This window comes from Medicago truncatula, chromosome 6, assembly GCF_003473485.1.
Source record: "Medicago truncatula cultivar Jemalong A17 chromosome 6, MtrunA17r5.0-ANR, whole genome shotgun sequence".
NCBI classification, from domain to species: domain Eukaryota; kingdom Viridiplantae; phylum Streptophyta; class Magnoliopsida; order Fabales; family Fabaceae; genus Medicago; species Medicago truncatula.
In genome coordinates, this window is record NC_053047.1 from 16272760 (window position 1) to 16344848 (window position 72089).

General features: G+C 34.4%; 5 protein-coding genes across 5 annotated transcripts; 1 reads left to right on the forward strand and 4 right to left on the reverse strand.

The window, feature by feature from the left end:
• Window positions 1-1634: 1634 nt before the first annotated feature.
• LOC120576007 (histone-lysine N-methyltransferase family member SUVH9) lies at window positions 1635-3338 on the reverse strand. The gene has a single exon (XM_039826955.1). The coding sequence runs from the start codon at window positions 3336-3338 to the stop codon at window positions 1635-1637; it is 1704 nt and encodes a 567-aa protein (XP_039682889.1).
• A 10469-nt stretch (window positions 3339-13807) lies between these two features.
• On the forward strand, window positions 13808-15913 carry LOC25481642 (UDP-xylose transporter 1). The gene is made up of 6 exons (XM_039826956.1): window positions 13808-13928; window positions 14011-14195; window positions 14927-14994; window positions 15094-15226; window positions 15336-15497; window positions 15626-15913. Exons 1-6 carry the CDS (start codon window positions 13808-13810, stop codon window positions 15911-15913), a joined length of 957 nt encoding a protein of 318 aa, XP_039682890.1.
• A 2447-nt stretch (window positions 15914-18360) lies between these two features.
• LOC120576008 (histone-lysine N-methyltransferase family member SUVH9) lies at window positions 18361-20064 on the reverse strand. The gene has a single exon (XM_039826958.1). The coding sequence runs from the start codon at window positions 20062-20064 to the stop codon at window positions 18361-18363; it is 1704 nt and encodes a 567-aa protein (XP_039682892.1).
• Window positions 20065-28336: 8272 nt separating this feature from the next.
• Window positions 28337-30039, reverse strand: LOC25496316 (histone-lysine N-methyltransferase family member SUVH9). Its single transcript, XM_013596597.3, has 3 exons — window positions 29871-30039; window positions 29305-29810; window positions 28337-29242 (listed from the first exon to the last, which is right to left on the reverse strand). The coding sequence occupies exons 1-3, from the start codon at window positions 30037-30039 to the stop codon at window positions 28337-28339; spliced, it is 1581 nt and encodes a 526-aa protein (XP_013452051.3).
• Window positions 30040-40698: 10659 nt separating this feature from the next.
• Window positions 40699-42402, reverse strand: LOC120576009 (histone-lysine N-methyltransferase family member SUVH9). Its single transcript, XM_039826959.1, has one exon. It carries the CDS (start codon window positions 42400-42402, stop codon window positions 40699-40701), a length of 1704 nt encoding a protein of 567 aa, XP_039682893.1.
• Window positions 42403-72089: the final 29687 nt, after the last annotated feature.

Consider the following 72089-nt stretch of genomic DNA (forward strand, 5'->3'; position numbering starts at 1 on the left):
AGAGGATCTTTTTTTTTATGGTTAAGATATATTTTGTATTGTTTTCATTTGATTTAATGTAATTTTATTTTATTTTCTCATAAAATCGGCAACTTCATACGTGTTTTGAGTAATTTTAGTGAGAAATCATGTGAATCGGTAAATCAAGACATCACATCAAGTTATGGATACGAAAGAATGAAGAACAATGGAGTTCATGGAAGTTTTTGAAGACAATACAATGTGAAAAATAAACTTCAAGTCCGAAGATATTAGCATGGAAGATGATTACTTAAAGAACAAAGAAAAACGACATTTTCTACACAATTCCTTTCCCGTGCACCCATGATGCGTCTGCATCCTCCCCAAGCGCGTGACACTATTATGAGGGCAATATTTCCTGACCCATGCATCCCAGCAAACGCCTCTAAGCACCCAGTGTGCATGTTATCAGAAAAATATGTCTTGTATGTCTTGTTTATTAAGCAGGATTAGTGGAGAATGCCTTAAATGTTTGCACCGCAACCGTTATAAATTTTATTTCTGTGTGTATATATATATATATATATATATATATATATATATATATATATATATATCTGTGTGTGTGTGTGTGAAAACAAATTTTTATGTCATAATATAATAAAATTTTGAAAACGTATGAGTATTTTGAAAATATCACTATTAATGCAGTACTAGCGTCCAGACAGAAACTCATGTGCCCGTCTGTCTGCTTTTTCTACTGCGCTCAACGGGGTTTGTTGGTTGAGATAAAAAAATTGTTGATATTGATATGGATAAAGTGATATATGATATGGATAATTTTCAAAGTGTGAATGTTTTAATGGATAAAAGTAGAATTTTGCAAATGTAAGTTATTTTGTGGATTTGGGATAAAGGATAATTTTAAAATTTGGGTAATGGTGTAGATTTTACATAATAGGTGCATTTCCAAAGTATGAATTCTTTTGTTGATATGGTATTGGTCGACTAACACCATTTTGTATCAAATTGGACCAAAGGTTATGGTGATTGGGGTTCATAGGCAAAAGAAATGTGTATAAGAAAATTTAAAAAGAGATAATATAAATAATTTAGATTTAACCTAGATTTTTTTTTGTGTGGAATAGATTTAACCTAGATGTTAATGATAAATTATATAGAAATGACTATAAAAAGTATCCCTTGATGATAATTCTACCTTCATTGGTTTTCAATGAATTGTCTTTAAACATAAATATAAATAAGTAAATAATATTTTATCCAAAAGCAAAGGAAAATAACATTTTCAAACAAAAGCACTGTTATGGAAAATGGATCGCATTTTGCAATAGTGGTGCTCTTATTCTTCCCCAATTATTAAATGGTAATAAAGTGAAAAAGAAAAAAAGTTTACAAAATAATAAATAAAATTTCCAAATAACCAATTTCCTTAAAAATTACGAAACAATTGTCGTACTACCCAACATTTTACAATGAATAATAATATGTTTGTTTGTAACTCATATTACAGTGAAGATTGCACAAAACATGAAAAAAAAAAAAGTACGATACATTGAAGACAATGGTAAACATAAATAAGCTAATGAAAACTCAGCTTCATCATCATAACATAAAGTCAATGAATTAACTTTAAAAAAAACATCAAAAAAGCTCTACCCAGCTTCTACCCCATGATCAAGACTAAGCTCTCTCATTGGAGGGATGTTTTCCATTGCAAATACCATAAGATGGGGAAACATCCAATTACCATGATCAAAGAGAACTAATTGAACAAACACATTTGGAGTTGGGCTATGACTAATATAGCTGGCAACATTCCTCATCATTGATACATCCAATGCAAAATCTAAAGTAGGATATGCTGGATGCACATGATTAGCATCAATCATCGACAAATCTCCCCATTCTTGAGTAGACCTATTCAAAAATCGATTTGGATATATAATAAAAGAGTTATGTTCACCATCCATGGTCAAAATTTCCGCTTGCTCCCTAGTCAAAACAAGTCCGGTGAACTCACATATAAAAGTTCCAGCTAGAATAGGGTCCAAAGACCTAACTCCCCAACTAGTTTCATTAGATCTAAACACTTCCAACCTGTATTTAATACCTTTTTGTGTCACACGGTTTCTGCAATGCGATGGACAGCTACAAAAAGGACCACATTCATAAATCAATGACCTCCCTTTCAAAAGAATCCCACTTTTACTATAAGGGGTAGTGTTGCCATTCATGATTGAAGAAACACATCCATCAACGCATTCAGAACACTCTATCACCCTCATCTTTTTCCTTGTCGTCATACTATGAGGAAGCAAGAACATTGGAAATGCCGCCTTCGGGAGATACTCAAACTGCATAGGATAGAGATCACTATCAATGTCATTATATAGCCTCACACCAATATTCTCCTTCCCATTGGAAATATCATCAGAAAGGACATACATATGATTATCACATAAATGGCCTCTCATAAGCATACTGGCTTCCTTAAGGATCATACTACCCATCTTAGGTTGGCCTTGAACCCTTGATAACATAAACTTATAAACACCAAACCCAGATATACCTTTTTCAAACCAATATTCAATTATCTTATACAAGCCATCATAAACAAAAACCTTACTACTAGTAGTAGAAGTACCACCTTCATACCGAAAACCTCGAATAACCCTGACATCAATCTCATATTGCATACTTCTCACCATAGCAAGGTTGCCTCGTTCCAACTTCTGATCCTGCTTCATATCACCATGGCCAGAGTAGATAATAGAGTCTCCTTGATCATCATCATTATATCCATCAGACACAACCACACTAGTAGCAATGGGTTGGCCATTAGAACTCATACTAGCATGTAAATAATCAATCCCAGCTTGTGGTTGACCGTGTAAGCCAATCACACACATTTCGCTTCTATAGAGAAAAATATCACCAATAGAAACACCAGGAACTGTACCAATAATTTTCACATCAGGAAACAAATACATACCATGATCGTTCATCAGAGTAGAAGCAATCAAGTCATTTCGGACCCTACTATTATTCACTTCTTCTGTCTGGTTTATCAAAGAAGAAGCTTTCAAATTCTTTTTGTTCTTACGATTATTCTCTTCTTCTAGCAAACCTGACACACGAATCGAATCAAACAAAATTCTTGTTCTCCGGACCATCTCACGATACGGACTGTGATCCGCATCCATCTCAGTGTGAACAAGCTCCTTTTTCTGCCCTCTAAGCTTCTGCTTAGATTTTGAAGCTTTTCCCGCCAGAGTGTTGCTGTCGTAATTTTGTAACTCGTTAGAAACTGGAACGATGGTGCGCGATATGGAAGGGTTTGGATCTTGAAAATTCATGTTGTTATTACTGTATTTTTTTTTGTATTTTGTGCTTTGAAAAGTAAATTTTACACACTAAACACTCAATCTTTTCCCTAGAGAGAAAAAAATAAATGAGAGATGTGACTGGTTAAGTGATAAGAAGAGACAGGATAGAGGAAAAATAAGGTGTTGAATAGGTGTAGAAACGTCAAGGATGTTTAAATATAAGATTAGAGAAAGAGATAAAAAGGATGATACATTAGATTGACGATATGATTAAAACTGTTGAATGAGTGGTTTAAAATATGAGGTGTACACATATAAGTGTTTATGCTTATATAGTGAAAGTACTTGCACTTGCACTCGAGTGAACGATGATGACAGTTATTGTTGCCAGAATGTGATAAGAAGGAATCAAATTAGAATATACTGATTTAGTTTTTATTATAAATGGACGCGGTTATTTAAATGAGGTATATTATTTAATGAAATGATATATTCTTCATATCATTTAATATTATTTAATAATTTTCTATTTTCTATTTTCTATTTTGTGTTTTGGTGCCCAAACATTTTTTATTTGAAATTTTTCTAAATACGCGTCTTTGTTGATTATCATGTTATTGATACAAACTTTCCATATAGTGACAAAACTATTTATTTAAAACCGTGTGACGATTCTTTCTAGAAACAACCATGTAATATAGCCTTATTTAGTGCCCAAAATAAATATTTCCTTATTTACAGAATGAAGCAATTTATATAATTATAGGGATATTCTATTGTTCTTTTCGCTATTTATAGGGATATTCTATTGGCTCACAACCATTAAAAAACGTGTCTTACTTGTTTAACAAAAATGATATAATTTTCCTTTTTGTTTACAAATTTTTTAGTATATTAAAATATTAATTATGTAAATTATATTTTTAACAAATTTATTGATTCTATTTCAGATAATTAACATAAACGACAAAATCACGATTCACAACACAGAAATTTGTAAATCAATTTAATCATATTTTAACTTTTATTTAGTGGACACTTAATCCTGAGTTCGTCTCTAATCATAAAATTTATTAATATTTTACGATTTCTATTATAATTAAAAAGAGCAAGCTTGCTAATGATTTTTTTTGTATGTATTTAATATAAAATATTTTGAAATCCCTATGAGCTTAGCTCAGCTGGTAAGTACAATGCATAATATATGCAAGGTCTGGGGTTCAAACCACGACCACCACAAAAAAATATAAAATATTTTGTATGTTATTCCATAGTTTATAAATTTGGTCAATTTTATTTAATCTAATTATATAGGATTAATAAATAAATAAATAAAAGAAGTTTATTATATATATATATATATATATATATATATATATATGTTAGTAGTTCGTTTTGACATAAAAAAAACATTTTATTCTTTTTTTAAGAAGTTGAAATGGAATTTAATAAATTTCTCAACAAAATATAAAGTTAAGTATCTATTTCCAAAAAAATACGCAACGAAAAAATGACATGATGAAAGCTATTCCATAACACCCATACATGGTAAAGGGTGCTGCCACTAGTAGAGCTGTCAAAACGGGCGGTCCGGTCCATTTAGGGACGGGCCTAACGGGCTTCGGGCTTTAATGGGCCAGTCAAAAAGCCCGGTTGAAAAGCGGGCTTGAAATATACTACCCGAGCCCGGCCCTACACGGGCCGGCCCGTATTAAAAATTATATATTTTTTATTTTAAAAAAGTACTATAAAACACTACTATAACTTTTTTATAAATAATATATTTAATATGTTTAAATAATGTCTAGCAATACCTCTTACTTCCACAGAGTCACGAAGGTGCGTGCTGCTTCTAAAAACTTGACCATGCTGCAGGATGGAGACAATACTATTACTGATCTTGCTGTTATTGAGGCGCATGTTTTATCTTATTTTCAATCCATATTTAGTGTCCGCAATTCTTGTGCTTCTAATAATATGGTGGAGCGGCTTATTCCTAATTTGATTACTTCTGCTGAGAATGATGTTTTGTGTCGTGTTCCCTTGAGCACGGAGATAAAGGCTGCGGTGTTTGATCTTAATGGTGACGGTTCTCCAGGTCCGGATGGTTTTAGTGGGCATTTTTATCAAACTTTCTGGGATATTGTCTCATTGGATGTGGTGCAATCTGTCCAGGATTTTTTCACAACAGGTTCTCTTGCTACGAACGTTAACTCTAATTTAATTGTCCTGGTTCCCAAAGTTCTAGGCGCTAAAACCATGGGTGATTTCCGCCCCATAGCTCTTGCCAACTTTCAGTTTAAAATCATAACTAAAATCCTTGCTGACAGACTGGCTTCTATAGCCATGCGAATTGTGTCCGTTGAGCAACACGGATTTATTAAAGAGCGAAACATCTCTGAGTGTGTTATTTTGGCATCCGAGGCTATTAACGGTATGGACCGGCGTCAGCGCGGTGGTAATGTTTCCCTCAAAGTGGATATCGCGAAGGCTTTTGATACTTTGGATTGGGATTTTTTAATTGCTGTTCTTACACAGTTTGGTTTCTCCTTGATTTTCATTCAATGGATTCGGACTATTCTATATTCTGCCCGGCTCTCTATTTTGGTGAATGCAAAAGCGGTGGGTTTTTTCTCTTGTTCTTGTGGTGTTCGACAAGGAGACCCCCTGTCCCCTCTTCTTTTCTGTCTCGCTGAAGAGGTGCTAAGCCGGGCTATTTCTGCTGCTCACTCTGAGGGCCGCATTTCCCCTATGGTCTATGCTCGCGGGGTTCCTTTTCCTACTCATATTTTGTATGCTGATGATATTCTGATTTTTTGCATAGGTACAAAGAGGAATATTAGATGTTTGTTAAATATTTTCCTCGAGTACTCCGCTGTCTCGGGGCAGGTTGTCAATCGCTCCAAGAGCAGATTTTTTACGGGTGCTATGACGAATGCTCGTGTTCAAATGCTTGCTGCCATGCTTGGTTTTAGCGCCGGGTGCATTCCATTTTCCTATCTAGGTTGTCCTATATTTAAAGGGAAGCCGAAAGCCTCGCATTTTCTCTCCATCACTGACAAAATTAAGGCTAAGCTCGCAACTTGGAAAGGAACTACTCTTTCTATCATGGGTAGTATTCAGCTGGTTAAATCAATTATACATGGTATGTTAGTATATTCTTTCAACGTCTACATGTGGCCGCGTCGCTTGTTGTGTTCACTAGACTCCTGGATTAAGAACTTTATATGGAGTGGGGATGTTCTTTCTAGGAAAATTTGCACGGTCTCGTGGAAAATTATGTGTCGTTCTTGGACTGCGGGAGGTCTCGATATTAAATCAACTCGCATGATTAATGATTCTTTAATGTTAAAGTTGGCTTGGGAGCTGGTCTCGGCAGACTGTCAGTGGAGCGCTCTATTTAAGCACAAATATTTTTCAAATGGGCGGCCTTGTCAGAGGTATATGAAGTCTTCTATTTGGTGTGGCATAAAAATGCATCTCTCCACAATTCATTCTAACTCCATTTGGATTGTTGGTACTGATGTTATTCAAAATGGCAACTTTACTCTCCCAGGTTCTCTGTTGCCTCTAGTGTCTCATCTTTTGGACACAGTGGTGCTGCCAACTGCACCTCTCCCTGATTTTTTGGCTTGGCAGCATTCGACAGATGGTAATTTGACCGCAAAAAATGCTAAGATGTTTATGACTCCTGCTGCACCGGTGCTTGACTGGCCGAACCTTATATGGGGTTCTTGCATCCCTCCTTCTCATGCCTTCATCTTTTGGCGTTGGTTCCATGGTAAGATGCCGACTGATGAAAACCTTCGGACTCGAGGCTGTTTTATAGTGTCGGTTTGCAATTGTTGTATGAGTTCTGAGGAATCTTCGAATCATCTGTTTCTCCGCTGCTCCTTCGCGTTGAAATTATGGTCTTGGCTTGGAGGTAAGCTAAATTGTGTGATAAATCTATCCTCTATTGCTTCTCTTTTGGAGTGTGTCCCCAATCGTTGTTCTTCTCAAATAGTGGACATTTACGTGGCTGCTGTGATACATACTTTGCACATTATTTGGCTGTCTCGTAATTCCCTTCGGTTCTCTTCGGATGTGGTTTCTATCCATGCTGCTACGGTGCGTCTGCATTCTGCCATTTCCATGTCTGGTAATATGTCTGTTGGTCACTCTTTACCGTCAGATCAGCCCATTCTTGATGCTTTTAATATTGCTGTTCGCCATCGCAACTTCAAAGACATTATTGCGGTCTTTTGGAAGGCCCCCTCTCCCCCTTGGAAGAAGGTTAACACAGATGGTTCGGTAGTTGATGGTCACGCTGCCTGTGGGGGGATTTTTCGAGATCATTTCGGTACTTTTCTAGGAGCTTTCACTTGTAATTTGGGTCCAGACACGGTGTTTTCTTCCGAAATTATGGGGTACATTTTTGCTATAGAGTTTGCTGCCCAAAATGGTTGGTATAATATCTGGTTGGAGAGTGACTCAACAGGTGCTTTGGCTGCGTTCCACAATCATGCTTTGGTTCCGATTTTGCTTCGCAATCGTTGGCACAATGCTTGTCGACTTGGAGTTCAGCTTATTTCTTCCCATATTTACCGTGAGGGTAATGTTTGTGCTGATCGCTTGGCGAATATGGGACACTCAGTCCATGGAGCGGTTTGGCTTTCATCTTTACCTCCTGAATTAGGCTCCGATTTCTTTCGGGATAGGTGTGGCCTACCTAGCTATAGGTTTCCGTAACCTTGTTTTTATGGTTTTGTTTTTGCTGTTTATATTTTGTTTTTGAGGGTTTTGGCCTAGTCCCCCCTCTCTGTATATATTTTTCCCTTTGTTTAATAAAGTTTTGAGGTTGGCGGCAGACGATGGAGGTTTCCCGAGGTGCCAACCTAGTTGGGATGTCGGTGTTGCCTCTTGATGCTCGTCCAATCTCCCGATCCAGCAAAAAAAAAAAAATAATGTCTAGCACAAAAATTAATTTTAAACATTTTCGTACAAACGTCGTAAACTAAAACGACGAGGAAAATGTTTTAAATAAATTAGATACGTTATGGTTATAGATATTTATATATTCGATCTTTAAAACTATAAATAACGAAACGAAAAAATATAATTTTATATTACATTTATATTTGTGTTAATTTATTGAATTTTCACTTTGTTTATTACTTTGATAATCAACTAAGTAATGAATTATTTGAAAAATATATATATAATTTATAGGAATTTTTTTGTTATGCGGGCTAGCCCTAACGGGTACCGGGCTTATAAGGGTCGGGCTAAATAGCCCTATTAAAATTCGGACTCAATATTTTAGGCCCAAGCCCTATATTTATTCGGGCTAAACGGGCTGGCCCATACGACCCGACCCGTTTTGACAGCTCTAGCCACCAGTCATTATAACTGAAAACGGAAGTCAACATATTTGCTTTTAACCAAGAAAAAGAAATAAACTTTACATTGTCTAATAAGTGAACCAAATCATGAGCTTTGTTTTTACAAATCCTGTTATTTCTTTCCTTCCAAACAATCCAAACACAAGCATGCGAGATCATTTTCAGGAAAGAATGTTTAAATCGCGGTAACCCCGCCACCATATGACCAAACTGATGAAGATGATAGCAAACCAAGTCTGGAGATATGAATGAAATACCGAGCCACTGAAATATAAGGTGCCATAAGTTACCATAGATGTCGTAGCGGAAAAGAAGATGTAACGTAGTCTCCTGACGGTCGCACCCTCCTATGCAAATTGTGTTTTCATGATGAAGAAGTCTCCGACAGAGATGATTGTCTAAGGTAGGAAGTCTATTATGAACGAGTCGCCAAACAAACACAAAAAACCTTTAAAGGAACTTGCTTCACTCACGCTTCGTTATAAAGGTCGCACCCCAAAGCTGTGTCAGGCAACGAAAGATACTGATAAGTCCCCTTAACGGAGTAACCGTTAATAGGATCAAGAATCCACCGCCACCTATCAAGAACATGATCCTGCAAAATAATATGACACAACAAGGCGATCACTCCGTAACAGACTCATCTTCTCAAGGCAAAAGGCGCTTCCTCCACTCCCAAGCACCACCTCGATCCACCCACCCTCTGCTTTCCATCTCCCTCACCATCACCCCTTTATTTTCATACAGATCAAATAGGTGGGGGAATCGAACTCGTAAAGGTACTCCCCCAACTTGAAACTTTTTGCATAAATCAGAGTAAAACAACTAAACAGGATGCTACACTTCTTACAAATAGGAATATAGTAAAATTACTATTTATTTCAATCATCATAAGTCATCAGATTAAATCTTATTGCAGCAGAAAACAATTAAGTTCAACATCATGTTGGCACAACGGTCTCAACTTAAACAACTTATTAAAAATCCAGTTTACGCAAATCTTCAACATAAAAGTATAATCAATACGTAACACATGGAAAACAGCAAAATCCCCATCCCGTTATGTTTCAGAGCGAACCTAAGACGACGACACGTGAGAGAGTCAACTCACTTCAACAGCTATTCTTGATTACCTACAAGTTACCCACGTAGAGGCAACATTTCCAAGCAGAATGGGTGAAATTTCACATTCAATAATAATAAGCATATAATGCATCAAATGCATTTAACAACTTAAGCTTCCTCAATTAATAACATTAATTCTTCATATAACACTTCATTAATAACTCATTGACAAAGGGTGTTCGCTATGGCGAGTTCAGGAAAAAGGGTGTTTGCTATGGCGAGTTAGCTACTCGCCTTGGCGAGCTAAAAAGTTATGCTCTCGGGAGTTTGACATTTTTCACTCAAAAATCCCATTTTCTGACTTCTCTACGTCCAAATTTAATCTAAAAACTTGCCTAATAATTCCCAAACAGGTTAAGGCACTCAAAACATCTAAAACTTGACCTCTAACATTAATTCACAAAATCATGTTTCACTCATTGGGCAACTCGCTATGGCGAATGGTCTAATCGCAATGGCGAGTGACATCTGGGTACACTCGCGAGGCGAAGACGTATCCACTTTAAGCTTTCCAACTCCCACGTTAAGCTTTCACCAGTCGCTCCTTCCCAAACGACTTTCACAAGATGTATCCACTTTTCATTCCCAAACGACTTACACGTCATTCCCTTTTAAGAAATCCACTTTTCATTCTAAGTGTTTGATAGGTCTTTTTTATTCTTATTCTCTCACCCATTTTATCAAATTTAGGTAGACATTTTGTGTTGGTATTTGATAGTTAAAAGAAAGATTTGTTTTGCTAATTAAGCGCTTTGATTTAGTCATGTTGTGTGCTTTGATTTCTGAAGATTGATTCACATTGCATTGACAAAATTTTTCATGACTGTTTCTACACCTTTCATTGCATTGTTTTGGTTTGGGCAAGAGTTTTTGCCGCCGCAGTTTCTATGTCTGCTTTGTGTGCATTGTTGTTACCATTTAGATTCTTCTACGCCTTTGAACGCATCTTGGTGACGATTCTTCTATAGAATTTAAATTTCTAATTCAATACACAACATGAACTATTTACATTAAGACGCAATTAAGTGTTGTTATGATATTCATCAGATTTTAAGTTATCCTTAATGGTGTTGAACTGTAAATGACTATTTTGGTTTCTACCGTATTTTTGCAGGGTATTTCAGTATGTACATGTTGTTATTAGCAATATTTTCACTATTTAAAACCACTGATGAACAATATTAGCTGCTCAATCCTTCTGTCAATCTAAAGGACATGATCTCTATTGGTATGTTCAATTATATTATGTAGATTTCAGTTTCTAACATGTTAAAATCAAGTTATATATGTTAATATGAGCACTCATACCTATAAAACTGTCTGCATTTTTCTCTTTTTTTCAAGTTAATTGAAAGACAACTCTGGATGTTGTTTAGCCATCTTTGTTGTAGGACCTACCCGTAAATGAATCCTTTGAGAAGATGTGATATTAAATTGTTAATCCATTAATGTATGCTCTAGTTAAGACTGCTTATGCCTAATATTCCTGAGCCTATCTTCAATTGAGACCGTTAATGACTAATATTGTTATGGGACCTGTCCGTCAATATGTCTTTTGATTACACGTGTTATGACATTGTTGATGCATTATTTTATGTTGCAGTAGTGATTGCAAATGTTTGTTATTTCTAAACACATTGTAAACTTATTCGTACCAATTCGTCGTTTATAAGAGATTATATTTAACTTAGCCACATGGCTTTATCGAATAAATAACGTGTATTATAAAGATCATTGTGTTATGTTTTTAACTATCCGCACGGGTGGACGATCTAGTAAACACCGCACATAATCAATGTCATTAACCTCCTACTCTTGCAAATTAAAGTACTCCAACTTGTACAACAAACTTGTAAAAAAATTGGAAAATAGTCAAGAGTTTTTAAAAATATGAAATTGGAAAATAGTTAAAAAAAATCGGTGATGTAGCACTCAACCAAGCAATACTAAAAAAAATTATATGCATTAGCGTAACAAAAAACAGACAGACGGACATAAAATATTACAAACGTTAATGTGTGTGTGTATATTCGCGAGGTTGAAGAAAGGAAATAACAATATTTGGTATCATTAAATGATAGCGTGAATAAAAATATTTGTGAGGTTGTGATGATTAAACAATATTAAAATTAAATATATAAGTGATAAAAAGATAAAAAAATTCTTTTGAAAAAAAGATAATAAAATTAAATGGAACGGTTCAAAAAAAAAAAAAAGTTAAATGAAAAGAAAACATATTGAAATATAATATTAAAAAATAAAAGAAAAGGTTCACAGCATGAGTTGAAAAGAGGTGCTTGTGAAATATATTGTCGAGAAGTAGTTTTTAATGTATCATTCAACAACTTTTGGCCAAAGCTCATTCCATTCAATTTTGTGCATTAAAAAAAGTTTCCTTTCTAGTAAGTACTTAATTGTGATCTAACTTCTACTTAAAAATGTGGAGAAGTAAAAAAAAATGGGTCAAACGGTATCTTAATCTCCCACAACAGCTGTGTAGAAGCAACTGAATTTGGGAGAAAAAAAAATTGGAAAATAGTTAAAAATAAAAAATTGGAAAATAGTTAAAAAAAATCGGTGAGGTAGCCCTTAACCAAGCAACACTAAAAAATATTAAATGCATCAGTGTAACAAAAACACAATAGACGGACATAAAATATTACTTTAAACGTTAATGTAATGTGTGTGTGTAAATATTTGCGAGGTTGAAGAAAGGAAATAAAAGTATTTGGTATCATTAAATGACAGTGTAAATAAAATTATTTGTGAGGTTGTGATGATTAAACAATATTGAAATTAAAATAAGTAAACTACTTCTACCCTTGAATAGAGTACGTAGACTACTTCTACCCATGAATATAGATTTCTTTAATTGGTAAGAATAGAACAAATCAATATACAACCAACATGAGTTGGATCTACCAAAATGATCTATTCGGTGTTCAACAATGACTCGAATATGATTCTTTTTAAGAGAGAGAATCTAAGAAAAAAACGATAGATTAATACACAAAAGTGTACAAGCAACATGACCTATTTTTGTAATCCACAATCTGTTGTTGATTGCCGTGTTTGAAATGACCGTAAACAATTGTCATACCCTTAAGTTAACAGCGTTGGTAGGCACCAAGTAACCGTTGGTAGGCACCAAGTAACCAATAATAAAAAATATAAAAGCCACAAAAATTGCATTCTCATACAAGCTCACACATCCTTCAACATCCATTGCATACTCATTCTCTCTTCTCTAACCATTCTTTTTCTCTCTACCTATAAACGCTGAGGCATTTCTCCATATTCCCAAGTTAAGGTATGATCATATGAAAATAATTAATTAATTAATTAAGCAAACTCAGTTATATATTGATATATGAGTTATATGTAGTAAATGACTCTTTGTGGGGAAAAAATTACAATTTTTATATCTTTTTCATAAGTTAAATATTATTTTTGTCTCATATTAATTGACAGAGTTGGCCTTATACATCATGTAGTTACTAACTTACTATTATAAACAAAAACATTTTTGAAATTCATTGAAGAACTAATGTATATGATTTATAATATTGATCAAATACATCAATTATTTAATAAACATATAAAAAGATATAGACATTATTGACATAATATATTTTGAAGAAAAAAAGAGAGAAATGTTAGTATATAAGATATTCGATTTGTTTCAATGAGTATTTACAAAATATCATTTTTCTTAATAATTTTTTTAATTAATATTTAAATTTATTAATGGTCAAAATTGTACATATGTGAAATTCAAACTATGTAAATTAATTATATAAATAAAGTAATATTTGGTCAAAAAATTTGAAATAATATTATATATACATTTTTTTTGCAACGGTAATATTTTATAGACTTATAATATTATATAGGACTATACTTTTTATTCATTTTCAGAAATTAAATAATATTATATACATTAGTTTTGCTTACTGAGAAGAATCTTGAAGAAAAAAAAACTTACAGAAAATGGGAGAGATTGGGAAGATCCAATTGGGTGTTATTGGTGCATTGTTTCTCTCAGTAGCTTCTTCTGTCTCCATTGTCATCTGCAACAAAGCCTTGATGAGCAAGCTTGGCTTCCCTTTTGGTAAGTCGTAATAATCATTTTGTTTCTATCCCAATAATTTATTATTCTACTAACTTTAAATTATGATTTTGATTTGGGTCAGCTACAACGCTTACAAGTTGGCATTTGATGGTCACATTTTGTACACTTCATGTGGCTCAACGTCTAAACTTGTTCGTGACCAAATCAATTGACATGAAAACAATCATGCTTTTTGGATTTTTAAATGGTGTTTCCATTGGATTTCTCAACTTGAGTCTTGGATTCAACTCTGTTGGCTTTTATCAGGTTAAGAATACTTACTCCATCTCATTTTGTTTGTAATTTAAAGAAGGTTAAATTGCATGTTTAGTCCATATATTTTAAGTTGGTCTCTTACGTTTAAAAAGTTTTAGTTCATGTGTGTATTAAATATTGAGTTAACTCTAGTGACATCTCAAAAATTATTTATGTGTGCATTTCTTATATATATGTTGATGTTTTAGACGGAGATTTGACTAAAAGAACAAACTTATTATGATGTTAGTCGTATATTTGTAACCTTTTTATGTGTTTTTTAGTCGATGTACTTTTTTTCTAAAACTTGATTAATATGAAGATAGTAACTATGAAGTTTTTTTTGGTTTTCTTTTAACATCAAATTTTATTAAAATAATGAGAGAAGTGTAAAGAATATTTAACCACGAGATGAAAAAAATACCAAATATTTTCTCTGTTTTAAAATGATTGTAGCTTTGAAATGATTGTTTTGTTCATACGCCTTCTTAGATGCTCTGATCACTCACTCCGCGTTTTTTGCAATTTAATTTCGCGCTCATACGTGAGTTTGCTGAATTGTCCGTGGTAGTGGCTATTTTAGGGTTGTGTCTCATGTTTGTACCACTTTGGTTTGTCTTGTTTGTATCACACGCCAGGGTTTGTGGTTTTCTAGATCAGGGCTTTCGTCTCCATCTTGTACTTCCTATTATTTTAATTTAATATATTTTCTCTTTGCCTAAAAAAAAATGATTGTTTTGCAGATGACAAAACTTGCGATCATACCATTCACACTAATGTTAGAAACCATTTTCCTAAAGAAACAATTCAGGTAAAAACTGAATTAAAGAGCCAAGTACTTGTATTATCTTATCCATTAAATAATAAATCATGGTCACATGCTAATGATCCCTTGTGCTAATTCATGCAGCCAGAAAATAAAATTCTCTCTATTCCTATTACTTGTTGGAGTTGGTGTTGCCTCTATCACTGATCTTCAACTCAATTTTGTGGGAACCATTATTTCCCTTCTAGCAATCATAACAACATGTGTTAGCCAAATTGTATCCTTTATGGTAGCTACTATGTGATTTATTGTTGTTAATTAGTTATGATGGCTTAAAGGTGAAGAAAATTTGATATTTAGATTTCTTAACTTAGTGCTTAATTTAGCTAACCAACACAATACAAAAGAAGCTTAATGTTTCTTCCACACAGTTGCTCTACCATTCTGCTCCATTCCAAGCAGCAATTCTTTTTGTTTCTGGCCCTATTGTGGATCAATTGCTCACCAACCAAAGTGTGTTTGCCTACAAATATTCTTCTACAGTCTTGGTAATGTTCAATCCTAGTTCTCATTAATTATTTGCTATATTTTTATACTGTGGTATGAATGTTTATCATATGAAAAGGATTGATAATCTTGAACATTTTTTTTTTTGTTTGAAAAAACAAACAAACAGGCATTCATCATCCTATCATGCTTGATTGCTGTTTCTGTGAACTTCAGCACGTTTCTAGTTATTGGCAAAACATCACCTGTAACTTATCAAGTACTAGGCCACCTCAAAACATGCCTTGTTATAGGCTTTGGCTACACATTGCTCCATGACCCCTTCAATGGAAGGAACATTATTGGAATATTGATTGCTATTTTTGGAATGGTTTTGTACTCTTATTTCTGCTTAGAGGAGAATAAAAAGAAACAATTATTAGGTGATCTTTCATTGGCCTCTCAGGTACTCAATTAATTATCTTCATGTTCTTCTCCCTTTGTTGATTTCTTTAATTTTTTTTTTTTTTGGTCAAGTAGTCTAGTGGCTAGAGCTCACACAATTTAATTGTGGAGAAGTGGAGTGTCCGGGGTTCGAACCCCGGCTCCTGCATATAATATGCAATATCCCTACCAACTGAGCTAAGCTCACAGGGATAGATTTCTTTAATTTTATTTGATATATTTAGGGTTAATAGTGCTTTTCACTCCTGTAATATAGGTCATTTCCAGTTTTCGACCCTTTAAAATTTTCTGTTTGATTTGCATCCTTGTCAAACTTTTTTTTTTCTTTTCCGGAAAACACCCCTCCTCCATCCAACTCATCAAATCCATCATATTTTTCCGGAAAACTTTTTTTATTTGATTTGCCTTTAGAATTGACTCCCCTCTTGAAGAAACCACCCGAATTCCTAATAATAGAAGACTCATTGCGTGAAATATTTCAAGATGGATTTCAAACAAGAAAGGGGATTCTAGTGAGAGGACTGTTGTTCATCCTATTGATGTCAGTATCCTCAACATTGGTCGTCATATTGCCTTTAATGAAAATTTTAGCTTCTTTCATGCTCATACATAGTCAAACAACAAGTGTAGATACTTCAAAGACGTGGAAGATCATTGGTAAGATATTAAAAATTAGGAGGTTGAGCGAGTTAAAAATAACAACAAAAAAGTATATGATGGAAAGAGAACAAGATACCTTGAAGGATGAGAATAAGAAGCTTCAGAACAAGTGGAACAGTTGCAAAACATTTGATTCCGCGTAAATGACGACTAAAAATATGATGATATTTTAGCTATGCTTTTGACTCATCTCAGTATGGTTGTTTTAGAGGATCTTTTTTTTATGGTTAAGATATATTTTGTATTGTTTTCATTTGATTTAATGTAATTTTATTTTCTCATGAAATCGGCAACTCCATACGTGTTTTGAGTAATTTTAGTGAGAAATCATGTGAATCGGTAAATCAAGACATCACATCAAGTTATGGATACGAAAGAATGAAGAACAATGGAGTTCATGGAAGTTTTTGAAGACAATACAATGTGAAAAATAAACTTCAAGTCCGAAGATATTAGCATGGAAGATGATTACTTAAAGAACAAAGAAAAACGACATTTTCTACACAATTCCTTTCCCGTGCACTCATGATGCGTCTGCATCCTCCCCAAGCGCGTGACACTATTATGAGGGCAATATTTCATGACCCATGCATCCCAGCAAACGCCTCTAAGCACCCAGTGTGCATGTTATCAGAAAAATATGTCTTGTGTGTCTTGTTTATTAAGCTGGATTAGTGGAGAATGCCTTAAATGTTTGCACCGCAACCGTTATGAATTTTATTTCTGTGTATATATATATATATCAGTGTGTGTGTGTGTGAAAACAAATTTTTATGTCATAATATAATAAAATTTTGAAAACGTATGAGTATTTTGAAAATATCACTATTAATGCAGTACTAGCGTCCATACTGAAACTCATGTGCCCGTCTGTCTGCTTTTTCTACTGCGCTCAATGGGGTTTGTTGGTTGAGATAAAAAAATTGTTGATATTGATATGGATAAAGTGATATATGATATGGATAATTTTCAAAGTGTGAATGTTTTAATGGATAAAAGTAGAATTTTGCAAATGTAGGTTATTTTGTGGATTTAGGATAAAGGAGAATTTTAAAATTTGGATAATGGTGTAGATTTTACATAATAGGTGCATTTCCAAAGTATGAATTCTTTTGTTGATATGGTATTGGTCGACTAACACCATTTTGTATCAAATTGGACCAAAGGTTATGGTGATTGGGGTTCATAGGCAAAAGAAATGTGTATAAGAAAATTTAAAAAGAGATAATATAAATAATTTAGATTTAACCTAGATTTTTTTTTGTGTGGAATAGATTTAACCTAGATGTTAATGATAAATTATATAGAAATGACTATAAAAAGTATCCCTTGATGATAATTCTACCTTCATTGGTTTTCAATGAATTGTCTTTAAACATAAATATAAATAAGTAAATAATATTTTATCCAAAAGCAAAGGAAAATAACATTTTCAAACAAAAGCACGGTTATGGAAAATGGAACGCATTTTGCAATAGTGGTGCTCTTATTCTTGCCCAATTATTAAATGGTAATAAAGTGAAAAAGAAAAAAAGTTTACAAAATAATAAATAAAATTTCCAAATAACCAATTTCCTTAAAAATTACGAAACAATTGTCGTACTACCCAACATTTTACAATGAATAATAATATGTTTGTTTGTAACTCATATTACAGTGAAGATTGTACAAAACATGAAGAAAAAAAAAAGTACGATACATTGAAGACAATGGTAAACATAAATAAGCTAATGAAAACTCAGCTTCATCATCATAACATAAAGTCTATGAATTAACTTTAAAAAAAACGTCAAAAAAGCTCTACCCAGCTTCTACCCCATGATCAAGACTAAGCTCTCTCATTGGAGGGATGTTTTCCATTGCAAATACCATAAGATGGGGAAACATCCAATTACCATGATCAAAGAGAACTAATTGAACAAACACATTTGGAGTTGGGCTATGACTAATATAGCTGGCAACATTCCTCATCATTGATACATCCAATGCAAAATCTAAAGTAGGATATGCTGGATGCACATGATTAGCATCAATCATCGACAAATCTCCCCATTCTTGAGTAGACCTATTCAAAAATCGATTTGGATATATAATAAAAGAGTTATGTTCACCATCCATGGTCAAAATTTCCGCTTGCTCCCTAGTCAAAACAAGTCCGGTGAACTCATATATAAAAGTTCCAGCTAGAATAGGGTCCAAAGACCTAACTCCCCAACTAGTTTCATTAGATCTAAACACTTCCAACCTGTATTTAATACCTTTTTGTGTCACACGGTTTCTGCAATGCGAAGGACAGCTACAAAAAGGACCACATTCATAAATCAATGACCTCCCTTTCAAAAGAATCCCACTTTTACTATAAGGGGTAGTGTTGCCATTCATGATTGAAGAAACACATCCATCAACGCATTCAGAACACTCTATCACCCTCATCTTTTTCCTTGTCGTCATACTATGAGGAAGCAAGAACATTGGAAATGCCGCCTTCGGGAGATACTCAAATTGCATAGGATAGAGATCACTATCAATGTCATTATATAGCCTCACACCAATATTCTCCTTCCCATTGGAAATATCATCAGAAAGGACATACATATGATTATCACATAAATGGCCTCTCATAAGCATACTGGCTTCCTTAAGGATCATACTACCCATCTTAGGTTGACCTTGAACCCTTGATAACATAAACTTATAAACACCAAACCCAGATATACCTTTTTCAAACCAATATTCAATTATCTTATACAAGCCATCATAAACAAAAACCTTACTACTAGTAGTAGAAGTACCACCTTCATACCGAAAACCTCGAATAACCCTGACATCAATCTCATATTGCATACTTCTCACCATAGCAAGGTTGCCTCGTTCCAACTTTTGATCCTGCTTCATATCACCATGGCCAGAGTAGATAATAGAGTCTCCTTGATCATCATCATTATATCCATCAGACACAACCACACTAGTAGCAATGGGTTGGCCATTAGAACTCATACTAGCATGTAAATAATCAATCCCAACTTGTGGTTGACCGTGTAAGCCAATCACACACATTTCGCTTCTATAGAGAAAAATATCACCAATGGAAACACCAGGAACTGTACCAATAATTTTCATATCAGGAAACAAATACATACCATGATCGTTCATCAGAGTAGAAGCAATCAAGTCATTTCGGACCCTACTATTATTCACTTCCTCTGTCTGGTTTATCAAAGAAGAAGCTTTCAAATTCTTTTTGTTCTTACGATTATTCTCTTCTTCTAGCAAACCTGACACACGAATCGAATCAAACAAAATTCTTGTTCTCCGGACCATCTCACGATACGGACTGTGATCCGCATCCATCTCAGTGTGAACAAGCTCCTTTTTCTGCCCTCTAAGCTTCTGCTTAGATTTTGAAGCTTTTCCCGCCAGAGTGTTGCTGTCGTAATTTTGTAACTCGTTAGAAATTGGAACGATGGTGCGCGATATGGAAGGGTTTGGATCTTGAAAATTCATGTTGTTATTACTGTTTTTTTTTATTTTTTTTTGTATTTTGTGCTTTGAAAAGTAAACTTTACACACTAAACACTCAATCTTTTCCCTAGAGAGAAAAAAATAAAAGAGAGATGTGACTGGTTAAGTGATAAGAAGAGACAGGATAGAGGAAAAATAAGGTGTTGAATAGGTGTAGAAAAGTCAAGGATGTTTAAATATAAGATTAGAGAAAGAGATAAAAAGGATGATACATTAGATTGACGATATGATTAAAACTGTTGAATGAGTGGTTTAAAATATGAGGTGTACACATATAAGTGTTTATGCTTATATAGTGAAAGTACTTGCACTTGCACTTGCACTCGAGTGAACGATGATGACAGTTATTGTTGCCAGAATGTGATAAGAAGGAATCAAATTAGAATATACTGATTTAGTTTTTATTATAAATGGACGCGGTTATTTAAATGAGGTATATTATTTAATGAAATGATATTTTCTTCATATCATTTAATATTATTTAATAATTTTCTATTTTCTATTTTCTATTTTGTGTTTTGGTGCCCAAACATTTTTTATTTGAAATTTTTCTAAATACGTGTCTTTGTTGATTATCAAGTTATTGATACAAACTTTCCATATAGTAACAAAACTATTTATTTAAAACCGTGTGACGATTCTTTCTAGAAACAACCATGTAATATAGCCTTATTTAGTGCCCAAAATAAATATTTCCTTATTTACAAAATGAAGCAATTTATATAATTATAGGGATATTCTATTGTTCTTTTCGCTATTTATAGGGATATTCTATTGGCTCACAACCATTAAAAAACGTGTCTTACTTGTTTAACAAAAATGATATAATTTTCCTTTTTGTTTACAAATTTTTTAGTATATTAAAATATTAATTATGTAAATTATATTTTTAACAAATTTATTGATTCTATTTCAGATAATTAACATAAACGACAAAATCACGATTCACAACACAGAAATTTGTAAATCAATTTAATCATATTTAATCACCATTCACAACACAGATAATTAACATATATAGGATTATTAAATAAAAGTGAAAGAAGTTTATATATATATATGCACGTTAGTAGTTCGTTTTGACATAAAAAAAACATTTTATTCTTTTCTTTAAGAAGCCAAAATGGAATGTAATAAATTTCTCAACAAAATACAAAGTTAAGTATTTGTTTTCAAAAAAATACGCAATGAAAAAATAACATGATGAAAGCTATTCCACAACACCTATACATAGTAAAGAGTGCCGCCACCAGTCATTATAACTGAAAGCGGAAGTTAGCATGTTAGCTTTTAACCAAGAAAAAGACATAAACTTTACATTGTTTAATAAGTGAACCAAATCCCGAGCTTTGTTTTTTTAAAAATCATGTTATTTCTTTCCTTCCAAACAATCCAAACACAAGCATGCGAGATCACTTTCAGGAAAGAATGTTTAAATCACGGTAACCCCGCCATATGACAAAACTGATGAAGATGATCGCGAACCAAGTCTGGAGATATGAATGAAATACCGAGCCACTGAAATTTACGGTGCCATAAGTTACCAAAGATGTCGCAGCGGAAAAAAAGATGAAATGTAGTCTCCTGACAGTCGCACCCTCCTATGCAAATTGTGTCGTCATGATGAAGAACTCTCCGACGGAGATGCTTGTCTATGGTTGGAAGTCTATCACGAACGAGTCGCCAAACAAACACAAAAAACCTTTAACGGAACTTGCTTCACTCATGCTTCGTCATAAAGGTCACGCCACAAAGGTGTGTCACGCAGCGAAAGATACTGATAAGTCCCCTTAACGGAGTAACAGTTAATAGGATCAAGAATCCACCGCCACCTATCAAGAACATGATCCTGCAAAATAATATGACACAACAGGGACGATCACTCCGTAACAGACCCATCTTCTCAAGGCAAAAGGCGCCTCCTCCACTCCCAAGCACCACCTAGATCCACCCACCCTCTCCTTTCCATCTCCCTCACACTCACCCCTTTATAGGTGGGGAAATCGAACTCGTAAAGGTACTCCCCCCATCCAATTATCCAACCAAAAGTAGGTGATACTCCCTCCACCAACCACCCTACAAACATCAACCTCGATCCACCCCCCCCCCCCCCCCAACCCGACACCACTACGAATGACAGACAATATCCGCCATCACATCGAACTATCCCCCCTTCCCTCCTCTTCATACCTCACCCCCCTACTTATCAACCAACATACGCCAACACCACTTCCCTAACAAAGCTATATTAAATTCCATCAACCTTCTGACACCTAACCCACCCTCATCCATCGGTAAACAGACGGAATTCCAATCAACTTAAGCAATTTTTTTGCTAATATCCTCACCACCACCAAAAAAAATAATTAAATAATGATTCGATAGAAGAAATTATACATGTGGGAGACTTGAAGAACAAAAGAAAGTAAACCGAAAGAGATGACATGACATATTTCAAGAGAATTAGACGACCACCAAACGAAGGAAATTTTCTTTCTATTTCGAATCGTTGAGGCAATGCTTAACCCAAGTATGGGGGGAGCCAATAAAGTGTCTTGTCTTGTTTAGTTAAGTGTCATAGTGTTCCAAACTCCCTTGAATTTAAATTTTTTGTTTTATTTTAATTGTGAAAGTCATGTAAAGCAGCTTGTTTTTATTGTGAAATATGACATAAAGTTTTTGTCAAGTATGGGGAGTTTGATGAGTCATTATTTAGTGTTTTTAATAGATTATTTAAGTCTATTTTATTTAGATCTTTTGTGTTTTTATTTCCTTTTTAGAACTATTTTACTTCAATTGCAAGTTATTTAATTTTAGGAACAAATAGTTCAAAGATTGAGTCTTGGAACAAAAGAACGGAGATTTGGAGTTGATTCAGGCTAAAAATATGAAGATTCTGTGCAAAAATACAGACACAGCCCGTGCCTTGAAGACACAACCCGTGCCTCCAAAATTTTAAAGCCAAACACACAAGTCAGAGACTTGGCACAACCCGTGCTGCCGGTGGCACGGTCGTTGCTTCTTCGACAAGCTTCCTGTTTAGTTTATTTCTAACCTAAAGCCCGCGGTTTCTCGTGGAACATTCTATTGATGTATTTCTTGGGCTTAAGTAGTTGTAGACTATAAATAGAATAGCTAGCATACATGTTGATTCATCTCTTGGTCTTGGAAGTTAATAAAGACAATTGTTTTCCTTTGAATAAAAGTTCATCTTTACTTTATTTTATGTTCATATTCTTCTTCTTCTTCTTCTTCTTATTCTCTTCTATGTCTAAAATGCACATGAGTGAGTAGACTTCTTTGTCTTGATATTGTTGGATGAGTCTAACGACCTAATCCTATCATGCCAAGCCTCGAACCCTAATTTTATGTAAATCTATTTTCTAATCTATTTCACCGTTCTTATAATCGATAACAAATATTAATCGATGAATCGAAAGATGAAGTTTAATAGTTGTTATTGATTCATCACAAATATAAAGTGAAGGATCGAAAGATGAAGTTTTGATATTGGAACAAGTGAAATTAGGCAAGGGTTCGCAAGGGTAATTCCTATTGCTGGATGCTAGGGTTTGCGATTTGCGGTCTTCCTTCTCCCTCTGCTTATTTTCCCTCTACTGATCCTTTTTTGATGTGTTGTTCTTCCTTCCCTACCTGTCATGTTCGATTGGAAGGCGGAACTGGCCCCTCCAATTCCTTCTCCACGACCACTTTCTCAGGATCCGCCCTCTCAAAGCATCGTGCGCTCCTCGCTTGCAGTTTCCGCTCAAAATGTTACTCCTTTACCCAAATCGTTTGCTGCGGTGTTAGGAGGTTCTTCAACCTGTGTTGTTGATGATACTCCTCTCCCGACTCCTTGCTTGAAGGGCGACACACTCTCAATCAAAAATTGGCCAAGATGAATACTCAAAAGGCCTTGCTGACTGCCAGTTTGCTTTGCGGGGGCGTCTTACGTTGTCTAAGGGTGACAAACCCTACACGGCACGTGACCTGGCCTCCAAATTAAGCAAAATTTGGAAATTGGTGCATGAATGAAAGTTGGTCCCTCTCTGACGTGGTTTCTATGATTTTTTCTTTCGCACCCCGGCTGATCTTACTCGTATTTGGGCTGCGGGCAGTGTCTCTCTTCAACCGGGTTTTCTTCGTCTCTCTCAATGGTCGAAAGACTTTCATCATAATACTTAGAAACAAACGGATGCCTCCCTATGGATTCGCCTTGTTGCTTTGCCCCAGGAGTATTGGCGTGAACGAACTCTTAAGGAAATAGCTAGTGCAGTTGGTACTCTGATTTCTATTGATGCCACGACTCGTAAACGGGCGTTTGGTCACTATGCCCGCTTATTAGTTGATATTGACCTCTCAAAGAAGATTTTTGACGAAATTCTTGTGGAACGGGAGGGGTTTGCATTCAAAATTGAAGTTCAGTATGAACGGCGTCCTTTTTTCTGTCACCACTGCTATGTTATTGGGCACGATGTTACGTCCTGTAGGTGGCTGCATCCAGACCTGAACAAAGAGAACCGGGGAAAATCCAAGGTGGCACCTATTTCTAAGAAGGTGTCACAGCAGCCTCGCGGTGACAAAGGAACCTCCTCTTCAGCTCAATTTATTCCTGTGCTACAGCAAGTTTCAGCCACAGAGAAGCCTGTAGAAGATTCGACAGCACAGGTTATCCCAGACAATATCACTCAAGGGCCGCTTCCTACGCCGGTACCAGTGTTAGAACTAGTTACTCTTTCTGAGCCGCATGAGGATCGCTCCATTGATGAGGAGGAACTTGCTGGTACGACACCAACTCCTACTAGGTCGCCCACAGGTTCTAATATTGAAAACACTGCTGAAAATATTGAAACTGATATTGCACGCAGTTCTGTTGAAGTTACTGCAACTGGCCTTGTTGAAACTGAATTGGCAGTAGAGCAGACAACCGACCGTTAAGTACCAGTTTCACCACCTACAATCACTGCTGGTCCTGCAATGACTACAAATGCGGACATTGATGTTAACTTGATCGATAACAGCTCCCATGATGTTGAACAGAGCGATCTGCAAGATCTTACTCGTATTGTTGCCCCGGTTCAGCAGCCTCCTCCAAGGCTTCAGCAAGATCTTGAACTTTGGCAACGTATTAAAGAATATGATAAAAAAGCGGTGGAGGATCCAACAATATTGGCTTTGTTGAAAAAACAACAAAGTATTATGCGTAAAGAACTTCTTGATGGGAAGCCGCCTTATAGCACCCGCTCTAGGGGTCCTACCTCCTCCCGTCAATGAATTGTTTCTATTGGAATATTCGAGGTATTGGTAACACTGATACTCGAGTTACACTTAGAAATTTATTTTTGTCTCATAAGCCTTTGTTACTTTTTATTGCCGAACCAATGGTTACGATTGATAAAATTCCTGCTTGGTTTTGGAAGAGTATTGGGGTCTGTAACTTTTCTATTAATGATAGAAGTCCGTTGATCCCTAATTTATGGGCGCTTTGGGGTACTGAAGTAAACCATACTATTATATTTATGTCTTCTCAGTGTATTGCTATGGAGGTGTTTTATCTGCAGTCCTCTTTTTATATTGCGGCTATATATGCCAGTACGTTGTATTTGTCCCGTCGGGATCTTTGGGCAGACCTTACTTACATTCAAGGTAGATACCAGGGGCCTTGGTTATTTATTGGAGACTTTAACGCCGTTTTGGGTGCGCATGAGAAGCGCGGTCGTAGGCCTCCGCCTCCTCTGTCGTGTTCGGATTTTTTGCAGTGGTCTAACGCTAATTTATTAATTCATCTTCCTACTATGGGGCCTTTTCTTACTTGGTTGAATGGTAGACTTGGTGCGGACTCTATTGCTCTCAGATTGGACAGAGCAATCTGCAACGATATTTGGTTGAATTTTTGGAGGCGCGCTAATTGTAATTCTCTTATCCGTCATCACTCTCACCATCATCCTTTATTGTTGTCTATTGATGCCATGGGCACTAAGATTGCGATTCCTTTCAAGTTTTTCAAAACATGGACTTCTCATGTTGACTGTAGGCGGCTGGTAGTTGATACTTTGTCCAAAAATGTCCGTGGTTTTGGTATGTTACGTCTGCAACTGAAATTAAAAAATTTAAAGGTAGTGTTTAAGCATTGGAACCGTACTATCTTCGGGGATGTTGATAGGCAAGTTCGGCTGGCTGTTGATGAAGTGCACCGGATTCAGCATTTAATTGATACATTGGGCATTACGGCTCAGTTATATGCCCAAGATCTTGAGGCTCAGTTACTCCTCACCAAAGCTTTGAATGCTCAGGACCAGCTTTGGAAAGAAAAGGCTAGAGAGTAGATGTTGTTCCCTTAATATTTCCTTTAATGAAGATTTATAGCTTCTCTCATGCTCATACATAGTCAAACAACGAGAGTAGATACTTCAAAGACATGGAAGGTCATTGGTAAGATATTAAAAATTAGGAGGTCGAGCGGGTTTAAAATAACAACAAAAAAGTATGTGATGGAAAGAGAACAAGATACCTTGAAGGATGAGAATAAGAAGCTTCAGAACAAGTGGAACAGTTGCAAAACATTTGATTCCGCGTAAATGATGACAAAAAATTTGATGATATTTTAGCTATGTTTTTCAGTCATTTCCGTATGGTTGTTTTAGAGCATCTTTTTTTTATGGTTAAGATATATTTTGTATTGTTTTCATTTGATTTAATGTAATTTTATTTTCTCATAAAATCGGCAACTCCATACGTGTTTTGAGTAATTTTAGTGAGAAATCATGTGAATCGGTAAATCAAGACATCACATCAAGTTATGGATACGAAAGAATGAAGAACAATGGAGTTCATGGAAGTTTTTGAAGACAATACAATGTGAAAAATAAACTTCAAGTCCGAAGATATTAGCATGGAAGATGATTACTTAAAGAACAAAGAAAAACGACATTATCTACACAATTCCTTTCCCGTGCACCCATGATGCGTCTGCATCCTCCCCAAGCGCGTGACACTATTATGAGGGCAATATTTCCTGACCCATGCATCCCAGCAAATGCCTCTAAGCGCCCAATGCGCATGTTATCAGAAAAATATGTCTTGTATGTCTTGTTTATTAAGTAGGATTAGTGGAAAATGCCTTAAATGTTTGCACCGCAACCGTTGTGAATTTTATATATATATATATATATATATATATATATATATATATGTGTGTGTGTGTGTGTGTGTGTGTGTGTGGGTGTGTCTGAAAACAAATTTTTAATTTTGAAAACGTATGAGTATTTTGAAAATATCACTATTAATGCAGTACTAGCATCCAGACAGGAACTCATGTGCTCGTCTGTCTACTTTTTCTACTGCGCTCAATGGGGTTTGTTGTTTGAGATAAAAAAAATTGTTGATATTGATATGGATAAAGTGATATAGGATATGGATAATTTTCAAAGTGTGAATGTTTTATGGGATTCGAATAAAAGGAGAATTTTGCAAATGTAGGTTATTTTGTGGATTTGGGATAAAGGAGAATTATAAAATTTGAGTAATGGTGTAAATTTTACATAATAGGTGCATTTCCAAAGTATGAATTCTTTTGTTGATATGGTATTGGTCGACTAACACCATTTTGTATCAAATTGGACCAAAGGTTATGGTGATTGGGGTTCATAGGCAAAAGCAATGTGTATAAGAAAATTTAAACAGAGATAATATAAATAATTAGATTTCACCTAGATTTTTTTTTGTGGAATAGATTTAAACTAGATGTTAATGATAAATTATATAGAAATGACTATAAAAAATAACTGTTGATAATAATTTTACCTTCATTGGATTTCAATGAATTGTCTTAAAACATAAATATAAATAAATAAATAATATTTTATCCAAAAGCAAAGGAAAATAACATTTTCAAACAGAAGCACGGTTATGGAAAATGGAACGCATTTAGCAATAGTGGTGGTCTTATTGTTGCCCAATTATTCAATGGTAATAAAGTGAAAATTTTACAAAATAATAAATAAAATTTTCAAATAACCAATTTCCTTAAGAATTACGAAACAATTGTCGTACTACCCAACATTTTGCAATAAATAATAATATGTTGGTTTGTAACTCATATTACAATGAAGATTGCACAAAACATGAAGAAATAAAAGTATGATGAAATCACATTGAAGACAATAGTGCACATAAATAAGCTAATGAAAACTCTGCTTCATCATCATAACATAAAGTCTATGAATTAGCTTTAAAAAAAAAAATCAAAAAAGCTCTACCTAGCTTCTACCCCATGATCAAGACTAAGCTCTCTCATTTGAGGGATGTTTTCCATTGCAAATACCATAAGATGCGGAAACATCCAATTACCATGATGAAAGAGAACTAATTGAACAAACACATTTGGAGTTGGGCTATGACTAATATAGCTGGCAACATTCCTCATCATTGATACATCCAATGCAAAATCTAAAGTAGGATATGCGGGATGCACATGATTAGCATCAATCATCGACAAATCTCCCCATTCTTGAGTAGACCTATTCAAAAATCGATTTGGATATATAATAAAAGAGTTATGTTCACCATCCATGGTCAAAATTTCCGCTTGCTCCCTAGTCAAAACAAGTCCGGTGAACTCACATATAAAAGTTCCAGCTAGAATAGGGTCCAAAGACCTAACTCCCCAACTAGTTTCATTAGATCTAAACACTTCCAACCTGTATTTAATACCTTTTTGTGTCACACGGTTTCTGCAATGCGAAGGACAGCTACAAAAAGGGCCGCATTCATAAATCAACGACCTCCCTTTCCAAAGAATCCCACTTTTACTATAAGGGGTAGTGTTGCTATTCATGATTGAAGAAACACATCCATCAACGCATTCAGAACACTCTATCACCCTCATCTTTTTCCTCGTCGTCATACTTTGAGGAAGCAACAACATTGGAAATGCCGCCTTTGGGAGATACTCAAATTGCATAGGATAGAGATCACTATCAATCTCATAATATAACCTCACACCGATATTCTCCTTCCCATTGGAAATATCATCAGAAAGGACATACATATGATTATCACATAAATGGCCTCTCATAAGCATACTGGCTTCCTTAAGGATCATACTACCCATCTTAGGTTGACCTTGAACCCTTGATAACATAAACTGATAAACACCAACCTAGATATACCTTTTTCAAACCAAAATTTAATTATCTTATACAAGCCATCATAAACAAAAACCTTACTACTAGTAGTAGAAGTACCACCTTCATATCGAAAACCTCGAATAACCCTGACATCAATCTCATATTGTATACTTGTTACCATAGCAAGGTTGCCTCGTCCCAACTTCTGATCCTGCTTCATATCACCATGTCCAAAGTACATAATAGAGTCTCCTTGATCATCATCATTATATCCATCAGACACAACCACACTAGTAGCAATGGCTTGGCCATTAGAACTCATACTAGCATGTAAATAATCAATCCCAGCTTGTGGTTGACCATTTAAGCCAATCACACACATTTCGCTTCTATAGCGAAAAATATCACCAATACAAACACCAGGAACTGTACCAATAATTTTCACATCATGATACAAATACATACCATGATCTTTCATCAGAGTAGCAGCAATCAAGTCATTTTGGACCCTACTATTATTCACTTCTTCTGTCTGGTTTATCATAGAAGAAGCTTTCAAATTCTTTTTGTTCTTACAAATATTCTCTTCTTCCAGCAAACCTGACACGCGAATCGAATCAACCAAAATTCTTGATCTCCGGACCATCTCACGATACTAACGGTGATCCGCATCCATCGCAGTGTGAACAAGCTCCTTGTTCTGCCCTCTAAGCTTCTGCTTAGATTTTAAAGCTTTTTCCTTCAGAGTGTTGCTGTCGTAATTTTGTAACTCGTTGGGAATTGGAACGATGGTGCGCGATATGGAAGGGTTTGGATCTTGAAAATTCATGTTGTTATTACTGTATTTTATTTTATTTTTTTGTATTTTTTTCTTTGAAAAGTAATTTTTACACACTAAACACTCAATCTTTTCCCTAGAGAGAAATAAATAAAAGAGAGATGTGACTGGTTAAGTGATAAGAAGAGACACGATAGAGGAAAAATAAGGTGTTGAATAGGTGTAGAAAAGTCAAGGATGTTTAAATATAAGATTAGAGAAAGGGATAAAAATGATGATGCATTAGATTTATGATATGATTAAAACTGTTGAATGAGTGGTTTAAAATATGAGGGGTACACATACAAGTGTTTATGCTTATATAGTGAAAGCACTTACACTTGCACTTGCACTCGAGTGAACGATGATGACAGTTATTTTTGCCAGAATGTGATAAGAAGGAATAAAATTAGAATATACTGAAATCACAAATTTATTTGGAATTTTTCTAAATAAGTGTATTTGTTGATTATCATGTTATTGATACAAAGTTTTCATATACTGACAAAACTATTTATTTAAAACCGTGTGACGATTCTTTCTGAAAACAACCATGTAATATAGCCTTATTTACAGAATGGAGCAATTTATATATTTATAGGGATATTCTATTGTTCTTTTAGCTATTTATAGGGATATTCTATTGGCTCACAACCATTAAAAAACGTGTCTTACTTGTTAAACAAAAATGATATAATTTTCCTTTTTGTTTACAAATTTTTTAGTATATTAAAATATTAATTATGTAAATTAAATATTTAACAAATTTATTGATTCTTCCTTCAAAAAAAACAAATTTATTGATTCTATTTCAGATAATTAACATAAACGACAAAATCACGATTCACAACACATAAATTTGTAAATCAATTTAATCATATTTTAACTTTTATTTAGTGTGATTTTATTTTGTGTTACACACCTGATTTTTAGTAGACACTTAATCCTGAGTACGTCTCTAATCCTGATTTTTTATTGATAAATTTTAATAATATTTTACGATTTCTATTATAATTAAAAAAAGCCAGCTTGCTAATAATTTTTTTCTATGTATTTAATATAAAATATTTTGAAATCACTGTGAGTTTAGCTCAGCTGGTAAGTACAATGCATAATATATGTAAGGTTCGGGGTTCAAACCCCGACCACCACAAAAAAAGATAAAATATTTTGTATGTTATTCCATAGTTTATAAATTTGGTCAATTTTATTTCATCTAATTATATAGGATTAATAAATAAATAAATAAAAGTGAAAGAAGTTTATTATATATATATATATGCACGTTAGTAGTTCGTTTTGACATAAAAAAAAACATTTTATTCTTTTTTTTTTAAGAAGGCAAAATGGAATATAATAAATTGCTAAAAAAATACAAAGTTAAGTATCTGTTTTCAAAAAAATACGCAACGAAAATATAACATGATGAAAGCTATTCCATAACACACATACATAGTAAAGGGTACCGCCTCCAGTCATTATAACTGAAAGCGGAAGTCAGCATATTAGCTTTTAACCAAGAAAAAGACATAAACTTTACATTGTCTAATAAGTGAACCAAATCCTGAGCTTTGTTTTTAAAAATCCGGTTATTTCTTTCCTATCAAACAATCCAACCACAAGCATGCGAGATCACTTTCAGGAAAGAATGTTTAAATCGCAGTAACCCCGCCATATGGCCACACTGATGAAATTGATCGTGAACCAAGTCTAGAGATATGAATGAAATACCGAGCAACTGAAATATACGGTGCCATAAGTTACCAAAGATGTCGCAGCGGAAAAGAAGATGAGACGTAGTCTCCTGACAGCCGCACCCTCCTATGCAAATTGTGTCGTCATGATGAACAACTCTCCGACGGAGATGATTGTCTATGGTTGGAAGTCTATACGAACCAGTTTCCAAACAAACACAAAAAACCTTTAACGGAACTTGCTTCAATCACGCTTCGTCATAAAGGTCGCACCCCAAAGGTGTGTCAGGCAGCGAAAGATACTGATAAGTCCCCTTAAGAGAGTAACAGTTAATAGGATCAAAAATCCACCACCACCTATCAAGAACATGATCCTGCAAAATAATATGACACAACAAGGACGATCACTCCGTAATAGACTCATCTTCTCAAGGCAAAAGGCGCCTCCTCCACTCCCAAGCACCACCTAGATCCACCCACCCTCTCCTTTCCATCTCCCTCACACTCACCCCTTTATTTTCATACAGATCAAATAGGTGGGGAAATCGAACTCGTAAAGGTACTCCCCCCATCCAATTATCCAACCGAAAGTAGGTGATACACCCTCCACCAACCACCCTACGAACGTCAACCTCGATCCACCACCCCCCACCCCCAACTCGACACCACTTCGAATGACAGACAATATCCGCCATCACACCGAACTATCCCCCCCTTCCCTCCTTATCAACTAATATACACCAACACCACTTCCCTAACAAAGCTATATTAAATTTCATCAACCTTCTGACACCTAACCCACCCTCTTCCATCGGTAAACAGACGGAAGTCCATTCAACCGAAGCAATTTTTTTGCTAATATCCTCACCACCACCCCAAAAACAAAATTAAATAATGATTCGATAGAAGAAATTATACATGTGGGGGCCTTGAAGAACAAAAGAAAGTAAACCGGAAGAGATGACATGAAATATGTCAAGAGAATTAGACGACCACCAAACGAAGGAAATTTTCTTTCTATTTCGAATCGTTATGGGCAATGCTTAACTTAAGTATGGGGGGAGCCAATAAAGTGTCTTGTCATGTTTAGTTAAGTGTCATAGTGTTCCAAACTCTCTTGAATTTAAATTTTTTGTTTTGTTTTAATTGTGAAAGGCATGTAAAGCAGCTTGTTTTTATTGTGAAATATGACATAAAGTTTTTGTCAAGTATGGGGGAGTTTGATGAGTCATTATTTAGTATTTTTAATAGATTATTTGAGTCTATTTTATTTAGATTTTATATGTTTTTATTTCCTTTTTAGAACTATTTTATTTCAATTGCAAGTTATTTAATTTCGGGAACAAATAGTTCAAAGATTGAGTCTCGGAGCAAAAGAAATGAGATTTGGAGTTGATTCGGGCCAAAAATATGAAGATTCTGTGCAAAAATACAGACACAACCTGTGCCTTGAAGACACAACCCGTGCCTCCAAAATTTTAAAGCCGAACACACAAGTTAGAGACTTGGTACGACTCGTGCTGCCAGTGGCATGGCCGTGCCAACACCACATCCCCCTTTTTGCTGCTTTTGCTTCTTCGACAAGCTTCTTGTTTAGTTTATTTCTAACCTAAAGCCGACGGTTTCTCGTGGAACATTCTATTGATGTATTTCTTGGGCTTAAGTAGTTGTAGACTATAAATAGAGTAGCTAGCAAACATATTGATTCATCTCTTGGTCTTGGAATTTAATAATGACAACTGTTTTCCTTTGAATAAAAGTTCATCTTTATTTTATTTTATGTTCTTCTTCTTCTTCCTCTTCTTCTTCTTCTTCTTCTTCTTCTTATTTGTCTTGGTATTGTTGGATGAGTCTAATGACCTAATCCTATCAAGCCAAACCTCGAACCCTAATTTTATGTAAATCTATTTTCTAATCAATTTTACCGTTCTTATAATCAATAACAAATATTAATCGATGGATCGAAAGATGAAGTTTAATAGTTGTTATTGATTCATCACAAATATCAAGTGAAGGATCGAAATATGATGTTTTGATATTGGAACAAGTGAAATTAGACAGGGATTGCGAAACATGAGAATAGTCTAGCAAACCTTGAGACAATAAAGTTTCGAGCTTCAAGGATTTCAATAGCAATCAACCATGAGAATAGGCATGGTTGCTACAGAAATACACTCACTGAGATTGAAAGGAGATGTAATAGGCTAAAGAGAAACTTATGTTTAGAAAATAGCTCCAACATAAGGTTCTAGGTTTAGGGTTTGGTTTGTGAAGGATTTGTCACCATGACGAACCAATAATCCCAAAGCGCTTTTTATTATTATTTTCAATCGTTAAAAATCCAAACTTTCAACTTGAAATCTCTGCTAATCATTGTTAAAAGTTAATTGAATTCATAACTCCTTGTCGGAATGATATCTTTATTACTACTTCGGTAAACTGTGCACTTGCGGATTTACACCATTAATGCTATCATTAAGCCTAAGTAGACCGTTTCTTGTTTTTCAAGATGTTAAATGTAACGCCCTCTTTGAATTATTTGATTTATTTGATTGTTTTAATAGGTTTAGAATATATTTATATGATTATGTGATTTATTAAGTGGCTTATTTTAGTATTTATGTGATTTAAATGATTATGTGGTGTGTCGTTACTTTATTATGTAGTGTTATTTTATTATTTAATATAATAAGTCTTGAAAATAGAAATAAGATTAAGATTGTGGGGCTGTTTTGAGAATTTAGAGAGTTTAGTGAATTAAGTGGAAATAAGATAAAATAGATGGGATGAGATTAATAGGAGAAACTAGGTTTAGAATTATTTTTCACGTACAACCAGTTTTGGAGAAAAGGGAGAAAACAAGAGAAGAGGAGAACCAAGAGGGAGAGAGACCGCCGATCATCAATACTAAGGTAATGGTGGGACTAACTTTCTCTAATTCTAAGTATTTTAATTCTGAAAACTGGATTTAATGTGATGTAGGTGGTAATTTTGATGATTAAAGAAATTAGGTTTTGGTTTGGAATTGATTGTTAAAGAATAGGTAATTCAATGAATTAACATAAGAATTGAAGTTCAGCCTGTAGGATAAACATAGGTTGAGTTTCCTATCAAATTTGGGATTTGGATTGATGAAATTGGGGCTTTTGGAGTGAAAACTAGTCTGTTCCCGTAGATTTGTCCGTCGCAACTCGCCACAGCGAGTAAACTAACTCGCCTCGCGAGCTGCACTTTGACAGCATCCCCTATTTCGCGTTCTTGCGTGTTTTTCACACGTTTCTGTTTTGAATTGGCCTTTGGTGTAAGCATGAAAGTTGTAGATAATTGTGTTAGCTTTCCAGTGGATTTGGTTTGACTTGAAAATGATTTTTGGTGTTTGAGATATGATGAAAATACTCCAATGAGGTCTTAGTGAAATCTTATGAAAATTCAACATAACCATTTCTAAGTTAATCCAAAACTTATGGGATAATTCCAAACCTCAAAACTAGAAGTACTATGAGTTCAATTAAATTGTTTAAGGGTATTTAACCTATGTTGTGAGTTGGTCCTTGGGGTAGAAACGAGGTTGTTTATAATATTAATGTTCTTCAGAGAGTCTGAAATTAAGATGATTAATGTTGTTGGTTATGTGAAATAATTATATGCCTTATGTGGAAAATGTATGATGTTTAAGTTGTTGATGCTTTTCATTAATATTGTTATGTTGTGAATTACTTGTGCTATTTATGTTGCTGTTGAATATTGATCAAGTTGCAGATGTTGGTTTAAGTTGTCTAAGTTGTAAGTTGTCGTTCCAAAGTATTGGAGTCTTAAGTTGTTGATGTTGTCTAAGTTGTTGAAGTCGTAGTTGAAGCTGTTGTTGGTGACTGTTTATGTTCAGATGTTTTGTGGGAGCTGGTTTACTCTTACGTTGTTGTTTTATAAGAGGTGGTGTACTCTTATTGTTGTTTTATAAGAGGTGATGTAATCTTACGTCGTTGTTTTATAAGAATTGGTGTACTCTTACGTTGTTTTTTATAAGAAGTGGTGTACTCTTACGTCGTTGTTTCATAAGAGGTGGTATACTCTTACGTCGTTGTTTCATAAGAGGCGGTGTACTCTTACATCGTTGTTTTATAAGAGGTGGTGTACTCTGATGTCGTTGTTTCATAAGAGATGGTGTACTCTCATGTAGTTGTATTGACAGGTTGACGTTTTCGTCGTCGAATCGTTGAAGTTGTTGTTGATGACAAACCATTAAATGTTAATGATCATGTTTCCGTTTATATTATTATGAGATGATGATTATGTTGTTGTTTATATTATTATAAGATGATGAATATGTTGTGTTGTTTATATTATTATGAGATGATGATTATGTTGTGTTGTTTATGTCATTATGAGATGATGATTATGTTGTGTTGTTTATGTTATAAGATGATGTTTATGATGTGATGATTTATGATGTTATATGATGAGGGTTATGATTTGATTATTATGTGCTAAGTGATGATGTATATAATGCGATGAATATGAAGTTAATAATGATTAGAAGTTGATTGAGTTATTAATGAAATATTATAAGAAGATTTAATGTTATTAATTGATGAAGTTTAAGTTGTTAAATGCTTTTGATGAATTATATGCTTATTATTATTGAATCTTTAATCTCACCCCTTCTGCTTGAAAATGTTGCTCTTTGTATGAGTAACTTGCAGGTGATCGAGAATAAGTTGTTGTTAGATTGCTGTCGTGAGTGGACTATCTTCCACGTGTGTCTTTAGGTGCTCTGATACGTAACGGGATGAGAACTTTGTTGCATGCTTTTCTATTCCTTACGTATTGCTTAATGAATTTTCATAAATAAGATGTTGATTGAATTTGTATGAGATATTAATGATGAGGCCTTCGTGCCCAAGAATAATACTGTTTTAGATGTTTGAATAAATTCCGTTGTAAAGTATTAATTATTATGTTGTTGAATTTTGAAGGATAATTAGTTAATTATTCCATTTATGATTTTAAGAAAAGAAGTGTGACATTCTGTTTAGATGAATTACCCTGATTAATTAAATGAAATTTTTATATTGGAAAAACGGGATGTTACATTAAACCATGCATAAACAGTTTGTCTTTCTTTTCTCTTTCTCAAATCCTAGCTGTTATAACTTTTCTTCTACTTGATCTATTAAAAAAGAGTGATTTTCGGTCAATTTTGACCCAAAATCACCCCTCCGAAATGTTTTTCTTTCTATTTTACTTAAATAAGTGATTTTTCAAATATTTTCAAATTTCTTTCGTTTGTTTGTGATTTCGTCGTCTAACATGCTTTGTTTATTTTGATTTCACGTCTTTGTGCGGTGTGTTTTTTATTTCTCGTGTTAGTGCGGTGTTTATTTGATTCAGGTTAAAAGATTCGGTTTGATCAACTACAGATTCAATCAATGAGTTTTGCATTGTCAACATTACATATAAACATGAGTATTTCAGTGGCTTCAAGATAGTCATATTTGTAGGAATATGTACTCTACCGTTTTATGATATTAACATGAATGTTATGAGTTTGTTTATATATTCGTCTTTTTTGTTTTTGGCGATTTCAAATTTATATCGATATACCCTATCAATTTGAATGAATGAATATAATATATTTATTTTTTGAAAAAATTAGTTATTTTATGACACCTTTTATCTTCCTCTTGAAGCTTGCCTTTTAGAATTGACTCCCCCTCTTGAAGAAACCACCCGAATTCCTAATAATAGAATACTCATTGCGTGAAATATTTCAAGATGGATTTCAAACAAAAAAGGGGATTCTAGTTGCAAACATTTGATTCCGCATAAATGATGACCAAATATTTGATGATATTTTAGTATGTTTTTGAGTCATTTTAGTAAGATACCTTCCTCATTGTCATGAGACGTGGAACCATTTACTTCTGCTAAAGCTTTTTCTATTTTCTCAATATCATCAGTTAGTACCTTCTTCAACATAGGGCCTGGTGGTTAAGACACTGCGTCTGAGTCTGCACTTTCAATGAAGTCTTATCCTCATAAAGAACACTTTCATGTGTATCAACTTGACTAGGAGATGGGAGGGTGTGTGCTTGAGGCACCACCTCAATTTTTCTCTATTTGTTATTAGCAAAATTGTTATTATTAACTTGTTCCGCATCCATGTCCTTCATGGTGTCATGTGCATCCACTTTTGTAGCTAAATTAGATTGCAACACTATCACATCTAATGGAATGGTGCCTATTGTTGTATCATCCTTTTTTTTCAATCTCAAGGGATCCTTGGGAGGATGATCTTCAGTAATGGTAATTGTTTGGATGAATTCCCCTTCAAATTTTGCTTTATCGATTAAGATTCCTTGTGTTTTTGGTGCACCTTGGTATAAAGAGCCACTGAATACCCAATAGTTAAACAATGCGAACATAAATCCGGAAGTTTTTCAGACACAACATCAACATGGAATACGTAACCTTCTCGTTCCACCATCATCTCGGCAAAAATATACTTTGAAAGATCAACATAATGACCAAAGGCACGTTTCTTTGTTGCCTCATCTATCAACAAAGGTGTATCCACTCCATTGGCAATTTCCATCAAAGTTTGGGGCAGCCAATATTTTTGTGGTAAATTCAAAAGTTGAATCCATACTTGTACATGTGATTGATTTTTCGTGTATGGATTAAATTCAGTCTCCCATATAGAAATTCAAAGCAAACCGGGTTTGAGGTTGTATAATCCAACAAACCAGGCCTTCAATATGTCATCATGAATGGCGAATTGGAACTCAATGAAACCTCGGCCAAAAGAAATAAGATGCCATTGACCAAGATCCTTCTAAAACGTTTGGAGCTTTGAAGTGAGATCACGGGACATTAATGGTTTGTATCTTTTACTAATAACCTTATATCTTCTTCTTGAAACTTGCCTTTTGAAGTGACTCCCCTCACTGTTGTTCATACTAATACTGAAGAAACCACCCGAATTCCTAATAATAGAGGACTCATTACGTGAAATATTTCAAGATGGATTTCAAACAAGAAAGGGGATTCTAGTGAGAGGACTGTTGTTCATCCTATTGATGTCGCTATCATCAACGTTGGTCGTCATATTGCATTTAATGAAGATTTATAGCTTCTCTCATGCTCATACATAGTCAAACAAAAAGTGTAGACACTTCAAAGACGTGGAAGATCATTAGTAAGATATTAAAAATTAGGAGGTCGAGCGGGTTAAAAATAACAACAAAAAAGTATGTGATGGAAAGAGAACAAGATACCTTGAAGGATGAGAAAAGAAGCTTCAGAACAAGTGGAACAGTTGCAAACATTTGATTCCGCATAATGATGACCAAATATTTGATGATATTTTACCTATGTTTTTGAGTCATTTTAGCAAGGTTGTTTTAGAGGATTTTTTTATGGTTTAAGATATATTTTGTATTGTTTTCATTTGATTTAATGTAATTTTATTTTCTTATAAAATCGGCAACTCCATAGGTGTTTTGAGTAATTTTAGTGAGAAATCATGTGAATCAGTAAATCAAGACATCACATCAAGTTATGGATACGAAAGAATGAAGAACAATGGAGTTCATGGAAGTTTTTGAAGACAATACAATGTGAAAAAATAAAGTTCAAGTCCGAAGATATTAGCATGGAAGATGATTACTTAAAGAACAAAGAAAAATGACATTTTCTACACAATTCCTTTCCCGTGCACCCATGATGCGTCTGCATCCTCCCCAAGCGTGTGACACTATTATGAGGGCAATATTTCATGACCCATGCATCCCAACAAACGCCTCTAAGCACCCAGTGTGCATGTTATCAGAAAAATATGTCTTGTGTGTCTTGTTTATTAAACAGGATTAGTGGAGAATGCCTTAAATGTTTGCACCGCAACCGTTATGAATTTTATTTGTATATATATATATATATGTGTGTGTGTGAAAACAAATTTTTATGTCATAATATGATAAAATTTTGAAAACGTATGAGTATTTTGAAAATATCACTATTAATGCAGTACTAGCGTCCAGAAAGAAACTCATGTGCCCGTCTGTCTGCTTTTTCTACTGCGCTCAATGGGGTTTGTTGGTTGAGATAAGAAAACTGTTGATATTGATATGTATAAAGTGATATATGATATGGATAATTTTCAAAGTGTGAATGTTTTAATGGATAAAAGTAGAATTTTGCAAATGTAGGTTATTTTGTGGATTTGGGATAAAGGAGAATTTTAAAATTTGGGTAATGGTGTAGATTTTACATAATAGGTGCATTTCCAAAGTATGAATTCTTTTGTTGATATGATATTGGTCGACTAACACCATTTTGTATCAAATTGGATCAAAGGTTATGGTGACTGGGGTTCATAGGCAAAAGAAATGTGTATAAGAAAATTTAAAAAGAGATAATATAAATAATTTAGATTTAACCTAGATTTTTTTTTTTGTGTGGAATAGATTTAACCTAGATATTAATGATAAATTATATAGAAATGACTATAAAAAGTATCCGTTGATGATAATTCTACCTTCATTGGTTTTCAATGAATTGTCTTTAAACATAAATATAAATAAATAAATAATATTTTATCCAAAAGCAAAGGAAAATAACATTTTCAAACAAAAGCACGGTTATGAAAAATGGAACGCATTTTGCAATAGTGGTGCTCTTATTCTTGCCCAATTATTCAATGGTAATAAAGTGAAAAGTTTACAAAATAATAAATAAAATTTCCAAATAACCAATTTCCTTAAAAATTACGAAACAATTGTCGTACTACCCAACATTTTGCAATGAATAATAATATGTTTGTTTGTAACTCATATTAAAGTGAAGATTGCACAAAACATGAAGAAAAAAAAGTACAATACATTGAAGACAATGGTAAACATAAATAAGCTAATGAAAACTCAGCTTCATCATCATAACATAAAGTCTATGAATTAACTTTAAAAAAAACATCAAAAAAGCTCTACCCAGCTTCTACCCCATGATCAAGACTAAGCTCTCTCATTGGAGGGATGTTTTCCATTGCAAATACCATAAGATGGGGAAACATCCAATTACCATGATCAAAGAGAACTAATTGAACAAACACATTTGGAGTTGGGCTATGACTAATATAGCTGGCAACATTCCTCATCATTGATACATCCAATGCAAAATCTAAAGTAGGATATGCTGGATGCACATGATTAGCATCAATCATCGACAAATCTCCCCATTCTTGAGTAGACCTATTCAAAAATCGATTTGGATATATAATAAAAGAGTTATGTTCACCATCCATGGTCAAAATTTCCGCTTGCTCCCTAGTCAAAACAAGTCCGGTGAACTCACATATAAAAGTTCCAGCTAGAATAGGGTCCAAAGACCTAACTCCCCAACTAGTTTCATTAGATCTAAACACTTCCAACCTGTATTTAATACCTTTTTGTGTCACACGGTTTCTGCAATGCGAAGGACAGCTACAAAAAGGACCACATTCATAAATCAATGACCTCCCTTTCAAAAGAATCCCACTTTTACTATAAGGGGTAGTGTTGCCATTCATGATTGAAGAAACACATCCATCAACGCATTCAGAACACTCTATCACCCTCATCTTTTTCCTTGTCGTCATACTATGAGGAAGCAAGAACATTGGAAATGCCGCCTTCGGGAGATACTCAAATTGCATAGGATAGAGATCACTATCAATGTCATTATATAGCCTCACACCAATATTCTCCTTCCCATTGGAAATATCATCAGAAAGGATATACATATGATTATCACATAAATGGCCTCTCATAAGCATACTGGCTTCCTTAAGGATCATACTACCCATCTTAGGTTGACCTTGAACCCTTGATAACGTAAACTTATAAACACCAAACCCAGATATACCTTTTTCAAACCAATATTCAATTATCTTATATAAGCCATCATAAACAAAAACCTTACTACTAGTAGTAGAAGTACCACCTTCATACCGAAAACCTCGAATAACCCTGACATCAATTTCATATTGCATACTTGTCACCATAGCAAGGTTGCCTCGTTCTAACTTCTGGTCCTGCTTCATATCACCATGGCCAGAGTAGATAATAGAGTCTCCTTGATCATCATCATTATATCCATCAGACACAACCACACTAGTAGCAATGGGTTGGCCATTAGAACTCATACTAGCATGTAAATAATCAATCCCAGCTTGTGGTTGACCGTGTAAGCCAATCACACACATTTCGCTTCTATAGAGAAAAATATCACCAATAGAAACACCAGGAACTGTACCAATAATTTTCACATCAGGATACAAATACATACCATGATCGTTCATCAGAGTAGAAGCAATCAAGTCATTTCGGACCCTACTATTATTCACTTCTTCTGTCTGGTTTATCAAAGAAGAAGCTTTCAAATTCTTTTTGTTCTTACGATTATTCTCTTCTTCCAGCAAACCTGACACGCGAATCGAATCAAACAAAATTCTTGTTCTCCGGACCATCTCACGATACGGACGGTGATCCGCATCCATCGCAGTGTGAACAAGCTCCTTTTTCTGCCCTCTAAGCTTCTGCTTAGATTTTGAAGCTTTTCCCGCCAAAGTGTTGCTGTCGTAATTTTGTAACTCGTTAGAAACTGGAACGATGGTGCGTGATATGGAAGGGTTTGGATCTTGAAAATTCATGTTGTTATTACTGTATTTTTTTTTTTGTATTTTGTGCTTTGAAAAGTAAATTTTACACACTAAACACTCAATCTTTTCCCTAGAGAGAAAAAAATAAAAAGAGAGATGTGACTGGTTAAGTGATAAGAAGAGACAGGATAGAGGAAAAATAAGGTGTTGAATAGGTGTAGAAAAGTCAAGGATGTTTAAATATAAGATTAGAGAAAGAGATAAAAAGGATGATGAATTAGATTGACGATATGATTAAAACTGTTGAATGAGTGGTTAAAATTATGAGGTGTACACATATAAGTGTTTATGCTTATATAGTGAAAGTACTTGCACTTGCACTTGCACTCGAGTGAACGATGATGGCAGTTATTGTTGCCAGAATGTGATAAGAAGGAATCAAATTAGAATATACTGATTTAGTTTTTATTATAAATGGACGCGGTTATTTAAATGAGGTATATTATTTAATGAAATGATATATTCTTCATATCATTTAATATTATTTAATAATTTTCTATTTTCTATTTTCTATTTTGTGTTTTGGTGCCCAAACATTTTTTATTTGAAATTTTTCTAAATACGCGTCTTTGTTGATTATCATGTTATTGATACAAACTTTCCATATAGTGACAAAACTATTTATTTAAAACCGTGTGACGATTCTTTCTAGAAACAACCATGTAATATAGCCTTATTTAGTGCCCAAAATAAATATTTCCTTATTTACAGAATGAAGCAATTTATATAATTATAGGGATATTCTATTGTTCTTTTCGCTATTTATAGGGATATTCTATTGGCTCACAACCATTAAAAAACGTGTCTTACTTGTTTAACAAAAATGATATAATTTTCCTTTTTGTTTACAAATTTTTTAGTATATTAAAATATTAATTATGTAAATTATATTTTTAACAAATTTATTGATTCTATTTCAGATAATTAACATAAACGACAAAATCACGATTCACAACACAGATATTTATAAATCAATTTAATCATATTTTAACTTTTATTTAGTGGACACTTAATCATGAGTTCGTCTCTAATCCTGATTTTTTATTGATAAATTTTAATAATATTTTACGATTTCTATTATAATTAAAAAAAGCAAGCTTGCTAATGATTTTTTTGTATGTATTTAATATAAAATATTTTGAAATCTCTATGAGCTTAGCTCAGCTGTTAAGTACAATGCATAATATATGCAAGGTCCGGGGTTCAAACCACGACCACCACAAAAAAATATAAAATATTTTGTATGTTATTCCATAGTTTATAAATTTGGTCAATTTTATTTAGTCTAATTATATAGGATTAATAAATAAATAAATAAAAGTGAAAAAAGTTTATTATATATATATATATATATATATATATATATATATATATATATATATATATATGCACGTTAGTAGTTCGTTTTGACATAAAAAAAACATTTTATTCTTTTTTTTAAGAAGTCAAAATGAAATTTAATAAATTGCTCAACAAAATATAAAGTTAAGCATCTGTTTCCAAAAAAATACGCAACGAAAAAATAACATGATGAAAGCTATTCCATAACACCCATACATAGTAAAGGGTGCCGCCACCAGCAAAGCTGTCAAAACGGGCGGCCCGGTCTGTTTAGGGTCGGGCCTAACGGGCTTCGGGCTTTAGCGGGCCGGCCAAAAAGCCTGGTTGAAAATCGGGCTTGAAATATACAACCCGAACCCGGCCCTACACGGGCCGCGGGCTAAACGAGTCGGCCGATATTAAAAATTATATATTTTTTATTTTAAAAAAGTATTATAAAATACTACTATAATTTTTTTATAAATAATGTCTAGCACAAAAATATATTTTAAACATTTTTGTACAAACGTCGTAAACTAAAACGACGAGGAAAATGTTTTAAATAAATTAGATACGTTATGGTTATAGATATTTATATATTCGATCTTTAAAACTATAAATAACGAAACGAAAAAATATAATTTTATATTACATTTATATTTGTGTTAATTCATTGAATTTTCACTTTTGTTTTTTACTTTGATAATCAACTAAGTAATGAATTATTTGAAAAATATATATAATTTATAGGAGTTTTTTTGTTATGCGGGCTAACGGGGCTACCCGCGGCCCGTTCGGGCTAGCCCTAACGGGAACCGGGCTTTTAAAGGCCGGGCTAAAAAGCCCTATTAAAATTCGGGCTCAATATTTTAGGCCCAAGCCCTATATTTATTCTGGCAAAACGGGCCGGCCCATACGGCCCGGCCCGTTTTGACAGCTCTTGCCACCAGTCATTATAACTGAAAGCGGAAGTCAGCATATTTGCTTTTAACCAAGAAAAAGAAATAAACTTTACATTGTCTAATAAGTGAACCAAATCCTGAGCTTTGTTTTTAAAAATTCTGTTATTTATTTCCTTCCAAACAATCCAAACAGAAGCATGCGAGATCACTTTCAGGAAAGAATGTTTAAATCGCGGTAACCCCGCCACCATATGACCAAACTGATGAAGATGATCGTGAACCAAGTCTGGAGATATGAATGAAATACCGAGCCACTGAAATATACGGTGCCATAAGTTACCATAGATGTCGCAGCGGAAAAGAAGATGTAACGTAGTCTCCTGACAGTCACACCCTCCTATGCAAATTGTGTTGTCATGATGAAGAACTCTCCGACGGAGATGATTGTCGATGGTTGGAAGTCTATTACAAACCAGTCGCCAAACAAACACAAAAAACCTTTAATGGAACTTTCTTCACTCACGCTTCGTCATAAAGGTCGCACCCCAATGTTGTGTCAGGCAGTGAAAGATACTGATAAGTCCCCTTAATGGAGTAACCGTTAATAGGATCAAGAATCCACCGCCACCTATCAAGAACATGATCCATCAAAATAATATGACACAACAAGGCGACACTCCGTAACAGACTCATCTTCTCAAGGCAAAAGGCGCCTCCTCCACTCCCAAGCACCACCTCGATCCACCCACCCTCTGCTTTCCATCTCCCTCACCATCACCCCTTTATTTTTATACAGATCAAATAGGTGGGGGAATCGAACCCGTAAAGGTACTCCCCCAATCCAATTATCCAACCAAAATTAGGTTATACTCCCTCCACCAACCACCCTACGAACATCAACCTCGATCCCCCCCCCCCCAAAAGTGTTACGTAATGCATATAATTTTTTTTAGTATTGCTTGGTTGAGTTCTACCTCACCGATTTTTTTAACTATTTTCCAATTTTCATATTTTTAAAAACTTTTGACAATTTTTCAATTTTTTTATTTTTAACTATGTTTTTTTTCAACTTCTCTACATTTTTAAGGAGAAGTTAGGCCAAGTACAATATCAATTAAGTACTTACTAAAAAAGGTACTTTTTTTAATGCATAAAATTGAATGGAATGTGTAACACCTCGTTACCCAAAAGTAATTCAATAACAAATATATATCAGAGTATTTCACCAAACGGGTATGCTACATTGCAATTTCAAAAATTCTTAAATAGAAAATGAAACTATTTAATTAAACCACTTGATAAAATATGAAAACATAGCAGCGGAATAGTTTTCAATCCAACAACAGCCTACGGCATTAAAGGCCTTAGCATAAGTCAACAATATTGTTCAAGAGACAATAAAAGGCTCCACACCACAATTCCAAAATTTGATACATGGAAGGAAATAAACAATAAAGTAAATAATAGTTCCCATCCCACGTATCAGAGCCCTAGACACAACATTGAGCCACCACCAACTACTCAGGATCACCTGCAAGTTACCCATAGGAAGGGCAACATTTTCAAGCAGAAGGGGTGAGATTCACAACAATAAATATAGATATTAAATCTTTAATTGAATCTAACACCCTATAACATCAAATACATCATCTTGCAAATATACATAATTAATTCACAAGCAACAACAACACCCTCATAACCCACTTAACAAGTATGTATACAATGTACATATTCACCAACAACCTTATCTAATCAAGTAACAACCACAATCAACAACTAAGACTCATGCAAATGACATGACAACACTGCTAAGACAACACCTTAGACTTCTCAATGGATGCAAATATGCATGTGGTACCAAACAGGACCGAAGCCCTCACCGCTGTTGAGCAACTAGTACTCCAGGACCGAAGCCCTCACCGCTGTTTTATGCATATGGAATGGACCTACTTGTGTATATCTACATACAACTGACCATGCAATGCAACTCATTATGACTCCACTTTAATAATTATGTATGATTCAATGATTAGCATACATTTCAACCATCATCAGTAATCATCAATCCAGTAAATCAATCAACCAAAATAATGCATAATTATATGTAACCATGCTCAAAAACAACAACATCAACCACTACTATTCAAGCTAGCAAACAACACTCAGGAACTGTGCAGCTCGCCTCGCGAGCACAACTGCTCGCCATGGCGAGTTCACAAAAACACTAGCTCGCCATGGCGAGTTCAAGGTGAACTCGAGGCGAGTGAACATCAGGTGCTCTCGGGAAAAATGTCATTTTCTCACTCAAATCCCATTTCTAAGTTCCCTATTCATCTTTTTAACCTAAAACTTTCACCATTCATCATTAATATCATCTAGGTACTTTAAACCATCCCCAAAACGTCTTATAACAACTTTTCAAAAATCAAGTTTTGATATGGGTTACTCGCCATGGCGAGTTGGACTGCTCGCGAGGCGAGCTATGAAGTTGCTCACTCGCCATGGCGAGCACAGCTACTCGCGAGGCGAGCGATGAACTTCTGTACGGGCAGAAAACTGGTTTTACCCAAAAATCCCATTTTTCTTCCAATCACTCCCCAAATCAGTTTACAGATACATAATTAAGTGTTCTATGCAACCAGAAACCAATTCTAACGTCAAAAACAGGCTTACAACATCAAAATCCTCATTCTATCATAAAATCCCAAATTCTCAATTCCTCACCAAAACCTGTTAAATACAAAATCAGAATTTAATAACTACATTCTTGAAGTAAACCTCACCCTTACCTTAATTCAGAATGAAAAATCCACAGCAAAAAGGTTTCCTCTGGTTCTAAGTTGCTCTTCTCTCCTTCTTCTCCCAAAGTTGGTTTTTACGTGAAAACTGGTTTTCTGACATCCATCCTTTTCTTAACTTCCCTTTAATTGTAACTCCCTACTATTTTTAATTAACTCCCATAATTTCTATTAACTCCTATTAATTCCCCCAAACACCAAAATAATTATTATTTCATACTTATTCTAATTATTATTAAATAACTATATAATAAAATAATTCACCACATAAATCATCCAAAATCACACACACACACATATATATATATATATATATATATAAGTATAAGTGTATACTCCGCATAACTCACCAAACATCATATATAAATATATATATACTCCACATAAATTAAAATAATTAATTATGACAACTAGGGCTTTACAACTCTCCCCAAATCACAGAATTTCGTCCTCGAAATCTTACCTCAAGCAAACAACTCCGGATACGAATCCCGCATCTTACTCTCCAGTTCCTAAGTCAAACTTTCACTAGTCGCTCCACCCCAAACGACTCTCACAAGAGGTATCTCTTTACCCCTCAAGGACTTCACCTTTCTATCATCAATCCTCAACGGCATAGTCTCAACTGTCAGGTTGTCCCTAACCTGCACATCATCATCCCTCGGAATCACATGTGAAGGATCCGCAACATACTTCCGAAGCTGAGAAACATGAAACACATCGTGCAAGTTCGAAAGATGAGGTGGCAAACCAACTCTATATGCCACTGTACCGACTCTCTCTGAAATCTGATACGGACCAATGAATTTAGGAGTCAACTTCCTCGATTTCAAAGCACGTCCAACACCCGTCAAAGGAGTGACTCTCAGAAAAACATGATCACCCTCTTGAAACTCAAGATCCTTTCTCCGCTTGTCATGGTAACTCTTCTGTCGACTCTGCGAAGCTTTCATCTTTTCTCTTATCAATCTGACTTTCTCAGTAGTCTCATGAACCAAGTCCGGTCCCAACACAACACTCTCACCCGACTCAAACCAGCATAAAGGAGTCCTACACCTCCGACCATACAAGGCTTCGAACGGTGCCATACCAATACTCGAGTGATAGCTATTGTTATAGGTAAACTCAATCAAAGGCAAGTGATTATCCCAAGCTCCACCTTGCTCAAGCACACACACCCTCAACAAATCTTCCAATGATTGAATTGTCCTCTCCGACTGACCATCTGTTTGAGGATGATAAGCCGAACTCAACCTCAACTTCGAACCCAAGGCGTCCTGTAAACTCTTCCAGAACCTAGAAGTGAACCTCGGATCTCTATCCGACACAATGCTCGACGGAACACCATGAAGCTTCACCACACTGTGAATGTAAATCTCTGCCAACTGTGCTACTGGATAACTGATATTGATAGGAATGAAGTGTGCCGACTTCGTCAACCGGTCGACAACAACCCAAATAGCGTCATGCCCTCTCGGAGTGTTCGGTAAACTCGTCACAAAATCCATAGAGATACTGTCCCACTTCCACTCCGGTACATCCAACGGTATCAACAACCCTGCAGGCTTCTGATGCTCAACCTTGGACTTCTGTCAAATCAAACAGGCGTAAACGAACTGAGCAACATCTCTTTTCAAACTGGACCACCAAAACAATTTCCTCAAATCATGGTACATCTTTGTAGCCCCCGGGTGAATACTCAGCCTACTCTTGTGACTCTCCTCAAGAATCAACTTCTTCAAATCATCATTGTCAGGAATACAGACTCTACCCCTGAACCTCAGTACACCCTGATCATCAACTTTAAAATCACTATCTTCGGTGTCATTACCTGAAGTCATCAAATCAACAAACTTCAAATCCTCTTTCTGAGCTTCTCGGATACTGTTCAAGAAGTCACTATCAATCTTCAACATCCCCAACTATATACTCTGAGATGACAATTCACAGACAAGACTCATGTCTCTGAACTGTTCTAGCAATTCAAATTCTTTCACCATCAAAGCAGACATGTGCAAAGTTTTCCTGCTCAAAGCATCAGCAACAACGTTGGCCTTACCAGGATGGTAATTCAAGCCAAAATCATAATCTTTCAGTAACTCTAACCACCTCCTCTGCCTCATGTTCAGTTCCTTCTGGTCAAATAAATACTTCAAACTTTTATGATCACTGAACACCTCAAATTTGGAACCGTACAAATAATGCCTCCAAATTTTCAAGACAAAAACCACCGCAGCTAACTCCAGGTCATGTGTAGGATAATTTTTCTCATGAACACGCAACTGCCTAGAAGCATACGCTACCACCTTACCATCTTGCATCAGAACACCACCTAAGCCCAGCTTAGATGCATCACAGTACACAACAAACGGTTCTTCTGGTTTAGGCAAAATCAAAACAGGAGCAGTTGTCAATCTTCGCTTCAACTCATTGAAACTACTCTCACAGTGAGCATCCCACACAAAAGATTTACCCTTACAGGTCAACTGTGTCAATGGAAGAGCCAATTTTGAAAACCCTTCTATGAACCTGCGGTAATAACCAGCCAAACCTAGAAAACTTCTGATCTCAGTTACCGACTTTGGAGTCTCCCATTGTGATACCGCATCAACCTTTGAAGGATCCACTGCAATACCACTACCAGAAATAATGTGACCAAGAAAGCTTACTTCACTTAGCCAGAACTCACATTTCGACAACTTTGCATACAACCTCCTTTCCTTCAACACTTGTAATACTATTCTCAGATGCTCTGCATGCTCCTCTTCATTCTTGGAATAAATTAAGATATCATCAAAAAATACCACAACAAACTTATCCAGAAAAGCATGGAAGATTCGGTTCATGTACTCCATAAATACACCAGGCGCGTTAGTAACACCGAAAGGCATCACTTTGTACTCGTAATGACCATAACGTGTCCTAAAGACCGTCTTCTGCATATCCTCATCCTTCACCTTTATCTGATGATAACCAGACCTCAAATCAATCTTACTGAAAATCTTAGCACCAACCAACTGATCCATCAAGTCGTCAATTCTCGGAAGCGGATATCTGTTCTTTATCGTAACCTTGTTCAACTGACGGTAATCTATACACAGTCTCATACTACCATCCTTCTTCTTAACCAATAACACTGGTGCCCCCTAAGGTGAAACACTGGGTCTTACAAACTTCTTATCTAACAGATTCTCCAACTGTTTCTTCAACTCAGCTAACTCAGAAGCTGACATACGGTACGGTGCCATCGACACCGGCTTAGTTCCTGGAACAAGGTCAATTGAAAATTCAACCTCCCTCTCTGGTGGCACATCAGGAATCTCATCAGGAAACACCTCTGGAAATTCATTCACTACAGGTAACCCATCAATCACAGCTTGATTTTCTAACGACAATTATGCCATTAGAGAATACATCAGAATTCCATCACGTTCAAACTGTTTCATCTGTTTTGTAGACAGAAGCTCAACTTCACCTTCTTCCTCAGCAGAAGAAAAATGCACCGTTTTACTAAAGCAGTTAATATGAACTCGGTTATACTCTAACCAATTCATTCCAAAGATAACATCCATACCCGTCAACGGCAGACAAACTAAATCAATCACGAAATCTCTACCAAACATAGATATAGGACACCGCAGACAAACAAGAGAAGTGGTTACTGAACCCTTAGCTGGAGTTTCAACAACCATTTCCCCTTTCATATCAGATACATCCAAACCCAACTTATATGCACATTCAATAGCAATAAAACAATGAGTAGCACCAGTATCAATAATAGCAATTAAAGGAGTACTATTAAAGAAACAAGTACCTCTGATAAGTCGGTCCTCACTAGGAGTCTGCGTACCAGTCAAAGCAAACACCTTCCCACCAGTTCTAGTCTTCTTCGGTTCAGGACACTGTGAACTAATATGACCTTCTCCATTGCAATTGTAACAGAAAATGTCCCCACGCTTGCATTCAGCTAAATTGTGACCCTTCTGACCACACCTGAAGCACTTCCTATCATCTCTTCCACAAACATTACTCTTGTGGCCTTTCTCACCACACTTATAACAAACAATCTCAGCTGGAGCATCCCTCCTCTTGGGCCTCCTGTCATCACCCATCTTCTGTTTTCCCTTGTCAGCAGGAGCACTGTAAGGTTTAGGACGATTCTGATGTCCCTTACCCCTCCTCTCACTCATTATCTTGTAATGAGCTTTGGTGTCCTCTTCATAGATTCTGCACCTATTAACCAACTCAGAGAAGACTCTGATCTGCTGATATCCAATAGCCCTTTTGATGTCAGCCCTCAACCCATTCTCAAACTTGATACACTTGGAGAACTCAGCTGTCTCCGCACTGTAATGAGGATAGAATGTGGCAAGCTCCACAAACTTTGCAGCATACTCTGTGACAGACATGTCACCCTGTTTCAACTCCAGAAACTCAATCTCTTTCTTACCCCTGACATCCTCTGGAAAATACCTGCCCAGAAACTCCTTCCTGAACATGGCCCAGGTTACCACAGCATCATCCTGTTCCAACACAGGCAACAGACTAATCCACCAATCATCGGCCTCTTCAGCAAGCATGTGCGTCCCAAACCGCACCTTTTGAACCTCAGAACACTGCATGACCCTGAATATCCTTTCAATCTCCTTCAGCCATTTCTGAGCACCATCAGGATCATACCTACCCTTGAATGTCGGTGGATGATTCCTCAAGAAAGTTTCCAGCATCCTGGTTCCATCAGTACCAGTCTCAACCTTGGGTTGCTGTTGAACAGCTTGAGCTACTAGTACTCCAGGACCGAAGCCCTCACCGCTGTTTTATGCATATGCAATGGACCTACTTGTGTATATCTACATACAACTGACCATGCAATGCAACTCATTATGACTCCACTTTAATAATTATGTATGATTCAATGATTAGAATACATTTCAACCATCATCAGTAATCATCAATCCAGTAAATCAATCAACCAAAATAATGCATAATTATATGTAACCATGCTCAAAAACAACAACATCAACCACTACTATTCAAGCTAGCAAACAACACTCAGGAACTGTGCAGCTCGCCTCGCGAGCACAACTGCTCGCCATGGCGAGTTCACAAAAACACTAGCTCGCCATGGCGAGTTCAAGGCGAACTCGAGGCGAGTGAACATCAGGTGCTCTCGGGAAAAATGCCATTTTCTCACTCAAATCCCATTTCTAAGTTCCCTATTCATCTTTTTAACCTAAAACTTTCACCATTCATCATTAATATCATCTAGGTACTTTAAACCATCCCCAAAACGTCTTATAACAACTTTTCAAAAATCAAGTTTTGATATGGGTTACTCGCCATGGCGAGTTGGACTGCTCGCGAGGCGAGCTATGAAGTTGCTCACTCGCCATGGCGAGCACAGCTACTCGCGAGGCGAGCGATGAACTTCTGTACGGGCAGAAAACTGGTTTTACCCAAAAATCCCATTTTTCTTCCAATCACTCCCCAAATCAGTTTACAGATACATAATTAAGTGTTCTATGCAACCAGAAACCAATTCTAACGTCAAAAACAGGCTTACAACATCAAAATCCTCATTCTATCATAAAATCCCAAATTCCCAATTCCTCACCAAAACCTGTTAAATACAAAATCAGAATTTAATAACTACATTCTTGACGTAAACCTCACCCTTACCTTAATTCAGAATGAAAAATGCACAGCAAAAAGGTTTCCTCTGGTTCTAAGTTGCTCTTCTCTCCTTCTTCTCCCAAAGTTGGTTTTTACGTGAAAACTGGTTTTCTGACATCCATCCTTTTCTTAACTTCCCTTTAATTGTAACTCCCTACTATTTTAAATTAACTCCTATAATTTCTATTAACTCCTATTAATTCCCCCAAACACCAAAATAATTATTATTTCATACTTATTCTAATTATTATTAAATAACTATATAATAAAATAATTCACCACATAAATCATCCAAAATCACACACACACACACACACACACACACACATATATATATATATATATATATATATATATATATATATATATATATATATAATATAAGCGTATACTCCGCATAACTCACCAAACATCATATATAAATATATATATACTCCACATAAATTAAAATAATTAACTATGACAACTAGGGCGTTACAGAATGAGCTTTGGCCAAAAGTTGTTGAATGCTACTTCAAAAAATTACTTCTCGACAATTTATTTCACAAGCATCTCTCTTCAATTCACGTTGGGAACCTTTTCTTTTATTTTCTAATATTATATTTCAATATATTTTTTTCTTCTATATAATTTTTTTTAGCCGTTCCATTTACTTTTTTGGCTTAAATGCAATTTTACACCCCCCTATTTTAATTGAATCTGAATTTTACCCCCCCTATTTTAAAACTCGGAATTTTACCCTCTCTATTTTGATTGAATCGGGATTTCGGCCCCCTTATTTTAAAGGCTTAATTGCACTTTTGGACCCCTATCTTTCCAAAAGTTGCGGTTATGGCTCCCTAACTAATTTAAATACAAAACAGCCCTCTATGTTTTGATTCTTTGACAGTTTTGGACCCCCAGTCCATTAGTGAGGTGCCACGTGTATTATTTAGGAGGCCACGTGGCACCTCACTAATGGACTGTGGGTCCAAAACTGCCAAACAATCAAAATATAGGGGACTGTTTTGTATTTAAATTAGTTAGGGGGCCATAACCGCAACTTTTGAAAAGATAGGGGTCCAAAAGTGCAATTAAACCTATTTTAAAACTCGGAATTTTACCCCCTCTATTTTACGTTTTTCAGAATTTTACTCCCTAATTTAAAATAAAGAACTAAAAAATACTAGAAAAATAAAGAAACGATTAGAAAATATTAATTTGGTAAAAAAATATAAGGAAAACAAGAAAACACAAAAAAAAACTAAAAAATAGAAAAACAATGAAATTACAAGAATACATTCAATTAAGAATACATGAAAAAACTAGTTTCCACCTCTAAATATTTTCTATTTTCATACTAGTTTTTTATTTTATTTATAAAGATCATACTAGTTTTATGCATTTTTTTATAGTATTTTTTATTCATTTGCTTTAGTATTTTTTTGGTTTTATTTTTATTTTTTCATTAAAAAACATTTAATAAAAATAATTAATTATGTGGATAAAATAGGGGGAGGGGGCAAAATCCTAAAAAACATAGAATAGAGGGGTAAAATTCTGAGTTTTAAAATAGGGGGGGGGGGGTAAAATTCAGATTCAATCAAAATAGGGGGGGTAAAATTGCATTTAAACCTACTTTTTTTAAGGATGTTCCATTTAATTTTATTACCTTTTTTTCAAAGAAATTTTATTATCTTTTTATCACTTATATATTTAATTTAAATATCATTTAATCATAACAACCTCATAAATATTTTTATTCACGCTATCATTTAATGATACAAAATATTTTTATTTTCTTTCTTCAACCTCGCAAATACACACACACATATTAGCGTTTAGAGCAATATTTTATGTGTGTCTGTTTTTTTGTTACGCTAATGTGTATATTTTTTTTAAAATTTTGATTTTAATTAAAAGTAAAATTTTAGATGTATTTTCTTCAAAAAGGTATAGATGCCTAAAAAAATTATGCTTATCTTATATATATATATATATTGCACCTTTATATCATAACAAACTATGCATATTTTTTTCCTATTCAAAAAAACTAAACATTGCTAAATAGAAAATGTATTATTTTCTATTTTGTCAGCATTAAATGATAGGATTTTGTATAAGTTTGATAATGACCCGAAAGATGTCTTTCCTTATGTAGTGGGAATATAGTTGATGTAACACTATGGGAAAAATACTCCGTAGCTTTATCATTTACCATCTATTTACCTTGAGTTCTTTGCTTCCATTTTGTAGTCAATTGCAATCCAAATATATGTAACAATTGGTCAGGTTTGAGGCTGCTCATCAACCTGCATCATCTGGTTGTTGAGAAGTTTAAGACTTAGTAAGTTTGCATTATGATTTCACAATACAGTGTTAGAGTAACTTATTATTTCTCAATCCGATTTGATTGCTTTTTGACCATGTTTCTTGAATTGTTGTCGTGACCTTAACATTTCTCAAGTTCAAAGTCAAAGTTTCAGTTAGAACTTAAGTCAGAGTTCGACTTCTTCTCAACGTACTTCGTACAACGATTTTTCCAAACTATCTCAGGTTAGGCTAATTGCTGAATTTATAAACTTAGTCAATGTCTGATTTTTTTATGCACAAACATGCTTTGAGTTTTTTTACGCACAAATTAAAAATACATATTGCATTATTCTTTATTTCATGTGCATAATTTGTGTCAAGATACATTACATACTGCATCACTATTTGGGAAACAACTAAATTCAATCATAACCAGTTTGGATTGTATTAAGAGAGTTGCACCAAATGTTCGAAGACATCAATGTCAAATGGTGCTAGCTATATATTCACATGCGAAAGTGATGCTTAATTTCCATTTGTTTCAACAATGTTAATTGGTCAACGGGGTACATATAATGTACATTCATGCATTTATCTAGACTTTATAGGAAGATAATAGGAAGATAAATTAGAAGTCATGCTACATTTTCTTTAACTTAAAATCAGTTATGCTACCTTTATTTTATAAATTATATGTAACTATATTCGCATACATCTTATCCATGTAAATATGCATTATACTAATATTGAACTTATTTCCCTGTTTAGCATTTCCCAAACGAGGTGTCAAGAACAATTCTGAAAGGAAAGCGCAAAACAATCACTCTCATTGATGATCAGACACAGAGACATTATAATTGTCACCTCATTACCGCCGATAGAGCAAGCTATGAAAAATACTTGGGTGAGCAGTGGTTCAATTTCTGCAGAGAACGAGTGATGGAAGAAAGTGGTAAGCTCATCTTTGATCTCGAAAAGTCACTGAAGAACTTGCATATTTGAGTTGTTCGAAAGTAGATCTTTGTTGTTGAACTATTTGAACTTATATTATTTTGACGTATCGCTTTGGACTGTAGTCGTAAACTATCTTGACTTTGGGATGTCATTTGTTCTTTTCATTTTATCTGATGTAAATATTGGTAAAAATCCCTTTTTGGTTAGTCTATGAAACTTGCAATCTCTTTTATAAACCTAACTATTATGTAACCTTAATCCGCACATTGTTGGTTCCTCATTGGTTCTAATTAGTATCGTGTTAATTATAATGTTGTTTTTCATAATCTCTTGAACAAAATAAAACATGCTCTTTTCCTACAACAAATCTTTATAATGTTTTAGAAATGTACATATATATATAACTTCTAATTAACACTGCAATTCGTTTTGTATCTAGCACTTCTCAATGACATTTCTAAAAGGAACACGGAAAACAATCACACTCATCGACAAACAAGCTCAAAAAATGTATAAGTGTCGCTTGATTACAGCAAAGAGAGCAGGTTACAAAAAATACTTAGGCGGCCAATGGTTCAAATTTTGCCGAGAACATATGTTAGAGGTAGGTGATAAGTTAATTTTTGATCTAGAGAAGCCACCTAAAAATATGCACGTTCAAGTCGTTCCCAACTAAAGATTTGGTGTTCATGATCCGCACTTTCAACACATCACCTTAACTCTAATCCTAGACGAGAATATCTTTACTCACTGATGCTACTTCTTTGCTTGATTTCATTTGATGTAAATATGGGTATCAATCCCTTTTTGGTAACTCTATAACAACATCACTCTTTTTTATAATTTTGGATAATATGTAAATTCACACATCATTGGTTCCTTTATTGGTTCCAATTGTTTTTATCATAAATATTATGTTAATTCCCAATCTCATAAACTGATTATATGATCTCTTAATCAGCTCATACATATTTTATGATGAATCACAATATTCCGTCATTTTAACATCTCTTTCTTTCAATTTTTTTTATTGAATACGTTATTGAACCCGTGCGAAGCACGAGTTTGTAACTAGTTATTAAATAAGAATAGAAGGTTCTTTTTCGGATCAAAGTATAATGAATTGTTTAAAACAATTTGGCAGACAAACATCAGCCATGAGTCGAGATATGTTGTACCTAGTTTAGTTTTGCTTGTCCTTAAGGTATACTCAAAGTCTCGGATAAATTTCATTACAACTAGAGCCATATTATTTAGTTTTCCTCTCTCTGCTTCTCGTGGAATTGGCCACTGTGTAGACATATACTTTGTAAATTTAACAAATGAGAGAATTGGGTTATTCCTTTAGGGTGCATTTGATTTGCTAAAAAATGAAGGACATGACAGAACAACTCTAGTTGTCTAATGTTTGATTTGTAAAACTGTTTCAGGTACAGGACAAACTGGAGGCAAGGGACAGGACAAAAACTCATATTTTTGTCCCTCACCAAACCACATCACAACTTTTTTTCCCACGTACAAGTTGTCTAAAAGAACAAAATAGCATTTTGTCCCTCAAAAATCTTATAAAACAAAAAATTACTCAATGCCATAAAATTTTTGTCATGTGTTGTTCTGCCTTATGTTGTACTGTTCTATCTTGTACTGTTCTGTCCAGTACTTGCTGTTTTGCAAACCAAACACACCCTTAGGGTGCGTTTGATTTGCTAAAAAATGAAAGACAAGACAAAACAACTCTATTTGTCCAGTGTTTGATTTGTAAAATTGTTTTAGGTACAGGACAAACTGGAGGCAAGGGACAGGACAAAAACTCATATTTTTGTCCCTCACCAAACCACATCACAACTTTTTATCCCACGTACAAGTTGTCTAAAATACCAAAATAGCATTTTGTCTTCCAAAAATCGTATAAAACAACAAATTACTCAATGCTATAAAAAATTTGTTCTGTGTTGTTTTACCTTGTGTTGTACTGTTCTATCTTATACTGTTCTGTCCAGTACTTACTGTTTTGTAATTAAGAAAAATAAGTGTTCTAAGGAAATGATAGGCCACTAGTAAGAGTATTGGTAAGTAGGTGGAAACCTGACAATAGTTGTGCTACTGCTATTATAACTTTGAACCAACCTTTATACCATTGTCTGAACCTTTATTACTAAATAAATACAATTTTATAAGGAGAATTGAAGTAATCTCTGTAGGTGTTACGTAAAAGTAAGTGAATTTTGAAACTGAGTTAGCAAACATTTAACTGTGAAGGTATAGAGGGAGGAGAGCGAAGACCGCTGCTTGAGGAGTTTAAGGATTGTTGTTATGAAGGTAAGGGCATCACTCTACACGTGTATGTGTGTATATATTTGTGTTTTGATAATTAACATAATATTGTTGTTTGGAAATGAATGCTATGTGTTATATATTGGTGGTATGATAATTATCTTGGTGGTGTTGTTTTAACATAAATACTATTTGTTTATGGGTGAATAACCTTAAGCAACTTAAATGGTGATTCAAAACTATATCCAAAGGTGGGATACTAGACTTTTAATTTTAGGAGATTACCCAACGGTGGGGTATTTACGGAGACATTCATGCATTAGATGACTTAGACAAATGCCCAATGGTAGGGCACTGGCAAATCGAGTTTTGTGAGTTATTACCCAACGGTGGGGTAGTGGCGATTCATATGCATTAGGTGATTCAGTATAATGCCCAATGGTGGAGTACTGAACATCAAATTTTTAGGATTTATTACCCAATGGTGGGGAACTGCCCAATGGTGGGGTATATTGTCCAATGGTGGGACATTTGGCTCCGTTTAGAGGTGAAATCCGGATCATGAGCATTTTCATATAGACTGACCAATAGGGATTAACGCATTTTAGTCAGGTTGTAACTTAAGGCGAGGTGTGGTGCATATAGATCTGAGTAATGTGTCTTGTACGACCTATTTATTTATTTGGTTATCTCTTGTGTAAATTTATATATGCATGCATATTTGTACTGTGTTTGTTAGTTGGAGATGACCCTTACTTTTGAACATATGACCATCAATCCGTCTTTCCTCCTTGGCGGTGATGTCGGGGAGGCAAAGTGATCTAGTAGATGAAGACGCAAGTAAAACGGTGGCAGACATTTGGAGGTTTTATATATTCTGACAATGGTATTAGCCTTGTTGAGAAAACTTTTCACAAGCATCTAGAACTTGACCAGCTAGGTGTAGTCTTGGGTAGAAAAAAAGGCTAAGTGTCTTGTTATTAGGAATATATTTTTTTGATGTAAAATTTACTATTTTGGAAATTCAAAGAGAAGATTACTTATTGTTTATTTTAGAGATGATGAGTTTCACGTTACTAATATTATTATTTTTTTTAAAAAAAATATTCATCTTTTCATTAAGAATTTTGTTAATTAACATTCAAAAAAAAAAAAAAATCGGGTTGTTAAACATTTTCCGTAGCAGTTTTCTTCGTGGCTGCCAACTCAGCCTCCATCTTGGTCATCCTTCTGGCCATTTCTTCCTTTTCCCGCACTAGAGCATCGAAATGCAATGCCCCTTCAGTTGAAGAATTGTTCACAACCACAACTACTTCCAAGGCCCTCACTGCACTGATAATGCCTTCGGTCATCGCCTATGATCGGCAGGTAACTCCCAAGCCCTGAATCACCTTCAACTCGGGATTGCTCAAAGAAAAGGAGGACTGGGAGCATAATTTATCATGCTCGAACCACACATTGGGAAGCTGGAACAAACCGTCATCACCAGGAGGAAGACTCCTAGGATGCATTAGAGCTGGAGCCTGAACTAGCTTGCCTTTATCTACTTGTGCAACCTTCTTCCTACTGAAAGGAGTCTCGTTTTCTTCTTCAGGGCTCATCACGCACACGGGAAGGAAACCAATCATCAGTAGTCCTCTCCCGGCATTTTCTGATAATATGCTTAATTGTAGGTCACATTCCTAGGGAACAACTTGTGCAAAAGTCTTACCAGAGGAATTTGTAGAATCCAACATCGTCACCTCCGTTAGAGCGAGAAACTTTCAACAAAAAATCATCGAGACCTTGGGTACGTGCCAATCTCACATGGAAGTTCAGAGGTACTTTGGAGAATAGGAAAGTACATAGGAGACTTAGTCGACGACAAGCTCTGATACACAAAAGAACCACCGTGAAAACTCCCAACCGACACAAATCAAAGAACGAACGATAGAAACCAAAACTTGGGAGAAAACTTCTAGAAAAGAAACTAAGAAGATGAAGAAAAGAAAAACCTATTGGAGCTACACCAGCGCGGTAGTAATGGTGGCCAGAACGAAACGATTTCTAATGTTTTCATTTTTTTCAAATACTTGGAAGGATCTCAAAACTCATTATCAAATAATGAGTTATTTAGTTAATAAGGAAAAATTTGCCATTACTATAGTTGTTATGAAGAGTGGACATGTTTTAATCCTAGGGCATGTTTTGAGAAAAAACTTATTTGTAATTTATAGCACAATCACTTTTATGAATAGTGTTAATGTATAAGCTTGTATGCGATATTTTTATGGCAAAAGATAAAATATTGTTAAACTATTATTGTATAAACTATAGTTGTTTTTTAAGCTATATCAGAGAATTTATAAAAAATAAGTTGAAAAAGACTCATGAAAATTGTATATATTATTTTTGATAAATTCTCCCGAACGATCTCAAAAAACCTTCACTAGATATGAAGTCAATCCTAACAAACCCGAAGTCAACTTATGACAATTGAGAGGCCACATTAAAAAGTGATTTAAAATAACAAGGTCAAATTAAAAGGATTTGTTTTAACAAGACTAAAATTCAAGTGATTCTTATCTTCATGGATCATTTGTATAATTAAGCCTTATATAAATCATCTCAATAAAATTTTATATAAATATCAAATTAATGTACACCAAAAATTATATAAAATTATTTGATATGTCATTGAGATGCATAAATCATATAAAATTAGTGATAGGAAGCATTTAGTTGCACATTAGTACTATGCATTGCAACAAAAATACCACTAATCCTCATGCTAGTTAATATGAACTAGCATCATCTATAAAAGTCCCCCACAAGTAATACTTTGATTGAAATCCTGCAATATGAGTTACTCAAAAATTTAGACATATTTAACAAACAATAAAGTTTAAATGAAGTAGTATATATGTAAATCAAATGTAACTCACTTTTAGATGGGCTTGGGAGCATTGTAGAAGGAAATATTAACAGATAAACTTTTTCAACCTTAAGTCTTATGACCAGTTTATTGGAAATAATTTGATCAACAAGCTTGTCAAATGATCTCTCATCCCTGCAAGAGGACATTAAGAATTAATATTAGTTTAAAAGAATGCATATTGATTATAAAAGTATCTTATTTTCTAAGTATATATATATATATCATATTGATTATAAAAGTATATCATATTGATACATGTAGCAAAATAGTGAACTTTTGTTGGTTGTGTCACTTTACACTGACAGTACATATCTTTTAAATCCATGAAAAATATTGTTAATGTTGTCTAACGTCCCGATACAAATACTTGAAAATAGAATACAATACGAAAATAAACGTAACATTTCCATAATAATTATTTGCGGAAAAAAGAAATTAAAAACAAATATTTATCAAATCAAGCAAGTTCTTAAGTTTGTGCAAAATATCACCTTTCATCTTGAGGAAAGAAATAGAGGTCAATGCTGTGATTACTTGTTCCACATCTCCTGAAACTCTCTGGCAAGACAGTTGATCTTTCTAGCAAGTCTGCATTAAGCACATCAGGGAGTTGGCTTGTCTTCTCATGAACTTTACGGCATGCTGAAGTCGACAAATGACACATTAATTCAAAGTTTTTGTTGAAAAGCTTCAAAGTTCCCCTATTTTCCAAAAAAATTCATGTTCAGATAATGCTTTCGCCGTAGTAGCTTCAAATTTCATTAGTTCAAAAGACGGTAACAGAAGTTACGAAAAAAAATACTCACTTCCAGATTGAAGTAGCAATAGGCTCTGAATCAACGACAGCATCACACTCCTTGCTGGTATGTTCTCCACCTCGTGCATCACACACCTCGCTTAAATTTTTTCCACCTTCATCTGAATCCGCACTATCAATTCAAGATAATAATCTATGTCAATTTTCTCTTCACAATCTTCACAGAACCAAATAACCTCATCCGTAAAAATGACAGGCCCGTCTAAACAATACCTGAAAGTGGATGTTGAGGTGTACGAATACATATTATGACTTAGATTATGTAAACTGCATATTATGACTTATATTCCTACCATCTATCAAATGTTTCTAATTTTTCACCACAGCGACCACATGAAAGGCATCAAACCCTACCCCGTTCCGGTTTTGTATGAATAATATAGCATGCATCTCTATACTTCACTGCTACTTGAGTGTTACAAAAACAGAAAAGGTTCCGGGAATTGATGTGAAACAATGTGTATCATTTCAATATGGTTTGAAGTCACAATACCAAATAGAAACAGAAATGTTGGCATGTGCACATCAAAAAACATCTACAAGTACATGCAATGCTAGAATAGATGTAAAGTAAGTCGCAAGTACCTATGCAGTGCACAACCTTTACATTTGCTGCAATACACCAGCGTATCTTCGAAGCCTTTATCGCCACACGTAAGACAAACACATGCCTGCAACAAGTAGGCAAAGTTTTACAGCAAGGATTCATAAAGAGAGCAGTATAATTTGAAACTTCCATTTGAAAATAAAAAAGCGAGAAATACCTGAGGCAAATTAGTGTTCTCGGACTCAGCTGTGAGAACATCCATCTCCACTTCGCCTTGAGAACTACCGTCTTTAGTTTCGGTATTAGCACTGACCTCTGAAATGGCATCATTATCCAATAAGGCGGATGGTGGCAGTTCAAAACCTGGTGGGGCATTAAATTCCATAGAGATTGCATGTTGCGCATCATTTTTTTCCATACCATGCTTCTGAACTTCTCTCTGTGAATCAATATGATTTTTGGGTTCAATACTTGACCTCACTGCTGGTGGTGGTGAGAGTTCCAGAGAAGTTACAGGGACTTGTGGTACTACAAAATCAGTCCTCATAGATTTTGTCCTATTAGAGCCGGAGTTTGACAGAGCACTGACCTCATATTTTGATGACTTCATGAGGCTTGTAATCCCGACTTTCTTTTTCATGTATTTACGTTCTCCGTCTCCTCTAATATCGCGACTGAAGCCATGATCCATTGCACTGTTGTAATCCCTGACTTTTCTTTTATACCTTTGATCAGGAACTATCTCGAGCTTAATAATACGAGCTTCATAACTCACATTTTCTAAAGAGCACCAATTTTTCTTAGATTTTGGTAGTACTGGATTTATTTGAGCTTTTGGAATCTTCCTACTCTCTTGTCCATTCGAAGTTTTCTTTGATGGCTCGCGCAGTTCTAGTAACATTCGATGTCTCTTTCCATTATTTGATTGTGGACATTGTACTGGGGCTACGTCAGAAATAGTTGATTTCAACCTTTGACGTGGTAAGGTTTTTTTATCAGCATAGTCTTCTGATGTTTGATTTGGTATGTGGCTCTCATCAGAATAATGGTCCTCCCATTGACGAGGCAAGTGCATGTCATCCGCATAGCGTGGTAAGTGCCTCTCATCGGCATAGTGTTTCTCCCTTTGATGGGGCAAGTTCCTCTCATCGGCATAGTGCTCCTCCCTTTGACTGGGCAAGTGCCTCTCATCGGCATAATGCTCCTCCCTTTGCCGAAGCAAGTGCCTGTCACCAGTATAGCGAGGCAAGTGCTTCTCATCGGCATAGTGTTCCCTATGATGAGGCAAGTTCCTCTCATCAGCATAGTGCTCCTCCCTTTGACGGGGCAAGTGCCTCTCATCGGTGTAATGCTCCTCCCTTTGAAGAGGCAAGTTTATCTCATCGGCATAATGATTCTCTCTTTGATGAGGCAAGTGCATCTCATCAGCATAGTGCTCCTCCCTTCGATGGGGTAAGTGCCTCTCATCGGCGTAAAGCTCCTCCCTTTGAAGAGGCAAGTTTATCTCATCGGCATAATGCTCCTCCCTTTGATGAGACAAGCGCATCTCAACGGGACAATGTTTCTCCCTTTGATGTGGAAAGTTTGTCTCATCAGCATAATCTGCCAACCGTTGATGTGATGAGTTCCTGTTATCCTCGGCATAGTGGCGACCTCTTTCATGAGGAATTTTGTAACTCTTTTTGAATCGTTCCTGACTGAAATCTTCGAATGGCTTATCATTCCAATCACCTATATAACTGTTTCGAAATTTTCTATTCTGCAAATTCAAACACGAAGCAAAGTGTTAAATAGAAAACGAATCATGTATTTTCCATTACAGCTTAAGCTTTTGAAAAAATTGACTCATGACATAGTGTCAATAGATAGAAAATGCTGCACTTAAAACAATTTCAATAATTCTACTATATTAACACAACATGTAACTAACCCGACCCCGACACGCATTTAACTTTAGACAAATCATTAGATTTCAAAACATTTTAACAAGCCAAATTTTCACAGTACAAAGAGACAGGGTTGACATATTTTAAATAGAGCAATTTCCATTGACCTAAAACCTTGGATGAGTTCAACTATACCGACCAACCCCTTTCAAAAACCCTTAACCATTCATGCATTATTTAACCTAATCCAGAAATAACTTATACTCAACCTTTTCCCAAAACTCAATTACAAAACATATTTTTAACAAAAATTCACTCCAAACAAAAACAGTTCAAATCAAAATAGACAAAGAGAAAGATTCTTAAAATTCCACCATCTATTGTTATAAGTTAACAAAAGAAGAGATCTAGACTACTAGATGATGCATTGGTATGTGTACAATACGGATACAACATCGGGTACCAGGGACGGGTCGTATCAAAGTCGGATAGGGTATAAGAATCGGGTACCACAGACGGGTAGAATCAAAGTCGGGTAGGGTACATCAGTTTAGGGTTTATTAATATATGAGAAAACCTAAAATTTCACTCCTCATGGAATAATTGGAACAACAAATGGAGACAAGTACCATATAGGTAGTGGTACAAACCCTATACCGTTACTTCAACCTTTTACAAGTAGTTCTATTTGAGAAGAAACTACAATCTATAAATTCACTTTCACATACAAAAACTCAAACTCTACTCAACAAAAAAGAAAAGAAAAACAACATTGAAAAAGAAAAGAGAAAAAAACAGTTATGATATTAACAAAAACAAAGAACAAAAAACTAACCATGGTGTTTAGGGTTATCCAACAATTATGAGAATGCAGTTTTTTTGGAACGGAACAATTATAAAGGAAAACATGCACGTGCAACCTTTCATCACGTGATGATAGGATTAGTGACAGATTTTAAGGAGACAATCACGAAAGAACAGGAAGGACTATGAAGCAAAATCTACTTGTGACAAGTTTTGTTGAAAAAATATTTGTCTCTAATGTTCCATCATTTGTTTCCTTTTTCAAGGTTACATTATAGGACAATCTCTGTAATTTTTAGGCGAGAATAAAAAAAAAAAATAAAGCAAATCTTTTCATTCTTATTTTTTTAATAGGTAAAATTACTTTCTCGGCGTTGTTTAACTTAATTTTAAGATAACAATTTATTATTATTAGTAGCACTAACATTTTTTTATTTTCTTTTAGGTACCAACATGTTTTTTTTTTTTGAAGGACTAATTTATTTTTCTTAGGTAGTAATTGTGGGAGTAAAATTAACTTTAAAATTAACTTAAATTTTATTGGAAGTAATAACTAATATTATTGTTATTATTAGCATTGGTTGTTAGATAGTATTAATTTAATTATTTGTATTTATTGAGAGAATATGTAAGAACAAAATGGATGGATTGATTAGTCGGTTAAAAAGTGGGAGAAATAATGTTTAGGAAGAGAATAGAGTTTTTCGAAATAATAAGAAAGTAGAGTGTGAACGAAAGTGAATTAGTAAAATTGAGTAGAAAAGAGGTGTAAAAGAGGTGTAGTTAGATCCTGTGAGTTTAACTCAGTTGGTAGGGATATTACATATTATATGCATGAGCCGGGGTTTGAACCCTAGAGACTCCACTTCTCTATATAATTCAATTGTGTGAGAACTAGCCACTAGGCTACTTGACAAAAAAAAAAAAAAGTGTAGTTAGTGAGCCGATTAGTGTTTTAATGACTTAATCAGAAGGAGGTGTGAATAGCAAGGCAGTGTAGTTACAACGAGAATAGTAACGAAAATAGAGGTGCAGATAGTAACCCTGTTAGAAAGATCAGGCGAGTAACAAACTTAGCTTATGATTATAAATAGATGAGAACATTAGGAAAATAGGGTTACAACAAACAAGAAAATATTAGAGATCAAAGAAAATCTAGTATTGTGGAGAGAAGACGCAAAGAAGCATAGTGAGAAGAATCTGGAGAGAGATTTCACCGTAAGAATTCACCAAATATAATTCTGTAAACTAGAAGTAAGGAGTGAGTCTTTATTCACCATAAAGGTTGTATTTACATATGGGTAGGGTAGGGTTTTGTTTTCCATTAGTTTTCATGATCTTTTAATGAATTCATGCTCTATTTGATGTTGTGATTACATGATTAATTTGTTGTTCATGGTTTACGATATTTTTATATTAAATTCATACGGTTATGCCGTGTCTTGACTCTTGATAAATATAAGAAACCTTGAGTAGAAACCATGAAATTAGAGGTATAGAATGATCTTTAAGGTAGCATTATGAGATTTTAGTTTCTATTTTCCTTTTTATCATATATATGCGATGTGGTGCGCTGTTGATTTTCTAAAGGTTAAATTACCTTTTTGATCCTCTAACTATTTAATTGGTGTCGGATTGGTCCTCTGACTAAAAATTGATTTATTTCAATCCCTTAAGTTTCTCACCGTTACTGCATTTAGTCATTTCCGTTAAATTTAATTAAAAAACGTTAGGGTTCATCAATTTCTGGAAAATAGGAAGAACACCATCAACAACAGCAAGAACAAAACTCAGCAACATGACCAAACAACAACAACGAAACCCTACAACAAACAATCACAACAACCCATTAACCGCAACAACAAAATCGAGCACTACTAACATAAAATTAGGGTTCTAAAAGGGGGGAAAACAAAAAGGGATAAAATTGAATATGATAAATTTGCTTTGCTTGAATGACATAAAACGAATTCTATACTCAATTGCTAACCTCTTTTTGATTATGATTCCTTGTTGAAAGACAAATTAAATTCAAAATTGATATGAGGTTTTTGTTCAAAAAAAATTGATATGAGGTTTTTTCTTGAATTCGATTATAAGTTTGGGGGTTTGAAATTTATGTTGCTGGGATTTGATGAAGATGATAATGATGCGAGGAAGATGATGTTGAAGAAGGGTGAAAATTCAACTATGTATAAGTGTTCTCAAAACATTATTATTATTATTTTGTTTAGCCTGATTCCTTTCAAGTTTGCATCGAAAACTAAGACTGGAGTTATGACTATATGATGCTTTCTTAATAAGACCAACTTTATGATATTTATTTTTTTTGGTAGTGAACTTTATGATAATTTGAATGTCCTTTGATGTAATGCAAACATACTACTCCCTCCGTCCTTAATTATAAGATCTTTTTGAAAAAATTTTTTGACCATTTTTATAAGATCCATTTGTTATTTCCAACTACATTAATTATTTCTTTACATACATGTCCTATTTATTATATATATTTTTCTTCAATCAGCAATAAATAGCATATGGAAAACATAAACTAACTCTCTCTCTTAAGGATAAAATTGTAAAAACAATAGTGATTACAAACAACTTTAATACAAATATCCACTTTCTTAATTCCCGTGATTTTAGCAAAATGGTCTTATAATTAGGGACGGAAGGAGTAGTAATGTATACGTCGTATTTAGGTTTTCCTAGATTTCACTCTCTTGTTTAGGGAGTATTTACTCCCTCATGATATCAACCAATCAAAATGTAATATACATTGATAACATTAAATGTCAAATAAATGAGTCAATTTTTTCTATAAAAAAAAAAATCAATTTAAATCATAAGGTAACTTTTAAAACTTTTAATTTTTATTTAATTATAGACAAGATTACATTAGAGGTCTTTATCTTATTTATTTGTAACACTTTGATCATTTATCTTTATTTTTTCCGTTTAGCTCTTTTATCTCTCATAAAAGCACATATACATCCTTTTTCTCATTTTTTTATTAAAAAAAAAACTTAATTTTATTTTTTAAAATATATTTTTATTAAAAATGAAAAAATCCAGAAATATGATGAAGATATTCATCGTCTTCATCTTCACAATCTTCGTTGAATCAAAAATAATTCTACACAAATATATCTTAAAATATCATGAATTAATGTTATGTTCACATCAAATCTTCTTTTAAAGGATGTATATGTGCTTTTATGAAGATCGATGAAGATTCAAAGGAAGAAGATGAAGATGATGAACATCTTCATCATATTTCTTGATTATCTCCATTTTAATAAAAATATATTTTTAAAAATAAAATTATGTATTTTTTTAATAAAAAATGAGAAAAAAGATGTATATGTGCTTTTAAGAGAGATAAAGGACCTAAACGGGACAAAATAAAGATAAAAGATCAAAGTGTTACAAATAAATAAGATAAAGGATCCATAATGCAATCTTGCATTAATTATATTTAGGTGTTCAATCTTAATTAATATACACTACATGACTGGCTTAGAACAATTAAAATTTCACATAAAATTTCTTTCATTTGAATGTTCTTAAATTTATCAGTTACATTCATAAAATTTCTTCTTCCCATTTTGATTGTTCAATTTTGTCATTCCAAACTGCCGCATTTTTCAATTTTCATGAGAATCGTCGTCGTTCGTTTGATTTCAAATATCGTGAGAATTGTCGTTATTTCCAGAACCACGTCAGGTATGATGACTTGATTTTTCTTGATTGTGAGGTAGTTAATTATAACAATTGAGTAAGTCGTCCGTTTTACTTTGAAGACTGCTAACTGTTGTTGCCATTTCGATGTTGTGGGAGTTTGATAGCATTTTTTTTATAGGAAGCCAATGAGTAACATGATAACCGACAGTGGCTTGTTGTGCAAGAAATCTTTAGTATAACATGACTAATTAAAGGATGTTGTTTAAGCCTTCATATTGTATAAATTGGACCTTTATCACCTAATGGGGTTCAAGAATGTGAGCCATATTGGCGTTAATGGTTTCCATTTGTTGTACTTGTGAAGAGGGAAAGCCTTTGTGCTTTGGCAGAGTTGGTAAACCTTCACACTATAGCGGTGGCCGATCTTAGAATGACAATTGGAGAGGGTGATTTAGGCTTTTAACGATAATAAGTGTCTTTTTTTTTTTTTTTGTCAAGTAGCACAGTGGCTAGAATTCACCTTATAAGATGAATAAGTGGGGTGTCTGGAGTTCGAACCCCAGCCCCTACATATAATAATGCAATGTCCTACCAACTGAACTATGCTCACGAGACCGATAATAAGTGTCTCTAGCATGACAATTTAAATATTACTTTTATTAAATCTTATTGGACGATTATAAAGGAGGATATTGAACTATTATTTAATCATTTTTTTCATTAATGCTTATCTTGTCAATGTATTCTCTAATTACTTGATTACTCTTATTGATAAGGTGTCAAGTTCTTAGTCTCTAGGTGATTTGCGTCCTATATCTTGGATTGGTTGTATTAATAAATTGTTGGCTAAGCTTTTCGGTAAGAGTTTGGGAGAGCTTAAGGATAATTTATTTCCCTCAACTAGTCATGGTGGATGTGGTGTTGATCGAAATGATTTAGTGGACTATGTAAAGAAATATGGTACTGACTTAGTGGAATTTAAAAGAAACATTAATTTTTTTAAAATAATGTTACTTTTAATAAACCTTAGAAGGTGCAAATAGGAAAAGCCCACGAGAAAATTCAATTTTTTTAGGCCCAAACCCAAGAGTCTGAACCCTAAAATAACTTGTTCCTTTTGTTACTCACTCCCTATATAAGACGCCGTTGCATCCCATTTCTCTTCATTCCATCATCAACTTTATGTATTCTTTTCTTCTTCTCCATTTTCAATATCTTTTTTCTTGTTTCTTGATCTTGATGTATTCTTGCGACATCTAATTTATTTTGTGAATCAAACTTTTTAAGCAAATTAGATTTGAGTAAAACTCATTTGATCAATGTAACATCTGATTTTATGATGTCTAAATGGGGTATGATATATTCTCGATCTAATACCAAACTAACTTTGTATTTGATTTTAAGTCAAGAAACTTTGTCCTCTCGATCAAGCATGACTTTTATCAACATTGATGAAGATGAAAGTGAACAGAACAATGACAATGATATTTTCAAAACAACCATAAATTTCCTCTTATCAAATTGACGAAGTACCAAAATCAAAGGTATGCAATCAACGCTAAATCCTTAATGTAATTTATATTTGTTTTACATTATATAAACTTATATCTATATCATATTCTTTTCTTTTTGTTTTGGATCACCTATTTTAATATAAATTTTTTATTGTTTTTCATATTTCAATTGTACAAATATGTATAACTGTATTTGATTGAATTGACTTAAGTAAAGATTTAATTTTTGAAAGATAAAAAATAGTTTGCATTCGTGCATATATTAAATAAATCCTATGATAAAATAGTTTATGTTATCTATATCTTTAAAATTTCACTAATACTTTTTCAATATTTTAAAATAACTTTATATGTTTTGTCTTATGTAGGGAAGGAAGTGGAAGAATTTGAATGGATAGTAAATTTAGACAAGTATGAAAGGGCGAAGATTGTATTCCATAACATGAGAGGTTGTGTCCAAGACTTGAGTGTGTGTGACTTTTCAGTCACATGACGATAACTTAACCGTTGCGCCAAGGCTCCTCCTTTCTCGTTGATGTGTTAATGGGAAGAAAACTCGTTGACAAAAGAAGGCCGGAAAAGGAACGAAGTTTTGTTTGAATGTGAAAACCATACTTGAAAAAACCTTGCTCCCTCATTTTCTTTCACCAAACCTCCCCTTGTAGTTGAAATCAAATAAGATATGATATGTGATGCATCACTATCTTATCTTAAACAAATGAGATTATATATACGTACTTTAAGGGTTAGTATTTAAACCAAAACTTGATTATCTTTCATTCATTTTTGTAAAAAATATATATATAAAGTTTTTGTATGTCGTTGTTATTTGTGTAAATTTTTAATCATGAGACAAAATTTGAGGTTGATAGATATTTAATTGAATCATGTTGGTTCATTCAATTCTAAGACTCGATGCTGTGAATTTTTTCAGTTTGTTAAAAAGCGTGAATCTTGAGACTATAAAGCTAAACTTTTATTGCTAAGCTAACATACCAAGTTTAATCCAAAAGGGAACGTTAACATTCTTTTACATTCATAAGATGAATCCAAGTCCAACATCCAATTTTTACTATTACTTTTTTATGCAAATAAATTTATCAAATTATTTTATATTGGTTTAGAGAGAGACTATTTTGTCTTTTCATAAGATATTAATGACAACTACAGTTGTAGTTCAAAGATTATTGACTTTGCACAATTTTTCCCTCAAATTATTATGTTTCATATGTGCTCAACTTGAGGGGGATACTTTAGTTTTAAAATTTTCTGAATATGAAATAAATTGAAGGGGAG

Coding starts and splice junctions, on each gene's coding strand:
- LOC120576008 (XM_039826958.1), bottom strand. CDS start 20,064: ATGAATTTTCAAGATCCAAACCCTTCCATATCGCGCACCATCGTTCCA.
- LOC120576007 (XM_039826955.1), bottom strand. CDS start 3,338: ATGAATTTTCAAGATCCAAACCCTTCCATATCGCGCACCATCGTTCCA.
- LOC25496316 (XM_013596597.3), bottom strand. CDS start 30,039: ATGAATTTTCAAGATCCAAACCCTTCCATATCGCGCACCATCGTTCCA. Junction 29,811..29,870: donor TGCGATGGATGCGGATCACC/GTTAGTATCGTG, acceptor TTCGCGTGTCAG/GTTTGCTGGAAGAAGAGAAT. Junction 29,243..29,304: donor CTTCTACTACTAGTAGTAAG/GTTTTTGTTTAT, acceptor AGGTATATCTAG/GTTGGTGTTTATCAGTTTAT.
- LOC120576009 (XM_039826959.1), bottom strand. CDS start 42,402: ATGAATTTTCAAGATCCAAACCCTTCCATATCACGCACCATCGTTCCA.
- LOC25481642 (XM_039826956.1), top strand. CDS start 13,808: ATGGGAGAGATTGGGAAGATCCAATTGGGTGTTATTGGTGCATTGTTT. Junction 14,196..14,926: donor ACTCTGTTGGCTTTTATCAG/GTTAAGAATACT, acceptor ATTGTTTTGCAG/ATGACAAAACTTGCGATCAT. Junction 14,995..15,093: donor TTCCTAAAGAAACAATTCAG/GTAAAAACTGAA, acceptor TAATTCATGCAG/CCAGAAAATAAAATTCTCTC.